This window comes from Miscanthus floridulus, chromosome 17 (genome assembly GCF_019320115.1).
Source record: "Miscanthus floridulus cultivar M001 chromosome 17, ASM1932011v1, whole genome shotgun sequence".
NCBI classification, from domain to species: Eukaryota; Viridiplantae; Streptophyta; class Magnoliopsida; order Poales; family Poaceae; genus Miscanthus; species Miscanthus floridulus.
In genome coordinates this window covers 110801780-110873513 of record NC_089596.1, presented here as the reverse complement: position 1 = coordinate 110873513, position 71734 = coordinate 110801780, and the positions used below count along the sequence as shown (strand labels likewise).

The 71734-nt window shown below is 41.8% G+C and overlaps 4 protein-coding genes across 4 annotated transcripts; 3 read left to right on the top strand and 1 right to left on the bottom strand.

Moving 5' to 3' along the window:
* Nucleotides 1-27771: 27771 nt before the first annotated feature.
* On the bottom strand, nucleotides 27772-28636 carry LOC136518438 (uncharacterized). Its single transcript, XM_066512095.1, has one exon. The coding sequence runs from the start codon at nucleotides 28536-28538 to the stop codon at nucleotides 28020-28022; it is 519 nt and encodes a 172-aa protein (XP_066368192.1). The 5' UTR covers nucleotides 28539-28636; the 3' UTR covers nucleotides 27772-28019.
* A 1756-nt stretch (nucleotides 28637-30392) lies between these two features.
* On the top strand, nucleotides 30393-41758 carry LOC136517086 (uncharacterized). The gene is made up of 11 exons (XM_066510607.1): nucleotides 30393-30670; nucleotides 31247-31413; nucleotides 31873-32554; nucleotides 32648-32732; nucleotides 33135-33222; nucleotides 34427-34611; nucleotides 38369-38501; nucleotides 38603-38739; nucleotides 38855-38929; nucleotides 41235-41351; nucleotides 41447-41758. The coding sequence occupies exons 2-11, from the start codon at nucleotides 31266-31268 to the stop codon at nucleotides 41486-41488; spliced, it is 1692 nt and encodes a 563-aa protein (XP_066366704.1). The 5' UTR covers nucleotides 30393-30670; nucleotides 31247-31265; the 3' UTR covers nucleotides 41489-41758.
* A 2775-nt stretch (nucleotides 41759-44533) lies between these two features.
* LOC136517868 (nicotinamide adenine dinucleotide transporter 1, chloroplastic-like) lies at nucleotides 44534-48783 on the top strand. Its single transcript, XM_066511525.1, has 9 exons — nucleotides 44534-45192; nucleotides 45294-45389; nucleotides 46782-46888; nucleotides 47072-47120; nucleotides 47200-47309; nucleotides 47792-47886; nucleotides 47978-48066; nucleotides 48167-48261; nucleotides 48393-48783. Exons 1-9 carry the CDS (start codon nucleotides 45060-45062, stop codon nucleotides 48639-48641), a joined length of 1023 nt encoding a protein of 340 aa, XP_066367622.1. The 5' UTR covers nucleotides 44534-45059; the 3' UTR covers nucleotides 48642-48783.
* Nucleotides 48784-56068: 7285 nt separating this feature from the next.
* On the top strand, nucleotides 56069-63254 carry LOC136514814 (uncharacterized). Its single transcript, XM_066508517.1, has 3 exons — nucleotides 56069-56213; nucleotides 56311-56646; nucleotides 62961-63254. Exons 1-3 carry the CDS (start codon nucleotides 56141-56143, stop codon nucleotides 63092-63094), a joined length of 543 nt encoding a protein of 180 aa, XP_066364614.1. The 5' UTR covers nucleotides 56069-56140; the 3' UTR covers nucleotides 63095-63254.
* The last annotated feature ends 8480 nt before the right edge of the window (nucleotides 63255-71734 follow it).

Here is a 71734-nt window from a genome sequence, read left to right as displayed (position 1 = left end):
GGAATAGCCAATTAATTCAAATAAAGCTCCTTTGGGATACCAAAGGCCAATGCTTGGTGTGTGCTTAAGATACCTAAGGATTCTTTTTACGGCAATTAAATGTGTTTCCTTAGGACTAGCTTGAAATCTAGCACACATACACACACTAAACATGATGTCGGGCCTAGATGTGGTTAAATATAACAAGCTACCAATCATAGAACGGTAGAGAGTTTGATCAACCGAGTTACCTCCCTCATCTAGGTCGAGATGTCCATTGGTAGGCATTGGGGTCTTGATTGGCTTACATTCATCCATCTTGAATCTCTTGAGAAGATCTTTTGTGTATTTCTCTTGAGAGATGAAGATGCCTTCTTTCATTTGCTTGACTTGAAAACCAAGAAAGAATGTAAGCTCACCAATCATTGACATCTCGAACTCCTTAGACATCAATTCACCAAATTCTTTGCATGAGTCTTCATTTGATGATCCAAAGATGATATCATCAACATATACTTGACAAATGAAGATATGCCCATCAAGCTTCTTGGTGAATAGTGTGGTGTCGACCTTCCCAATGGTGAAGCCCTTCTCAATAAGGAAATCCCGAAGGCGCTCATACCAAGCTCTTGGGGCTTGCTTAAGCCCATATAGTGCCTTGGACAACCTACAAACATGATTAGGATATCTAGGGTCTTCAAACTCGGGAGGTTGATCAACATAGACTAGTTCATTAATAAAGCCATTTAAGAATGCACTTTTCACATCCATTTGATATAGTTTCATTTCATGATGTGATGCATATGCAAGAAGGATACGGATGGCTTCTAATCTTGCAACCGGTGCAAAGGTTTCTCCAAAATCTAAACCTTCAACTTGAGAGAACCCCTTTGCAACTAGTCTTGCCTTGTTCCTCACAACAACACCTTGATCATCTTGCTTGTTTCGGAACACCCACTTCGTTCCAATGACTCTTGCACCTTTTGGTCGCTCTTCAAGATTCCAAACTTCATTGCGAGTGAAGTTGTTCAACTCTTCATGCATGGCATTGATCCAATCCGGATCTTTAAGAGCTTCTTCTACCTTGGTAGGCTCATAGCAAGAGACAAAAGAGTGATGAGCAATAAATGAAGTAAGTTTTTGAGATCGAGTCATCACTCCCTTTGTTGGACTCCCTATAATGAGATCTTGTGGATGATCTTGTAGGAGAGGTGTATTTCTTCTATTGACCACTTGAGGAGGAGGTTGTGGAGCATCAACATCTTATGCTTGTACCACCATTTGCTCATGGGAGATATGAGTATCTTCATTTTCTACTCTCCCATCTTTTTCACCATCTTGTGGTACACTTGATGAAGAAGGTTGGTTAATGATTTGTACATCATCTTCATCATCTTTTGGCTTGATGTCTCCCACCGGAATATTCTTCATAGCCTCCCTCAATGGTTCATCACCTACATCATCAAGATTCTCATGTGCTCCTTGGGAGCCATTAGATTCATCAAATTCCACATCATATGTTTCTTCAACCAAGCCGATGGCATGATTAAATACTCTATATGCTTTGGACTTCAATGAGTAACCAACAAGAAAACCTATATCACAACGTCTCTGAAACTTCCCTAGGTGTTGCCGCTTCTTGTAGATGTAGGACTTGCAACCAAACACCCTAAAGAAGGAGACGTCCGGCTTCTTCCCATTGAGCAACTCATACGGAGTCTTAACAAGGAACTTTTGAAGAAATAGGCGGTTGGATGCATAACATGCGGTGTTGATTGCTTCCGCCCATAGAGCTTCGGGGGTGTTGTACTCATCTAGCATTGTCCTTGCAAGAGTGATCAAAGTCCGGTTCTTCCTCTCAACCACACCATTTTGTTGAGGAGTATAGGTTATGAAGACTTCATGTTTGATTCCAACTTCATCACAATAAGCTTCTATGTTTGTGTTGTCAAACTCTTTGCCATTGTCACTTCTTATCTTCTTGAGCTTCACTTCAAATTCATTTTGAGCTCTCTTGGCAAACTTCTTGAAACAAGATGCAACTTCGGATTTGTCATGAAGGAAGAACACCCATGTATATCTTGAATAGTCATCCACAATCACAAGACAATAGAGACTTCCTCCCAAACTCTTGTATGTTGTTGGTCCAAATAAATCCATGTGTAGGAGTTCTAGCACTCTTGTGGTTGACATGAAAGCTTTGGTTGGATGAGTGTTTGCAACTTGCTTGCCGGCTTGACATGCACTACAAAGCTTGTCCTTCTCAAACTTCACATCCTTCAACCCTCTCACCAAATCATTCTTCATAAGCTTCTTGAGTGAGCTCATCCCAACATGAGCAAGTCTTCTATGCCATAGCCACCCAAGTGTTGTTTTGGTGAATAGGCAAGTCTTCAAGTTTGCATCTTCGGAGGTAAAGTCAACTAGATATAAGTTGTTGTATCTAAATCCATTGAATATCACTTGATTGTTATCTACCTTGGATACAACAACCTCCTTCTCGGTGAATAAGCATTGAAAGCCAAGATCACACAATTGCCCAACGGATAGCAAGTTGAAGCTCAATGAAGCAACATAGAGCACATTGGAGATGGAATGATCATTTGAGATTGCCACTTTGCCCAATCCTTTAACCTTGCCCTTTGAATTATCTCCAAATGTTATTTTCTCTTGTCCATCTACCTTTTCATCTAGTGAGGTGAACATACGAGGATCATCGGTCATATGTTGAGTGCAACCACTATCAATAACCCAATGACTTCCACCGGTCTTGTAGTTCACCTACACACAAGAGATTCAAGCTTTAGGGATCCAAACTTGTTGAGGGCCCTTCACCTTCTCAACAAGTGACTTAGCCACCCAAATTTTCTTAGGCCTACTCTTGTTGGGGGGACCTAAGAACATGACTTTCATCTTTCCACTTGAATCTTTTCTAAGCATGTAGTGAGCGTTGAAAGCAAAGGGTCTAGCATGCTTGGGCAAGGGTTGTGGTGGTGGAGTTTGACACTCATGAGCAAAGTGGCCTTCTTGTCCACACTCAAAACATCTCTTTGGCTTTGATTGTTGGTGTTGAGCTTGAGCCTTCTTCTTCTCTACACTTGCCATATATCCAATGCCACTTCTATCCATCTTCATGACGGTATTCATGAGTAGCTCACTTTGGAGATGCTTGCCTCTAGCAAACTTGCTCAATCCTACCTTAAGATGCTCTTTCTCCATCTTGAGCTTCTTGTTCTCTTCCTTGAGAATATCATTGTTCTTTTCCTCCTTGAGTTTCTTGATTTCTTCTTTTAGCTTCTCATTCTCAAGGATCACCTCTTTGTCATGATCAAGAGTTTCTAGCACAATGGTGTTGTGACTTTTTGTCTCTTCAAGATCTTTCATGAGCTTCTCATTGTCACTCTTGAGCTTGACATACTCATCATAGTCATTGCACTCAACCACTTGCTTGCCCTTGCTACTAGATCCATGCTCAATGCTTTCATCAATTAAATCATCACATGAGGTAGCTATATCAATCTTAACAACATGGTTAGTAGCATCATGTGGCTCATTTGGTAAGAATTCTTGTGCAATAATAAGGGTATCATAATTGATCTTTAGAGTTGTATATTCATCTTTTAGCTTATTGTGACTAGTGATAAGCTCATTGTGCACCCACTCAAGTTTATCATTTTTATCTTTAAGCTCTTTCTTAGAAGATTTGAGCTCCTTGAGTTTGGATGATATAGAATCATTTGTTTCTTTGAGCTCGTCATTAGCCTTTTCTAATGTATCACACTTAGCTAAGAGTGAATCATTTTTAGCATCAAGTTTTTCATTTGTAGCTCTACTCTTTCTAATGATCTTAGTATATTTTCTTAGTATTTTGACAAGATCATCATATGTAGGTGAGTCATCATCATCGCTATCACTATCATCATCACTAGCATGTTCATCATCACTACTATCATCACTCTTAGTTACCTTGCGTTCACCTTTGGCCATAAGGCATAGGTGTGTAGAGGATGATGGCGATGGTGGCGGTGAAGATGCAAGATCAATAGCAATGACGGCCACCTTTTCATCATCACTATCATCATCGGATGATCCACTTGATGAATCAATGTCCGTGAGCCAATCACCGACAATGTAGGCCTTGCCACTTTTCTTCTTCTTGTAGAAGTCCCTCTTTTTGCCATCTCTCTTCTTGTATGGCTTGTTCTTTTTCTTTTCATCTTCATTGCTTGAATCATCTTTCTTGCCCTTGTTCTTAAACTTATCTTTCTTGGGCTTTGTGCATTGATGAGCTAGGTGGCCAAGTTCGCCACAATTGTAGCAATCCATCTCGGAGATTGGCTTTCTTCTTGAGCTAGTGAAGAACTTCTTCTTCTTGCCATCAAACTTGATGCCACTCTTGTTTAGCCTTTTTAGCATCTTGGTGGTCTTCTTCACCATGAGGGCAAGGCTTTCTTCATCATCTTCATCACTTGAGCTCTCATACTCAAGTCTTGCTTTGCCCTTGTCTTGGCTAGCTTTGAATGCTAAGTCCTTCTCTTTCTTCTTTGTAGAGGATGAGCCATCTTGTGGTGTGATGTGCATGTACATCTCATGAGCATTGATCTTTCCCAAGATTTGTGTCGGTGTAGCGGCGGAAAGATCACCTTGATGTAGCACGGTCACAATGTGCCCATATTTATCAATGGGGAGGACACTCAAGATTTTTCTCACAACGTCGGATGGTGACATTTGAGTAAGTCCAAGCCCATTGACTTCCTCTACAAGAACATTTAATTGAGAATACATCTTATTAGCACTTTCTTTGGGAAACATCTCAAAAGAATTTAGCTTTTTAATCACAAGATGGTAGCGTTCCTCATGCTCACTCTTGGTTCCCTCATGGAGTGCACAAACGTCCGACCATAGTGCATGGGCGTCTTTGTGGTTCCTTACACGATTGAACACATCTTTGCAAAGGCCTCAAAATATGGTGTTGCAAGCCTTTGCATTCCATTTTTCATAATTCACTTCATCGCCTTGAAGTTGTGCGGCATTCCTAGGTGTTGGGAACCCTTGAGAGGCGGCTCTAAGAATTCCAAGATCTAGAGCTTCTAAGTATGCCTCCATGCAGATTTTCCAATATGGAAAATCATCTCCCTCAAAGATAGGAGGAGGTCCATCCCCGTGAGACATCTTGCTCTAAGCGATTAAGCTTAAAAACATGAGCATAAGGCTCTGATACCAATTAAAAGGATCAAGATGCCCAAGAGGGGGGGTGAATTGGGCTAATTATAAATTCTCTTGCAATAATCAAATCCTACGGATAGCCCAATTAACCCCTTGTGCCTAGAAAAGTGTTTATATCAAACAAATGCACATCAACCTCACAACCTATGTTCCAAACTTACTCTAGCAAGCAATTCTATGAATGTAAAACAAGTATTGAATTGCTCAAATTAAATACTCAAAGTAAATAGAGAGAGAAAGGAACGCGGCGATGTTTTGCCGAGGTATCGGAGAGTCGCCACTCCCCACTAGTCCTCGTTGGAGCACCCACGCAAGGGTGTAGCTCCCCCTTGATCCGCGCAAGGATCAAGTGCTCTCTACGGGTTGATTCTTCGACACTCCATCGCGGCGAATCACCCAAAGCCGCTCACAACTTGAGTTGGGTCACCCACAAGCTCCACCGGGTGAACACCAAACTCCCAATCACCACCAAGCCCTCTAGGTGATGGCGATCACCAAGAGTAACAAGCATGAACTCTCACTTGACCACGCGAAGCCTAATGAGAAGATGGATGCACACTTTGCTACTCTTGATTTGCTAGTGAGGCTACTCTCTTGGATTCTCAAATCACAAACACCTCACTAGGACCTTGCTCTTCTTGGCACTCACAAACGTGTTTCTCAGCTGTTGGAATGAGCAAAAGTTGCTCCACTCACAAGTGGAGCTTCTATTTATAAGGCAGCCTGAAAAACGAACCGTTATGAGCTTCTATGGGATGATCGGACGCTCCGATCGTTTTGACCGGATGCTCCGGTCAGTTCAACCCGCGTACAGTTTTCAAGTGATGACCGGACGCTGTCAGAGTCCGGTCAGTACCGACCGGATGCATCCGGTCGCTCTTGGATGCTTATTGTAAACGACCGGACGCTGGATACTCAGGGTCCGGTCACCACTGACCAGACGCGTCCGGTCACTCTTTCCCAAGTCTAGACCCTTACTGGAGTCGACCGGACGCTGGCCCTCAGCGTCAGGTCACACGACCTTCCAGCGTCCGGTCACACCAGACTTGATTACCTCAGTCAAATGAACTGACCGAACCCTGCGGCCAGCGTCCGGTCGCACTGGAGCCAGCGTCCAGTCAGTGTTTGACACTCCATTCACTTCCAACTTTCGAACATATGTGAATGAAGCTTGATCCAAAGGATCTTAGGCATTCATAGGAGCTACCTAGAGCTAGTTTTAACAAGTGTGCACCACACCTAACTCACTAGACTCAACTAGGTCAAGCTACCCGTTCATACCCCCCTTCATAGTATGGCCAAAGGAAAAACAAAGTCCTAAACTACTCTAAGTGTCTCTCCAACTCCAATTGACACTTAGAACTAGTCATCCTTAACCTTGTCGTCCATCCTTTGAGAACCAAAACGATTTCCATCGTAGGGGCATGACAACCTCGATTGCCCAATCGATCTCCATTACCATGATCTAACTTAATTGCCTCTACAAAACACACGTTAGTCATAGTAATCTTGTATTGACATTAATCACCGAAATCCAACTAGGGGCCTAGATGCTTTCACTAGATCTCCAACTTGTAATGATCGAGACTAGGTATTCTTGTTGTAGTGGTGCCTTAGTCCTTGAGGTATCTTGCTGATTATAGGGCAGCGTTTACTCTGACTTCTTCTGTACTGTCGAGTTCTAATCTTCGGGTTTGTTCTGCTTCTCCTTTGTCGTATTGCTCTATCCTTGGTGATGTCCAGATCAAGTCTACGGGTAGTACGGCTTCTGATCCGTACACCAGGAAGAAAGGTGAGTATCTGGTGGCTCTACTTATTTGAGTTCGCAGCCCCCATAAAACCTTGGGTAATTCTTCGATCCATTTTGATCCATAGTCTACTAGTTCTTCATACAGTCTTTGTTTTAATCCAGCTAGTATGAGTCTGTTTGCCCTTTCTACCAGTCTATTAGCTTCTGGATGTGCAACTGATGCGTAATCTATGCTGAAGCCACAATCCTGTGCCCAACTTTTGAATTCTATAGCTGTGAAGGGAGAGCCCAAATCTGTGATGATTCGATTGGGCATGCCGAAGCGGTGCATAATGTCTTGGATGAACTCGACTACTTTGGTTGCGCTGTATTTTGCGAGTGGTTTGTATTCGATCCACTTGGTGAACTTGTCAATTGCTACAAAGATGTACTCAAAACCGCCCTTTGCTTTCTTGAGAGGTCCTACTTGATCTAGCCCCCAGCAGGAGAAAGGCCAAGCGAGTGGGATGTAGATGAGATTGTGAGCTGGCACATGAGTTTGTCTTGCGAACATTTGATAACCTTTGTATTTTCTGACAAGTTCTACTACGTCTTTCAAAGCGGTTGGCTAGTAGAATCCGGTGTGAAATGCCTTGCCTACTAGTGTTCTTGAAGCAGCATGATTTCCGCAGCAACCTAAGTGTATTTTGCCTAGGATTTCTTTGCCTTCTTCAAATGAGACACATTTTAGGAGTACTCCTGATGATGCAGCTCTTCTGTAGAGCTTGTCTCCTACTAGGACATAATTCTTGCTTCTGCGAACAACTCGTGTGGCTTCCTATTTTTCCGCTGGCAACTTATTCTCTTTGATGTAATTAATAAAAACCTGTGTCCATAAAGTGTTGATTACCAGAATCTGGTTGCCTTTGGCTATGAGTTCTGGGGTTGTCTCACCAGGTTGTTTGATAGAAGGAGCTGATAACTCTTCTATGAATACACCAGATGGGACTTTTGCCATGTCTGATCCGAGCTTGGCGAGGACATCTACTGCAATGTTGGAATCGCGCAGGACATGTAGAATTTCTAATCCCTAGAAATGTTTTTTGAGTTTTTAGATTTTGGCACAGTAAGCACCCATGTTTTCTTTGGTGCAATCCCAATCTTTGTTGACTTGGTTGATGACTACTGCCGAATCGCCATATATGAGTAATCGCTTGATTCCGAGGGTAATTGCCACTCGTAGCCCGTGGATGAGAGCTTCGTATTCTGCTTCATTGTTGGTAGCTTGCCATAATATCTGAAGGACATACTTGAGTTGTTTTCCATTCGGAGAAATTAGGAGGACGCCTACACCAGCTCTACCTAGCTTGAGTGATCCATCAAAGTACATCTTCCAATGATCAAGGATGGTGCTTGACATGGGTTGTTGAATTTCTGTCCATTTGGCAACAAAATCAGCAAGGGCTTGAGATTTAATTGCTTTCCACGGGGTGAAATCGATGTTGAGAGCACCGAGTTCAATCGCCCACTTAGATATGCACCCTGTTGCATCTCTATTGTGTAAGATGTCTCCGAGTGGGAAATCTGTCACCACGGTAATCTTATGGCTTTCAAAATAGTGACGAAGCTTGCGTGAAGTGATCAGTAGTGCGTAGAGTAGTTTTTGCACATGCGGGTACCGGATTTTTGATTCTGGCAGTACTTCGCTGATGTAGTATACTAGGCGTTGTACTTTATACACACGCCCTTCTTCTTCTCTTTCTACTACTATCGCCGCGCTGACTATAGTAGAAGTTGCTGCAATATATAGCATCATGTCTTCGTCTTTCTTTGGAGGTGTGAGGACTGGTGAGGAGGTGAGGTATGTCTTAAGTTTCTTGAAAGCTTTATTGTCTTCTTTCGTCCACTCGAACTTGTATGTCTTCTTTAGTAGTTTAAAGAAAGGTAATCATTTTTCATCGAGTCTTAAAATGAAATGATTGAGTGCCACCATGCAGCCTGTTAGTTTTTGTACATCTTTGACGCTTCAAGGACAGCCCATCTCTATTATGGCTCGAATTTGCTTGGCGCTTGCTTCGATTCCGCGATGACTGACCAAGAATCCGAGTAATTATCCTAAAGGAACTCCGAATACACACTTGTTTGGGTTCAATTTCCACCTCCACCTTTTCAGATTCTCGAAGGTTTGTTTTAAGTCTTCAATCAGTGCATCTGGGTTCTTTGTTTTTACAACCACATCATCCACGTATGCTTCTACGTTTTCACCGATCTGATCACCAAGGCATGTTTGGATAGCTCTTTGGTAAGTGGCTCTGACATTCTTGAGTCCAAACAACATGGTCTTGTAGCAGTATGCGCCGAACGGAGTGATGAAAGATGTCTTGCTTTGGTCCTGTTCTTTTAATGCGATATGGTGATATCCGGAATAGCAATCAAGAAAGGATAATAGGGCAGATCCTGCTGTTGAATCAACTATCTGATCAATGCGTGGTAGCCCGAACGGATCTTTTGGGCAGTGTTTGTTGAGATATGTGTAGTCGACACACATGCGCCACTCGTCCGTATTCTTTTTCTGTACTAGATCTGGGTTTGCTAGCCAATCTGGATGAAGGATCTCTCTGATGAATCCGGCTGCCATTAGCTTTGTAATTTCTTTTTTAATCGCTGCCTTCTTGTCAGGTGAGAATCATCATAGTCGTTGCTTTATAGGCTTGGAGCCTTCATTGATATCAATTCTATGCTCAGTCACCTCTCTTGGGACACCTGGCATGTCGGTCGGCTTCCAAGCAAAGATATCTCTGTTGTCCCGAAGAAAGTTGGTGAGCACGAGTTCCTATTTTGCCGAGAGGTGGGTGCTGATGGTTGCTGTTTTGGAGGGATCGTCGATGCCTAGGTCAATTTGCTTGATGTCGGCTTCTTTTGGTGGTGCGAGGATGCTGGGATTTTTAGCCGGTATCTCTAGTTCTTTTTGGCTTATTTTTGCGGCAATAGTGGCTATTTCTTTTCTACCATTGTTGGCTTGTGCTTTGGCTGCAATTTGGATTGCCTGAACGTCGTAGTCAAAAGCGCGTTTTAAATCACTTCGAAGAGAAAGAACACCATTAGGCCCTGGCATCTTAAGCAACAGGTATGGATAATGCGGTATTGCCATGAATTTTGCTAGTGTCGGGCGCCCGAGGATCGCGTGATATGATGAATCGAAGTCTGCGACTTCAAACTTGATGAACTCTATATGGTAGTTTGAGGGAGTCCGACGCTGTCAGGTCCGGTCAGTACCGACCGGATGCATCCGGTCGCTCTTGGATGCTTATTGTAAACGACCGGACGCTGGATACTCAGGGTCCGGTCACCACTGACCAGACGCGTCCGGTCACTCTTTCCCAAGTCTAGACCCTTACTGGAGTCGACCGGACGCTGGCCCTCAGCGTCAGGTCACACGACCTTCCAGCGTCCGGTCACACCAGACTTGATTACCTCAGTCAAATGAACTGACCGAACCCTGCGGCCAGCGTCCGGTCGCACTGGAGCCAGCGTCCAGTCAGTGTTTTGACACTCCATTCACTTCCAACTTTCGAACATATGTGAATGAAGCTTGATCCAAAGGATCTTAGGCATTCATAGGAGCTACCTAGAGCTAGTTTTAACAAGTGTGCACCACACCTAACTCACTAGACTCAACTAGGTCAAGCTACCCGTTCATACCCCCCTTCATAGTATGGCCAAAGGAAAAACAAAGTCCTAAACTACTCTAAGTGTCTCTCCAACTCCAATTGACACTTAGAACTAGTCATCCTTAACCTTGTCGTCCATCCTTTGAGAACCAAAACGATTTCCATCGTAGGGGCATGACAACCTCGATTGCCCAATCGATCTCCATTACCATGATCTAACTTAATTGCCTCTACAAAACACACGTTAGTCATAGTAATCTTGTATTGACATTAATCACCGAAATCCAACTAGGGGCCTAGATGCTTTCACTAGATCTCCAACTTGTAATGATCGAGACTAGGTATTCTTGTTGTAGTGGTGCCTTAGTCCTTGAGGTATCTTGCTGATTATAGGGCAGCGTTTACTCTGACTTCTTCTGTACTGTCGAGTTCTAATCTTCGGGTTTGTTCTGCTTCTCCTTTGTCGTATTGCTCTATCCTTGGTGATGTCCAGATCAAGTCTACGGGTAGTACGGCTTCTGATCCGTACACCAGGAAGAAAGGTGAGTATCTGGTGGCTCTACTTATTTGAGTTCGCAGCCCCCATAAAACCTTGGGTAATTCTTCGATCCATTTTGATCCATAGTCTACTAGTTCTTCATACAGTCTTTGTTTTAATCCAGCTAGTATGAGTCTGTTTGCCCTTTCTACCAGTCTATTAGCTTCTGGATGTGCAACTGATGCGTAATCTATGCTGAAGCCACAATCCTGTGCCCAACTTTTGAATTCTATAGCTGTGAAGGGAGAGCCCAAATCTGTGATGATTCGATTGGGCATGCCGAAGCGGTGCATAATGTCTTGGATGAACTCGACTACTTTGGTTGCGCTGTATTTTGCGAGTGGTTTGTATTCGATCCACTTGGTGAACTTGTCAATTGCTACAAAGATGTACTCAAAACCGCCCTTTGCTTTCTTGAGAGGTCCTACTTGATCTAGCCCCCAGCAGGAGAAAGGCCAAGCGAGTGGGATGTAGATGAGATTGTGAGCTGGCACATGAGTTTGTCTTGCGAACATTTGATAACCTTTGTATTTTCTGACAAGTTCTACTACGTCTTTCAAAGCGGTTGGCTAGTAGAATCCGGTGTGAAATGCCTTGCCTACTAGTGTTCTTGAAGCAGCATGATTTCCGCAGCAACCTAAGTGTATTTTGCCTAGGATTTCTTTGCCTTCTTCAAATGAGACACATTTTAGGAGTACTCCTGATGATGCAGCTCTTCTGTAGAGCTTGTCTCCTACTAGGACATAATTCTTGCTTCTGCGAACAACTCGTGTGGCTTCCTATTTTTCCGCTGGCAACTTATTCTCTTTGATGTAATTAATAAAAACCTGTGTCCATAAAGTGTTGATTACCAGAATCTGGTTGCCTTTGGCTATGAGTTCTGGGGTTGTCTCACCAGGTTGTTTGATAGAAGGAGCTGATAACTCTTCTATGAATACACCAGATGGGACTTTTGCCATGTCTGATCCGAGCTTGGCGAGGACATCTACTGCAATGTTGGAATCGCGCAGGACATGTAGAATTTCTAATCCCTAGAAATGTTTTTTGAGTTTTTAGATTTTGGCACAGTAAGCACCCATGTTTTCTTTGGTGCAATCCCAATCTTTGTTGACTTGGTTGATGACTACTGCCGAATCGCCATATATGAGTAATCGCTTGATTCCGAGGGTAATTGCCACTCGTAGCCCGTGGATGAGAGCTTCGTATTCTGCTTCATTGTTGGTAGCTTGCCATAATATCTGAAGGACATACTTGAGTTGTTTTCCATTCGGAGAAATTAGGAGGACGCCTACACCAGCTCTACCTAGCTTGAGTGATCCATCAAAGTACATCTTCCAATGATCAAGGATGGTGCTTGACATGGGTTGTTGAATTTCTGTCCATTTGGCAACAAAATCAGCAAGGGCTTGAGATTTAATTGCTTTCCACGGGGTGAAATCGATGTTGAGAGCACCGAGTTCAATCGCCCACTTAGATATGCACCCTGTTGCATCTCTATTGTGTAAGATGTCTCCGAGTGGGAAATCTGTCACCACGGTAATCTTATGGCTTTCAAAATAGTGACGAAGCTTGCGTGAAGTGATCAGTAGTGCGTAGAGTAGTTTTTGCACATGCGGGTACCGGATTTTTGATTCTGGCAGTACTTCGCTGATGTAGTATACTAGGCGTTGTACTTTATACACACGCCCTTCTTCTTCTCTTTCTACTACTATCGCCGCGCTGACTATAGTAGAAGTTGCTGCAATATATAGCATCATGTCTTCGTCTTTCTTTGGAGGTGTGAGGACTGGTGAGGAGGTGAGGTATGTCTTAAGTTTCTTGAAAGCTTTATTGTCTTCTTTCGTCCACTCGAACTTGTATGTCTTCTTTAGTAGTTTAAAGAAAGGTAATCATTTTTCATCGAGTCTTAAAATGAAATGATTGAGTGCCACCATGCAGCCTGTTAGTTTTTGTACATCTTTGACGCTTCAAGGACAGCCCATCTCTATTATGGCTCGAATTTGCTTGGCGCTTGCTTCGATTCCGCGATGACTGACCAAGAATCCGAGTAATTATCCTAAAGGAACTCCGAATACACACTTGTTTGGGTTCAATTTCCACCTCCACCTTTTCAGATTCTCGAAGGTTTGTTTTAAGTCTTCAATCAGTGCATCTGGGTTCTTTGTTTTTACAACCACATCATCCACGTATGCTTCTACGTTTTCACCGATCTGATCACCAAGGCATGTTTGGATAGCTCTTTGGTAAGTGGCTCTGACATTCTTGAGTCCAAACAACATGGTCTTGTAGCAGTATGCGCCGAACGGAGTGATGAAAGATGTCTTGCTTTGGTCCTGTTCTTTTAATGCGATATGGTGATATCCGGAATAGCAATCAAGAAAGGATAATAGGGCAGATCCTGCTGTTGAATCAACTATCTGATCAATGCGTGGTAGCCCGAACGGATCTTTTGGGCAGTGTTTGTTGAGATATGTGTAGTCGACACACATGCGCCACTCGTCCGTATTCTTTTTCTGTACTAGATCTGGGTTTGCTAGCCAATCTGGATGAAGGATCTCTCTGATGAATCCGGCTGCCATTAGCTTTGTAATTTCTTTTTTAATCGCTGCCTTCTTGTCAGGTGAGAATCATCATAGTCGTTGCTTTATAGGCTTGGAGCCTTCATTGATATCAATTCTATGCTCAGTCACCTCTCTTGGGACACCTGGCATGTCGGTCGGCTTCCAAGCAAAGATATCTCTGTTGTCCCGAAGAAAGTTGGTGAGCACGAGTTCCTATTTTGCCGAGAGGTGGGTGCTGATGGTTGCTGTTTTGGAGGGATCGTCGATGCCTAGGTCAATTTGCTTGATGTCGGCTTCTTTTGGTGGTGCGAGGATGCTGGGATTTTTAGCCGGTATCTCTAGTTCTTTTTGGCTTATTTTTGCGGCAATAGTGGCTATTTCTTTTCTACCATTGTTGGCTTGTGCTTTGGCTGCAATTTGGATTGCCTGAACGTCGTAGTCAAAAGCGCGTTTTAAATCACTTCGAAGAGAAAGAACACCATTAGGCCCTGGCATCTTAAGCAACAGGTATGGATAATGCGGTATTGCCATGAATTTTGCTAGTGTCGGGCGCCCGAGGATCGCGTGATATGATGAATCGAAGTCTGCGACTTCAAACTTGATGAACTCTATATGGTAGTTTGAGGGAGTCCCAAAGGTAACCGGTAGAGTGATTTGTCCAAGTGGCATTGCTGCCTTGCCGGGTACTATGCCATAAAAAGGTATGCCTGTTGGTGTGATCATCCCAGCAAGTTGTAGTCCCATCTTCCTTAGAGTTTCTAAAAAATGATGTTGAGTCTGGCTCCTCTGTCGATTAGTACTTTCATAACAGTCATACCGGCAATGTTTGGATCTAGAACCAGTGGGTAATGGCCTACGTTTCCTACACTGGTCCATTGGTCTTCTCTTGAAAATTGGATTGGATACTCTAACCAATTGAGATATCTTGGTGTAGCAGGTTCTGCTGCCATGATGGTTCATAACACTAGTTTTTCTTGATGTTTGCTTCTAGAATTTAGAACCCCAGCAAAGATTACTGCCACTGTCCCTCTGGATTTTTGGAATCCCTTGTCTTCATGGTTGTCTCCTTCTTTTTTCTGATTGGCTTCTTTATTGTTTCCCTTGTTATCTTTTCTTGTGTATCTTTCGTTGAAGGTGTAGCAATTTTCGATGGTGTGTTTTCCATTGGGGTGCAAGGGGCAACGTATGTTCTCAATGTCGTCATATCTTCTGGTCTTGGTAAATTTCTTTGATTTGTCAGCCATTGCTACTATGTTGTCTGGACCATGCTTTCTCTCCTGATGTTTGTTGTTTCAAGGGTTTTGCCTATCTGAGTTGTCTCTGTTGTTTCTATCCGGGAATCTTTCCCTTGTTTTTTCCTCTACAGTAATCATCTTTTCCACTGTTCGTCTGAATTCTTCATTGTTTATTGGGTTTTCTTTGCAGAAGTCTTGAAATTGCCACCTGGCCATGATTTTGTGTGAGAAAGCTTCGATTACTTCTCGTTGGGTGATGTCATGTACTTGAGCTCGTAGTTCACCAAATCATCGATAGTAATTTCTTAGACTTTCCCCTCCCTTCTACTTGAGTCCTTTTAACTCTACGTGGGTGATTGGATGTGTAATAATTCCTGCAAAATTTTCACAGAAAGCTCTTTGTAAGTCTTCCCAATTTATGATTGATCCTGGATTCAATTTGTCAAACCATTGAAGTGGCAAGGTTTCTAGGGCCATGGAAAAGAACAAGGTTTTGATGTCATCATCTCCTCTGGCCAATTCAATCGATTGTGAGTAAATCCTGAGCCATTGCTTTGGTTTGGTATTGCCATCATACTTGGAGTGGTTGGACAGCTTGAACTTGTGAGGTAGTCGTATTGAAGCAAGTCTGTTTGCAAAACAGGAGAATCTATCGTGCGTTCTGGCTTCTGTATATTCTGATTCTATACCCCCTTCTTGCCAACTGTCATCTTGGTGAGAGTAGTTATGCGTGGCTATTCGAGTAGGTGCTTTGCTTCTGGCCTTTCTTGGTTGTTCGACTTGGTTGTTTTGACTGTGATTTCTTCGACTCTCTCCGTTGTGACTTCCACTTGGTCCAAGTCTTTCGAAAGCAGACTTCCTTTGATTTTGATCTTCCTGTTCATGAGATGTTGCCCTTCCGTCGTGTGTCCTAAAGACTGTTGATCAGAGAAAGTCTCAGAGTTGTTCTTGTTTTTCATTAGGATATGAGGTTGCCCTGAGTTCTTCTAGTGCTTCTCAGATCTTATCGTATGGTGTATTCGCTGCTCGTCCTTCTTCGACCTCTCATTCTGATTTTCTTCTATTATACTCAGCTAGGTCTGATTCATATTTGATCCAAGTGTTCTTTCGTTGTTTAGCACAGCGTTGACGTCCTTGTTTTAATTTGTTCTTTCTTTCTCGCGCTTGCATCTGACTCTTAGTCTCACCATCGTGCCCCTGGATAAATGGTGATATGTTGGATTCGGATTCATCTGAAGACCTCACGTCAGGTACTTCTGGGGGGATCAATGGTGATCGAGGACGGCGAATCATGAATACTTCTCTAGTGTGAGTTGTTCTGTCATCGTCGTTGATTTCCGTATTGCTAGAGCTATTGATAACTTCAGTAGAGGTTTCAAGGTCATAGATCGAATCTCCTTCTTGGTAGGGTAGAGTTGCTGTTGTTGTATCGTCGACTAGTTGGGTGTCGTCATCCTCAGGAACGGTACCTGGCCAGTGAATGATGCAGTCTTGAGATGTTATAGTTAAAACGAGACCTTCCTGGGCTCCTTTCAGTGGCATTCTAAGCACGGGATAGGTAGATCCTTCATGCCATGTCTGATAAGGTGTCGCCATGTTGTGGGGTCTGAACAGAAGAGGACCCGACTTCTTAGAAGTACTCTGAGTGTACTTCGAGTAGTATTCTTGATAGGTTGACATCATGTTCCGGAGCTTTGTTAGAAAAGAACTCAGTTTTCCGAAAGAACTCGGACAAGACTTTGTCTTGGAAACAGAACTTGAGTCTGAATCGGATGCGTGAAGTCGCGAAATCCGAGTTGGATTGGACATTACGAGCTACGCGAATCCTTCGGCAAGCTGATCTGTCGTTGTCGCCAAAATGGAAAAGTCCTAATGATGATCTAAATCTTTGAGGAGACGGCCTTGGAGCTTGCCGTCATCGCCTGCCTCGTAGATCCACTATCTGAAGATGAAGGTTGATCCCTTCGAGAAGATCATGTTGTCGAGGTCCATCGAGCTCTCGGATGCAAAGTCACCGAAAGCCCCTACTTGGCACGCCAGCTGTCGATGTTTGACGACCGATAGCCTACCACGGGGGTCCCCGGGGTAGTATGTTTAGGCTTCAGCGTATGCAGAACTCAACGGTTAACACAAGAGACAGTCGATTTATCCTGTTTTGGGCCCTCGATCTTTGATCGAGTAATAGCCCTATGTCTAGTTGGCGTTTGCCTTTACGTTGCATTGATTGTAAAGTGTTGTGTTGTACAATTGTTGTCTGAACTCCCGATTCAAGGAGCCCTGCCCTCCTTTATATAGTCAGGAGGCCAGAGTCCTAGTCGGTTTACAATGATAGTTCCTAGTAGGATTATAGAATAATATTACTACTAAGATTACAGGGGAAGAATCCTAGTTAGGCTAGTTCTCCTCCCTTCCTTGTGGGGTATCCCATGGGTCCTGCACCGATAGCGCTGCTGCGAGGTGACTGGATGTTGGACCTCAGTGTCCGGTCGTTTCCAGTAAGGTTCCATTCGAGCAAAATCACGACCAGACACGTCTAGTCATGCTCGACCAGACTCACCCAGCGTCCGGTCACTCAATGTCTCCACTTTGCACCACACGTCAGCGTACATCAGCATTGACCAGACGCACCTTACCAGCGTCTGGTCACTCTTCGCGCCAGCATCCGGTCACTCTGTGAACCCCTATCTTTTCTATCTAGGGCGCCGGTGGCACCGTCGGACTGTATGCACTCTACGGGCGGACACTCCGCCGGTGAGGTTTCTAACCCTTGCTCAAATGTGCCAACCACCAAGTGTATCACCTTGTGCACATGTGTTAGCATATTTTCACAAGCATTTTTAAGGGTGTTAGCACTCCACTAGATCTTAAATGCATATGCAATGAGTTAGAGCATCTAGTGGCACTTTGATAACTGCTTTTCGATACAAGTTTCACTCTTAATAGTACGGCTATCGATCCTAAATGTGATCACACTCGCAAAGTGTCCTGATCACTAAAACAAAATGGCTCCTACAATTTTTACCTTTGCCTTAAGCCTTTTGTTTCTCTTTCTTCTTTTCCAAGTTTAAGCATTTGATCATCACCATGCCATCACCATCGTCATGATCTTCACCATTGCTTCATCACTTGGAGTAGTGCTACCTATCTCAAAATCACTTTGATAAACTAGGTTAGCACTTAGGGTTTCATCAATTAACCAAAACCAAACTAGAGCTTTCAACTACATAGCTTATCCTTCTCAAATGTGACATCTTTCAAGCCTCTAACTAAGTCATGCTTAATCAACTTGTTCAATTGTTTCATTCCAATATAACCAAACCTTCTATGCCATAACCAACCCATCCTAGACTTAGTGATCAAACATGTTGTCAATTGCGCTTCTCTAGCATTGAAATCAACTAAGTATAGATTTTCATATTTAAATCCTTTGAATATCAAGTTAGAGCCATCTACACTTATAATCTCTATATCATCCACACCAAATATGCACTTGAAACTAAGATTACATAATTGAGCTACCGACAAAAGGTTGAAGTTCAAGCTCTCTACTAGTAGCATATTGGAAATGCTCAAGTCATTGGATATTGCAATCTTACCAAGTCCTTTGACCTTGCTTTTTCCATTATCACCAAATGTGATACTATCAATCCCATTGCTCTTGTTTTCATTGATTGAATTGAACATTCTTGGATCACCGGTCATGTGTTGTGTGCACCCACTATCAAGCACCCAATGCCTTCCTCCGGCCTTATAATTGACCTACAAAAGAAGATCAATTCTTTTTAGGTACCCAAACTTGTTTGAGTCTTTGAAGATTAGTTACCAAGCTCTTTGTACCCAAATGGCCTTCTTCTTTGAGCCCATAATTGGTGTACCAATGAACTTAGCCTTCACACCATTGGCACCCTTAACAAGCATGTAACAAGAATCAAATTTAATTGAGGATACAATAGGTAGCTTGTTCTTGTTAATCTTGCAATATTGCTCTGCATGCCCAACTTGCTTGCATCTATTGTAAAACCAACCATTGCTATTCACAAAGTTAACTTTGGGAGTGACAAAGGCCGCCTTGCCTTTCTTGGGGGTATAGCCTAATCCCTCTTTATTGAGAGAAAACCTTTGGCAACCCAAGCACTTTAGCAAGCGGGCATCTCCACCATAGACATTGCATAAGGCACGAGTGAGCTCATTCACCTCCTTCTTGAGGGTCTCATTTTCCACCATTAATGAGGCATCACAAGTGAGACCATCACTCAAAGGTGAAGTAGAAGTAGTAGTGCTACAAGAAGTGTTAGTGGGAGCAACTATAATGGGCTTATAAAAAGATTCATCAATAAGATCACATGTTAGTCCCACATCACATGATACAATCACTTGCTCCTTCTTGGCTTCCTCTTTGACTTGCTCGATGAGAGAGGAGTGAGCTTTCTCAAGCTTAGAGTGAGCTTTGCCAAGCTTCTCATGGGCTTCTATTAGCCTCTCATGAGTGGCATTGAGCTCATCAAGGGATTGCTCAAGAAATTTGACTTTCTTGTTCAATTCCTTGCACTCATTTCTCTTCATCCCAAAGCAAGTATGCATTTGCTCACACATATCCATGAGCTCCTCCTTGGAGTACTCCTCATCATCATCATCACTCCTACAAGCATCACTTTCACATTCATCATCATCACTCACATCATATTTTACCTTGGTAGGTTTTGCCATGAGGCATGTCGAAGGAGTGTCAAAGATGAAGGGCTTGTTGTTGATGGCGATGCTTGCTAGTGCTTTCTTGCTAGATTTCTTGCCATCATCACTAGAGTCATTACTATCCAAAGGGCCATCACTATCCCAAGTGACCACATAGCCTCCATCCTTCTTCTTCTTTTGGAAGGTCATTCTCTTCTCCTTCTTTTCTTTCTTATCCTTCTTGTGCTTCTTTTTCTCGTCCTCATCATTATCACTATTATAGGGACAATTTGCTACAACGTGATTGGGACTCTTGCAATTGTAGCATCTTCTCACATATTCTTTGCTTTTGGTGTGATCTCTTCGCTTTCTTGCACCGTAGCCCTTCTTGTTTATGAATTTTCCCATCTTGCGTACAAAGAGGTCCATAGCTTTATCATCAATATCACTAAGATCATCATCATCACTTGATTCTTTCTTGGACTTGCCCTTGTTCTTGGATGATGATGAGCTAGCCTTAAATGTTATACTCTTCTTCTTTTCTTCTTCCTTCTTGTCATCCTTGTCATCCCCTCCCTTTACACACGGTATGTCTCTTGGGTCATGACATCACCTAGTACTTAGTTAGGGATAATCTCTTTCAATTCTCCTCTTATGATAAGCAATCTCAACATCTCAAATCTTGTAGGTAAGCACATCAAGAACCGATGAGAGACATCATCATCCTTGATCTTCTCTTCTAAGGCCTTCAAGTCATTTACAATCACTTGCAACTGATGGAACATTTCTGGAATGCTCTCATCTTCCTTCATCTTAAAGCTTGTCAATTGATCCTTGAGAATGTACAACTTAGCACTCTTCACCGCCGGTGTGCCCTCATATGTTTCCTCCAATCTCCTCCACACCTCATTTGCTCTTTTATAATCCTTGATTTGCTCAAACACCTTGGAATCAATGGCATTGTATATGGTGTTGAGAGCCATTGTATTACATTGCTTGTTGGTCTTGTCTTGGTTGGTGGGGTCATCGGGATCAATGATAGCATAGTCATTCTAGGTCACCTCCCATACTTGATCATTGATCGAACCAAGATACATCATGATCTTTCTCTTCCAATAATCATAGCATGTGCCATCAAAGAACGGTGGTTTGCCCCCCACATGGTTGAACACAACTTGAGCCATAATTTTACACCGAGGTTGTTAAACCTTCAATCAAACGGTGACCATGGCTTCAATACCACTTGAAAGGTCCTAATATGGCTCGAGGAGGGTGAATAGCCTATTTAAAAATCTACAAATCAACTAGAGCAATTTGATTAGTATGACAAATAGCAAAATGCAAACTTGCTCTAGCTCTACAAGGGTTGCAAGCCACCTATCCAAAAATTCTAGTTGCAATGATTACTAGACACACAACTAGCAATGTTAATACTCACTAAGAGCTCTCAATCTTGCTACTCTAAAGAGCTCCACTAGATGAACTTAAAATAACAAAGCAAGCTCTCAATTCTAATTACACTAAAGAGTTTACCGCAACTAGTTTGCAAGAATATAAATGAGTGAGTAGGGTGATTATACCGTCGTGTAGAGGAGTGAACCAATCACAAGATGAATACTAAATCAATCATTGAGAGAATACCAAAGGGCAAGGGACAACTAATTTTTCTCCCGAGGTTCATGTGATTGCCGGCACGCTAGTCCCCGTTGTGTCAACCAACACTTGGTGGTTCGGTGGCTAAGAGGTGTTGCACGAACCTCGTCCACACAATTGGACACTGCAAAAACCTACCCACAAGTGAGGTAACTCAATGACATGAGCAATCCACTAGAGTTACCTTTCGGCTCTCCACCGGGGAAGGCACAAGACCCCTCACAATCACCACGATCGAAGCCCGAGACAATCACCAACCTCCGCTCAACAATCCTCGCTGCTCCAAGCCATCTAGGTGGCGGCAACTACCAAGAGTAACAAGTGAATCCCACAGCAAACACGAATGCCAAGCGCCACTAAATGCAATCACTCAAGCAATGCACTTGGATTCTCTCCCAATCTCACAATGATAATGAAACAACGATGGAGATGAGTGGGAGGTCTTTGGCTAAGCTCACAAGGTTGCTATGTCAATGCAAAATGGCCAAGAGAGTGAGCTTGAGCTAGCCATAGGACTTAAATAGAAGCCTCCATGAAATAGAGTTGTTGGGCTCCTCACTGCACTGAACACGGGCCGACCGGATGCTCTGGTCAGATTGACCGGACGCTGGACCTCAGCGTCCGGTCACGCGATGCACGCCACGTGTCCCCTTTCTTCAAATACTGAGCGCCCGATCCCAATGGTTAAGTGATGACCAGACGCATCAGTTAGAAAGTGACCGGACGTAGGACCCCAGCGTCTGGTCGTTTCTAGTAAGGTTCCAAACGCGAATCGGTCATACTCGACCGGACTCACCCGGCGTCCGGTCACTCAATGTTTCCTCTGTGCGCCTCATGTCAGTGAACGTCAGCACTGACCGGACGCACCATGCCAGCGTCCGGTCACTCTTCGCGTCAACGTCCGGCCATAAGACCGAGACACGTGCTCACTGCTGCTGCTGACCGGACACAGGACCCTAGCGTTCGGTCACTGTGCCACCAGCGTTCGGTCACTCTGTGAACTCCTGTCTTTTCTGTATAGGGCACCGGTGGCACCGTCGGACTGTCCGCACTCTACGGGCGGACACTCCGTCGGTGAAGTTTCTAACCCTTGCTCAAATGTGCCAACCACCAAGTGTATCATCTTGTGCACATGTGTTAGCATATTTTCACAAATACTTTCAAGGGTGTTAGCACTCCACTAGATCCTAAATGCATATGCAATGAGTTAGAGCATCTAGTGGCACTTTGATAAATTGCATTTCAATACGAGTTTTACCCCTCTTAATAGTACGGCTATCTAACCTAAATGTGATCACACTCGCTAAGTGTCTTGATCACCGAAACAAAATGGCTCCTACTATTTATACCTTTGCCTTGAGCCTTTTGTTTTTCTCTTTCTTCTTTTCCAAGTTCAAGCATTTGATCATCATCATGCCATCATCGTCGTCATGATCTTTGCCATTGCTTCATCACTTGGAGTAGTGCTACCTATCTCATATTCACTTTGATAAACTAGGTTAGCACTTAGGGTTTCATCAATTAACCAAAACCAAACTAGAGCTTTCAGCGGGGGTGCAGGCGGGCAGCACGCGCTGCTTCCGCGCTAGCGCGGGGAGAGAAACGGAAGCAACTATGGCCCAAAGCCCACAAGTTTGAGGGCTAGAATAGGGGCTCTACTGAAGTGAGTTTTTTTCCCTCTGACCTCAAAAATAGGATGAGGGCTTAAATAGGGGCTCTACTGGAGATGCTCTAACAACTAGCTAGGTTTGGCCTTTGTGCGGGATAGATTGAGTGGGGAGAGAGAGAAATAAAAGGATACTCTAGTCCATTTGCATAAACATACCGAGATATTCGTTAATATAAGGATCCAAATAGGTGGACTAACAACTAACTCACTATTTCTTTGCAATAACTAATAACTAGTCTAAATTCATCCAAATAAACCCTTACTCTAAACCTTTTCCATCGCACTAAAAGCAAATACATTGGTGTTGTCATGCAGTGCCATATGATCATGATACGATTGAACAACTAATGTATACAATGGATTATCTTTTAAGTTGTCTTATAGTAATTTAATTATTTTTGGTTTATGCAATAAACAAAGAAAAGTTTGTGAGTTGACAACATTAAATCATACTCCATCCGTCCATAAAAAGATGCAACTATACAATTTGTGCAAGTCAAATTACCTTAACTTTAACCAAATTTATAGTGAATAGTATTAACATTTATGTCTCCAACTAAGTTTACTAAGAAAATATATTTCTTAATTTAATGATACTTATTTTGTATTATAAATATTAACACCTTTTTATATAACATTGGTCAAGCTGCAAATCATTTGGTTCCTTAAAAAGTGAGAATTATATCCTTTCATGGACAAAGAAAGTACATTGGTCAAATGGTTGTGATGTTTTTCTAAATTTTTGTTAATGAGATGGTTGCTTCACGAAACAACCACCTCTTTCTCCAACCATCATCTTCCTCTTCTATGTCATCAAACCTCTTTCTCTCACCTTCCTCTTTCTCTTATATGTCATCAAAATTCTATATGACGTTGCATAAGAGTTGCCTTTAAAACTGCTAACCTATTGAAACTGCAAACATATATATAGCAATGTTTCCGCCCTATACACTAGCTTGGTGCCCCTTGTTGCCTGCCATCGGATTCGGAAGCGGTCCCGTACACTGGTAACCCAAAGCGATAGATGATGCCCACCGAGGTGTCACAAACTGCAGGGAACCAACCTTGAATCCATGTTTAAGCTTCTGTGTCACTGTATGGGTTGGGAATTGGGACCATCGCATCGATACCATGGGCGACGTCTAGTCTTCCTCTGCTTCCCTGAGAATGGCTATATACGTACGAAAAATAGTTGGTGCAACAAGTGGGGCTTAGAATTAGGTGGTGTTTTGTTGCTCCTCCTAAATTTTAGTCATTGTTCTATTGAATATTTGAACATATGCATGGAATATAAAATATAGACTAATTACGAAACTAATTGCATAGTTTGCGACTAATTTGCGAGACGAATCTTTTAAGCCTAATTAGTTCATGATTTGCTAATGTTGTACTACAGTAAACATGTGCTAGTGATGGATTACTTAGGCTTAAAAAATTCGTTTTATGGAGTACTGACGGATTATGTAATTTATTTTTTTATTAGTATTCGAACATCTCATACAACATTCTCTCGATACATCTTCTAAATTTTAGTAACCGGATCAAACACCACCTTATTCGTGTGATACCACTCTGCGAGCGAGGCTGTTTGTCATGGAGCACCTTTGTTTTCACCATATTTTTCGACCAAAATATACTCCCGGGCTTGTGTTTCATCCATTTGCAGTGTTCTACTTAAGGATACCGTGAACTCGCATAATAAAACATGCACATGCAGACATGCAGTAAACCATATGCTATGTCAGGAGCAATCACCTTCGCTTACACGCTTCTGTACTAGAGAAAATGCCAGGCAGCCAAAGATTCCGCATTCAGTAATCTATCTGTAGTACTCCCTCAGTCCCAGCAAAAAAGTCATACAAAACATATTTTGACCACTAATTTATCTTACAATATATTGTTATTTGCTAAAGAACCAATATTATCTTAGAGACACTTTTAATACAAATTTATTGATGCAAATTTTATATATTCTAAACTTGTATGCAATTGGAATAACTATTGGTCCAAGTTAGTGAAATACAACTTTTCACTGTTGTCATTAAAGAGTACTTCCTCCGTCCAGAAAATAATATAATTCTAGCACAGTATTATGGTTAGTATGTTAAGTTCGATCAATTATAGATAAAAAAGTATCAACATTTATAATATCAAATAAATATCATTAGATTAATTACAAAATGTATTTTTATAATAAATTATTTTAGAGCCGTAAATATAAATATTATTCACTAGAAATTTGATTAAACATGAACTACTTTTACCGACACATAACCCACAGTTGTATTCTTTTATGGAGAGAGCAAGTATTATATAAGCATGACATACGAGGTGAGGTGCCTTTGCTGACACTACGTGCCTGCCTTGCACCGGCTCGGTTCGGCTTACCCACCGGCTCGTTCGACTTATTTTTTCAGCCGGAACAATATTTCTCTCACGACAATTCAGTCAAAACAGTATTTTTCAACCAGTTTCAGCAAGTTTCAAGCGGAGGGGGCCTCTAGCATTTAACACCGCTGCTGGTACCCACAAACACAGTATCCCAGCTACATCGATTTATCATTTATTTCCTTCAGGACTCGATCATAGAACTATTTTTCTCATCTGCCAATTGCCATAGGAAAGCTGCTGTTCACTCAAGATTCAACAAGCCATCAAGCAACTGTGAAGTACAAAACAGGGATTTCAGGTGGCTGGCATCTTGCCCTGATATAACAGCTAAAGTAGTACTTACATCATGCGTGTCCTTGGAAAGGAAGAGCTACATCAGCACAATCATCTTTAACAAAAAGCACTTATGTAGGGACATGTTTGGAGGCACCCGTGCAGATCAATACAGAAGACCTATTGCGGAACCCAAACTTAAAATAGATCTCTAACACAATACTTATATCCTCCAACAGAGTACCTATATGGAAGATCCAATTTGAATATCCTCTCTTGAAGATCTATTTGTAGAAAGGGTTGTCTTTTATGTCTTATTGTTGGAGAAGACTAAAAATAGTTATTGAAGTCTTTACCTGTAGCGCTATCTAAAAAAAGAATGGGTCTTGTATTTTGGAATTTTAGACCGCGGTTGTTGGAGACGGTCTAAGCACTCTATAGAGTATCCTGAACATGCAAATTCCATGCTGGTCTCTGGTGATGTGACCAAGACAGGTATGGGTTTGATAATTGATATGCTACAATGTTATGTATTCATGTGTTGTAGGATGACTATTATTGGCAAGATAAAACTTTCCAGACATCCAGGCTAAATAATTCATTAGTGCCTATGCAAGTAAAACACTCATAAAAAACATATGTGAGCCAAGACATCATGCAAAGCATTAAAATAGAGGTTGCTATCATCACATGGAAGGTCATGATGCCAAGCTAATCTATCAATCAATCACCGGAAATCCAAGCTGAACAATTCGTTAATTCCTAAGCAAATGAACATAAATCAATACTAGTACTAGCAGACGTGTCAATACATCATGGAAAGCTTTAAAACAGATGTTTCTGATCACATGGAAGATGACGATGCCATGCCAAGCAAATCTATCAATCACCGGCTTGATAGCTAGGGGCTGTTTGGTTCCCGGAACTCTTAAAATTTCTGTCACATTAAATATTTAGACACATGTATACAATATTAAATATAGACTAATTACATAACTTGCGACTAATTTACAAGACGAATCTTTTAACCCTAATTAGTCCATGATTTAACAATGTGGTGCTACAGTAAACATATGCTAATGATAGATTAATTAGACTTTAAAAATTCGTCTCAGAAATTAACCTCCATCTATGTAATTAGTTTTATAATTACTCTATATTTAATGCTCCTTATTAGTATCTAAATATTCGATGTGACATAAATTTTAGAACCAAACACCCCTTTAATATGATAGGGACAAAAGGTAGGGCTATGCCCATTCCTACAAACCTACCAATTACTGGCTTGGTTATGTTGATAAGATATGGACAGATGAAAGGAAGTTCAGTGAGAAAAACCATATCTCGCTCGGACCAAACCCAGTAATGGCACAAAGAAAGCAAGAGTTGTCAGGATGTCACCACTCACCACAACCACTACATAGCTTTTTATTCTGTGCAAGAAGACTGCTTCTGACCTGCATTACATACTAGGGCCTCGTTTAGATTGCGAAAAAATTTCAACCCGATGAATAGTGCCACTTTCGTCTTATTTAGCAAATATTATCCAATCGTGGACAACTAGGCTCAAAAGATTCATCTCGTGATTTTCAACTAAACTATGTAATTAGTTATTTTTTTTTACCTACATTTAATACTCCATACAAACGGTTAAAAATTAATGTGATGGAAAGAGAGTGAAAAAACTTAGAATTTGGATGGCATCTAAACAAGACAGATATGGACCTGTAATGTAGACAGTCGGTAACCAGTCTTGTGGTGGCCTTCAATGTCCGCATCTACCATTTTTTCCCTTTTTCCCCCTTTCAGGGTTAAGTTCATCAATGACCCAAATATCTACTTACCAACTTGCACCAACTTATTATTAGTTCTGTACACTTTGCAGGCTTATTCGGCTTTTTTTTTTCCGGTCGAAACAACATTTTTCTCAGGACAACTTTGCAGCTTTGGCTTTTTTTTTTTCAGCCAATTTCAGCCTGCCAAGCTAACGGGCCAATCTCAACAAACTCACAGAACAAGCAATAGAAACGATGAAAAAGCCAATCTCAACAAACATGTCATAAATTCCTGACTATCCTATCAATGCAAACAAATTCTGAGGCTCGATTGCAAGTATGACAAAACAAAGCAGTAGCACTAACAAGTATGACACCAGCAGTAGCACTAACAGATCAATCCGCAGAAGTGTTCAGAGTACGCATCCCTTGCAAAATAGCTCGAATATACACTCACAATCTCAAATCCATTTCGAATTAGTAGGCGAACAGATAGATAGATAGATAGAAAGATAGACATCTGGAGCAGGAGCATCATTATCTTCAAAAGAAAAAGAAAACTAAATCGCAAACATATTCAGAAGTTTGGTTCCTTTCTTGGGGGGCCTGCCACCGTCCAAGAAGGGAGAACCGGCCAGCCATCAGAGGTTACCATCCATGGTGGAAGATCTCAGAGCACTTGCCCTTGAACCACCGGAGGCCGCGGCGCAGCGACGCCTTCACCTTGCCCTCCACCGAGTAGGCCTTGTAGCTCGCCACCCTTCGCCGCCGCTTCATCTCCGGGTCGCTGAGGCACCACATGCTGGTCCCGCCGCCTCCACCTCCACCTTTCCTGCCGGCGCCGGCGCCACCGCCGCCTCCTCCTCCACCCAGTCGCCCCTCCTTCCACCCCGGCGGCGGGGGCAGCGCCAGCGTGTGACCGGGTGGCGGGGGAAGGTGCGGAGGAGGCGCCGTGGTGTAGATCTCGATCCGCCGGTCGCCGCCTGCGCCAGCGCCGGTCCCAGGGAAAGCGTCATTCTTGGAGAAGACGGGAGAGAAGTAGCCGTTGTGGGAGTGCGGGGAGGCGGAAGAGGAGAAGTAGCCGTTGGCGTGCGCGAAGGCCGGGTCCGGCACGGAGGACGGCGGTGAGCGGAGGTCGCCCCGGTAGGGACGGTGGTAGTCGCCCATGAGCGATGAGCGGTGAGCGGAGACGGAGGCGGAGGCGGAGGGAGGGAGAGATGGGTAGGAAAGCACGGGAGATTCGGGCAACAGTCGTTCGTTTTTTTTGTTGGTGGACGGTGGGACCCACCCTTTGTGAGTGAGCAAAGGGCAAAGGTGGGAATTAAAGTAGAGCACGGGTTGAAGAAAGGGATCTTTGCTTTTGGGCTTCTTTCCCTTGCTGGAATAGAATTAGGCCCAAATTCAGCTGATCCGAAAGAGAAGGAAAAAATCACCATTGCTCAAAAAAAAAGGAAAAAAAAACAGGGCTTTCAAACGTTTTTGTCCAAAAAAAAATACAGATATTTGAAGTGCCTATGTAAACTATTGTCACTTTTGTAGTGATTTTTTTGACATTGCCATCGCGCTTGAGAGTGTCGTAGAAAATAAAAAAAAAAGTGTTCCTTATTGCTAGTGCTGGATGTTGCCATTGCTATATCTATATTTATATTTATATATTTATATCTATATCTATATCCATTCTAAAACTAATCCTTACTACAAGTCTATCTCAACGCGCAAGTTATCCACATCATTCCCCACTAACTATTTACATCATCTTCCACTAATAGTCTTAGCATCTCACTAACTTCCAATCTCTTAGAGCATGTTTGGATCATAGCTAGATTATAATAATCTAGATTATGCATAGAATTATAATAATTAGGATTATGGATAATAATAATAAGAGTGTTTGGATCTTTGGATTAGGGGTGATTGATTATGGTTGGTTCAAATGAGAAATTCCTATCTTATCCTTTATAATTTGACAAGTTGAACAATTGGTTGGGGGTAAATTGGACTTTTAGCATCCATAATCTCCTATAACCTAGTCTCATCCTGGATATTGGGATTATGATAATTAACAATTTTGATTATACTATCTATCATATAATCATTCCTATTTGAAACAAAATTTGATTATATAATCTGATTATTATAATCACCTAGGCATCCAAACAGGGTCTTAATTGAAAGCTATTCACATACATCATCTCTACTCAATTTAATTCAATTTCTTCGCAATCCATGCAGCAATATAATTTGTGGGGCATATTCTAGCATTTATTAAATTATGTGTTGCAATTGTGCTTTTATGATTCTTTATTTAAGTTACGAAATAAATCTTATGGAAAATTGTACTCGTATGCCATGAAGTTGTAGAAAATAAAATAAAACAGGATATGTAATGCATAATTTCATTTCACACTTTTATAGGCTTGCATATTTAATTATTGCATGGTATTATAAAATGAAATGAAATGAAATGTTTTTAGTAGAGTTTTACTCAGTTTCTAACATGTGGGAACGAAAAGAAAACACTTCTCGATGGAGTTTATTCACTTTGTTTTCGATAAATTGGTAACTGTGCACACCGTGTTTCATCTGAATATTCTCATCTCCTCTCTCTCCTCATAATTCCTGTGTGGCGTCAACATTTTTTACTGATATATCATCCTATTAAATGCAAATAAAATTTGTATTGGTATTGGCCTAAATACATGTTTTAGCAATTAACAAAAAGTACATGTTTTAGTTTCAATGATGGTGGTTGTATAGTTCCAATGAAGGAGGTTGTATGCCATGCGATTCCGTATTTGTTTTGCCAATGCACGAACACTTAACTAGTAGTGGTAAACTAAATTATTTTTTAGAGTTGTCTTTATAAAGAATATATCAGTATTTATGATATTAAATAAATAAATTATGAAATATAATTTGTAGTGTACTGTATCTAATAATAATATTGATTTGGTGCTATAAATTTTTAATGTTTTTTCTATAAATAAATTCGGTAAAAAAATGTTTGAGATAACTCTCACTTGATTCAGCGGGCGGAGGGAGGGAGTGATCCCGCGGTGCAGGGTAGCGACCGAGCGCCTAGGGTTCTGTGGCCGCGCGCCCTCTGGCGGTCTGGCCATCCGACCGGACCAGGTCGCCGACGTCCCCCGTAATCCGCACGCGCCATCGCAGCGTCTCCAGGACTCCGCCTAGATCTGCGTCGGCCACGGCGCGGCGCCGCTGGAGGCTGGAGCTGCAGCCGTCCAGCCGACCGCCGACCGGGCGACCGCCGATCACCGACCACCGGCCGAGCCGCCGCAGTGAGCCTCCTCTGTCCTCCCTCCTGCTCTCCTGCATACAATCTCCAATCTCGTTCTGCAGATAGTGATTCAGTGATTGTATTTTTGTTCATGTGCTGAACTTATGAAATAGACATTGATGCACAACTGTACAATACAGAGTAGATTAAGATCAGTAAAATGGAATTTGGTTGAATTTTGTTAATGTGCTAGTGTTGATCGATTCAGACTTGGTCCAGTATATTACTGAAATAGGCAATAAAAAGAGATTTAAAGGGTTGGGATACACCTAGAGATCTTTGTTTGGATAGGAGCGCCTGAAAGCAGCTATTGACATGCCTGAACCGTGACTAGGGGCTCATGTTGGGTTTCAACTCTAGCCTACCCCAACTTGCTTGGGACTAAAAGGCTTTGTTGTTGTTGTAGAGTTTGTTCATGTGCTAGAGTACAATACAGAGTTGCTTTGAAGTAGATGAAGATGAAATACACAGTACTTTCATGTCCAATAGAAGCATAGGCCAAACAAGAAGTATATTTTTCATGGAAAGAAAGTTGCATTCTTGATGTTTGATTCCAGATCTGTGCTGTTCTATACAGGCTAGCTGTGCTTTGAAGCATGGGTTATTTTGAACAAGTTACTCCAGAAGGCCCTGAAACTAATCAGCACGATGAGCAGCGCTCCATACGTTTACATGCATTTTCTGATCTATCACACGTCCCTGCAGCCACTTTTATTTATCTCTTAAAGGACTGCTATGGATATGGTATGCCTACAAATAAATTGCATGTTTCACTATCTATAATCCTTCACTGTTGAAATCTACTCTGCTGCTGATCTTGTTTCACTGTGAAGTCTAATCCTCTAAGCGAATCTTCTAAAAGAGCTTCTGAGAGGAGACAATCATCCCATCCCATTTGTATATTGTTAACTACTGTTTTTCCTTATCAGTTCCTATGGAATCTGTAATTGGAGGGACAGAGTACAATTTTAATAATCACAATATGATTTCAATCACTATTACGGAATTTTTATTAAAATTTGACTGATGGTAGTAATGCTTACAAATAAATTACAGTTTATGTAAAAACCAATTGTTCTCTGAAATTTATATATTTTTTTAAATGCAGTTTGTTATAACCCTTAATTATCTTGTTTATAGCTTTTATAATGCTTGGTTATGCTGACATGTGAGGCTCTTATTTTTTGTTACCTTTTAACTCAGGTACGAACAAAGCAACCTCAAAGTTTAAGATCCTCATGCAGCTGGTAAAAGTGGCATTGCATAATGGTCCACAGCCAGGCCCGTTCACATATGTTGTCCAGTGTATGTATATTGTACCTCTGCTGGGGAAAACTTATTCTGAAGGGTTCAGCCATATGTTGACATCCTCTTTAAGGCACTTGAAATCTGTGGAATCAGTACAGAAAGATTTCTTGGAGGCAAAGCACCTTGCCGTACAACTTGTTCTTGATATCCTTGATTCTGTTGTACCCCATGAGAACCGCATATTGATCAAGCTTCTTGAGACATTTGAAATTGAGTTGAGAGACGTGGCTCATGCTTTGTATGGTTCAGAGTTGGATGATGATGATCTAATGAAAGCAAGGGAACATCTCAGACAGCAAGTAAAGCGCTGTATGGAATCAGAATCCAATGCAGTCGCTGTGGCTCTAATAACACGTTTTTCCATCCAATGCTGTGACGAGTCCTTTATCATAAAATTGATTGAAAACAATCAATTAGAGATTGCAGAGGAGTGTGCTACTTTCATGGGCAAGGAAATGATATCTTTAGTCATTCAAAAGTATCTAGATATAAAAATGCTGAAGAGTGCGAACAAATTGGTCAAAGAACATGAACTCACTGAAGAGTTCCCAGATGTTAACTATTTGTATAAAGAGAGGTGACATTCCTGTTGCTCGCTTCAAAGTCCCTACACCTACATATAAATTCTTTACCAAACTTCTAGAATTGTGAAACATTTTACTATTTGCAGTTTAGTAAAGAAGTTGGCTGAGAAAGGATGCTGGGATATTGCAGAAACTAGGGCCAAGAAGGAAACAAAACTCCTGGAATACCTGGTAATGTGTGTCCACATTGCCACAATCAATGTTTTGGTTAGATATACCAGAAGACAGATGCATTTGCTTTAGGAAGATTCATTTGATCTAGGCAAGGAATCTATATGCCCCTGCATTTCTTTTTGGATGAACTGGCGAGGAGAATTACCTTCTTCTGGTTATGTGTTGGGCACACATGATAGTTCGTAGAAATATGATCCCCATGTTCTATGAAATGACTATATTGATATATTCTCTTGCTAATAAACATCATGTGTCATGAAAATGCAATTTAACAGATCTTCTGGTGTAGTTCGTAGAAATACGATCCCCATGTTCTATAAAATGACTATATTGATATATTCTCTTGCTAATAAACATCATGTGTCATGAAAATGCAATTTAACAGATCTTCTGGTGTAGGTATATTTAGCAATGGAAGCTGGTTATATGGAGAAAGTTGATGAGCTTTGCCAGCGATACTCTCTTGAAAGTTATGTTGATTCTTTGGGTAAGCTAGGAGGCTAGAAAGTTAATTATCCAACATTAAGTTACAGAGGCATATTTTGTTAATTAGTAGTCATTTCTTATAGTGGTAAATACTCCCTCCATTCCAAGTTATAAGACATTTTGGCTTTTGAAGATTCATTGCTTTTACTATGTATTTAGACATAGTGTATATCTAAGTGCATAACAAAAGCTATGTATCTAGAAACGCCAAAACATCTTATATTTTGGAACGGAGGGAGTAGTAGCTTATGTTATAGGACCACACATTTATCATAGTTATAAAAAAAAACACTCAACTTATGTTTCATTGGGATTATATAACCACTAGAGCGATAAAGTTTATGACTTTCTGGTGGAAGTGGAACTTCAAAAGCTGGGATGTCTAATAAAAAAAGTATCATGAAGATGTGTGTTACAAGCCTCTCAATTCTCAAAAGGACATTTAAACAGTTCATGGGAGATTGGGCTATTTGACATCCGATTCACAAGACTTTCAAAACAAAACACAATTGGTTCACAGGAGCCTACGGGCTCTATGACTGTTGTTTTGTGCTACTACTGCATAGATGACTTGGCAGCAGAAAACCAGCTTACAGAATATTGCTAACTAGTTGCAAAATTGTATATGGAACTCTAAACATTTATAAACAAAAAATTTACTGCTACAAGGAAAAATCACCAACACTGGAAGAGGAGAGAAAATATGACATCTTGAGTGGATACAAAGTTAGCTGATGATAATTTTTTTTGGCATAGACAGTAGTTTTTGAGGTCTTTTTTACTCTTCACGGCAACACATGTAATCTCTAAAACGTTTATTTTTGTGTGTTGTACTTTCCCTTTCTTCTTTAATGTAATGATATACAACTCTCCTGTGTGTTTCGAGAAAAAAATGTTTTAATTTTACTCTAGTTTAGTTTTGGACAATACATGCTGATTGCTGATGAATCCCATCAGGATTCTCTTGTTTATGGATGAATGACATGACGCGAGGTGAAAATTGAGCCATGAATTCAGTTGATCTAGCATTCCAATTTGAACTTGTGTATTGTGTTTTTGTTGTCATCCCATTTTGCAGTCCCACCCTAATTTATTTGAACAGTTATGAACAATATTTTAAAAAAAAGATTCACATGATTTGCTACCTTTTACTGTCTTCATTATATTTCTATTCTTGATGCAATTATTTACGATGTGCAAGGCAGTTCCGGAGAAGGTTTTCTGTGTATCTGATTACTTAGATCTAAAGAAATTGGATGTGGAAGAAATTGTCTGGGTTGATGAGATCAATGGACTGCTTAATGCAACAAGTAATATTGAAGCTTGTAAAATTATTGGCATGGATTGCGAGTGGAGACCTAATTTCGAGAAAAATACTAAACCTAGTAAGGTAAGTAACACCTTGCTTTGTACTAGTATATGTTTCAATGTCTTTTTAGTTTTCTGGGTTCCTCACTGATAGTTCTTTCTCAGAAAGCATGGCTGAGTAAACTAGGCGAAATGATTGCTTTAGGTTTCCCATGTGTCATTGTGGGTAGTTTAGTAGTTCGACCAAGAGGATGAAACCATTCAGCACCTCCTCTGTTCCTGTGTCTTCTCTCGGCAATTCTGGTTTCAATTACTTTGCACCTTTGCACTCCCGGATATTGCACCTCAGCCATCTGCCACTGGGTTCTTTGACTGGTGGCAACAAGCCGGTAGCACTCTTGACAAAAGAACCAAGAGAGGATTCAATTCATTGGTCATGCTAGGAGCCTGGATGCTTTGGAAGGAGAGAAATGATATTGTGTTCAATGGTGCCTCGCCTAGGATAGAGCGGGTGCTTCTCCTTGCACAAGAAGAAGCTGCTCTCTGGTGGTTGGCAGGCGCTAAAGGCATTAGTGAACTGGTCGCTGCTCGACCTGGGGTTTAGCAGCGCCTGTTGAGGGAGGTCGACTTTTTACAGTTTTAACAGGCACGTATGTAACCTAGAGACGGTGTGTAAAGTTGGTGTGTGTGCTGTTGTATGGCTATATAAGCCTTTTATCCCCTTTCTTAATGCAATGATATGCAGCTCTCCTGCGTATTCCAGAAAAAAAGTAGTTACTTTGTTTTTTTTTGGAAAACGCAGAAGAGCTTTGATCAATTTCTTTATGAAGAGACAATAAAGTACGAAAGAGACCCCCCCCCCCCCTCACACACACACATGTGCACACACAGACACACCCTTTTAGATAAATTAACTAGACGCCACACAGACTTTTACACAACCAGATTAGTGACGATGGACTAAGTATCCGGGGCAAGTGACTAGGAGAAGCTCCTGGAGCACATGGGCCCTAGCTAAACACCGGAGACTACTTTCTTTTGTCACTGTTTGATGATCACTGAAATTTGGACTAGTGCCATTGAAAACAAAATCTGCAAGTTGCTTCCAAAAGAAGCTCCCAAGCCACTAAGGATAATCAACAACTTCGGACTCTTTTGTAGTTCTTTAGGAACAACGCCCTTGATGTCTTGGCACCACTAACTTGAGAAATGAATGTGTGAACCTTATGGTGCAACTGCAATCAAATGTAGCTTCTTGAAAGGTTAATGCCCGGACTTGCTGAGTGAATATGCAGGAGACAAGTATATGTTGAATTGATTCCTCAGCTTGATCGTAGAGGAGCAGGTTGTTGGATTTGGTAATCTGCACTTGGCAAGATGGTCAAAGTCCAACATCAAATTGTTAACAGCTAGCAGCAGCAACAACAACGACAACAAAGCCTTTAAGTCCCAAACAAGTTGGGGTAGGCTAGAGTTGAAACCCAACAGAAACAATCAAGGTTCAGGCACGTGAATAGCTGTCTTCCAAGCACTCCTATCTAAGGCTAAGTCTTTGGGTATATTCCATCCTTTCAAGTCTCCTTTTATTGCCTCTACCCAAGTCTCGGTCTTCCTCTGTCTCTCTTCACGTTACTATCCTGACTTAGGATTCCACTACGCAGCGGTGCATCTGGAGGTCTCCGTTGCACATGTCCAAACCATCTCAACCGGTGTTAGACAAGCTTTTCTTCAATTGGCGCTACCCCTAATCTCTCACGTATATCATCGTTCCGAACTCGATCCCTTCTTGTATGACCGCAAATCCAACGCAACATACGCATTTCCGCGACACTTAGCTGTTGAATATGTCGTCTTTTTGTAGGCCAACATTCTGCACCATACAACATAGCAGGTCTAATCGCCGTCCTATAAAACTTGCCTTTTAGCTTCTGTGGTACCCTTTTGTCACATAGGACACCAGACGCTTGCCGCCACTTCATCCACCCTGCTTTGATTCTATGGCTAACATCTTCATCAATATCCCCGTCCCTCTGTAGCATTGATCCTAAATATCAAAAGGTATCCTTCCTAGGCACTACTTGACCTTCCAAACTAACATCTTTCTCCTCCCGAGTAGTAGTGCCGAAGTCACATCTCATATACTCAGTTTTAGTTCTACTAAGTCTAAAACCTTTGGACTCCAAAGTCTCCCGCCATAACTCCAGTTTCTGATTCACTCCTGTCCGGCTTTCATCAACTAGCACTACATCGTCCGCGAAAAGCATACACCAAGGGATGTCCCCTTGTATGTCCCTTGTGACCTCATCCATCACTAAAGCAAATAAATAAGGGCTCAAAGCTGACCCTTGATGTAGTCCTATCCTAATCGGGAAGTCATCCGTGTCTCCATCACTTGTTCGAACTCTAGTCACAACATTGCTGTACATGTCCTTAATGAGCCCGACGTACTTCGTTGAGACTTTATGTTTGTCCAAAGCCCACCACATAACATTCCTTGGTATTTTATCATAAGCCTTCTCCAAGTCAATAAAAACCATGTGTAGGTCCTTCTTCTTCTCCCTATACCGCTCCATAACTTGTCTTATTAAGAAAATTACTTCCATGGTTGACCTTCCGGGCATGAAACCAAATTGGTTCATAGAGACCCGCGTTATTGCTCTCAAGCGATGCTCGATAACTCTCTCCCATAGCTTCATAGTATGGCTCATCAACTTAATTCCCCGGTAATTTGTCCAACTTTGAATATCCCCTTTATTCTTGTAGATCGGTACCAATATACTTCTCCTCCACTCATCAGGCATCTTGTTCGATCGAAAGATATGGTTGAACAGCTTGGTTAACCATACTACAGCTATGTCCCCGAGGCATCTCCACACCTCGATTGGGATACCATCCGGTCCCATCGCCTTACCTCCTTTCATCCTTTTCAACGCCTCTCTGACCTCAGATTCTTGGATTCTCCGCACAAAGCGCCTATTGGTGTCATCAAAAGAGTCATCCAACTGAAAGGTTGTGTCCATATTCTCACCATTGAACAATTTGTCAAAATACTCTTGCCATCGATGTCGGATCTCATCCTCCTTTACCAAGAGATGCTCCCTTTCATCCTTAATGCACTTAACTTGGTTGAAGTCCCGTGTCTTTCTCTCACGAACCCTAGCCATCCTATAAATGTCCTTCTCTCCTTCCTTCGTGCTCAAATGTTCTAGCACAGAGGAACACAACATTTCCAAATTGTTTCCATGGCGCAAACCTGATGGATCAAATGAAGTAAGCGTTATATGATGACTTGTTGGTTTAGGAGCCAGACCGTGTAAATTTCCATTTTGCTGATCAGGTATGTCTTGCTGTAGGACCAGAGACGGAGCCAGAAACACTAATTTTCCTGTGACGTTTTTTTTTTGGGGGTGGGGGTAGTACAGAGTTCTCAAAATTCGATTTGAATCTTAAAAGTCAGATATGTAGATAATCAACTGTAACCTGGATGGTGAGAGTTCCCTTGATGTCTTCCACCCATCTTCTGTTATTCAAAGCCTGCGTCGCAGTGCACTGTTTCCTTGATCTTCGATGGATTTTTTTTCTCTCGAACACGCAGGAGAGCTGCGCATCTTTGTATTAAGAAGAAAAAGGGAGTAAGAGCCCTTACAATACACACACCCAAGAGACTAAGAGAGTAGACATGAAGTTTAGTAGTTATCAACACGTTGCCAATTCATTTCTTTTGTTTCTAAGTTTCTGCAAGCTTTATTCTTTTTGAACCACTGTATATTAGTACTCTTTTTTCCCTTATCTCTTTGCATAGTAGTTATCCTCGTGGTTGATTTTAGCTATTTGGTCAGGTCTCAATCATACAAATTGCATCAGATAAGGTAGCCTTCATTATTGATCTGATTAAATTGTATGAAGATAACCCAAAAGCATTGGACAGCTGCTTGAGGCGTATTATGTGTTCATCTAAGATACTAAAGCTGGGTAATGTTATGTATTTCTGTCATCTCATATGGTCCTCTTTAAAAATATCTTTGGATTTTATATTGGATGATAACTTACCTTTTGTACATTGGACACCAAAGGCTATGACATTCAATGTGATCTTCATCAACTAATGCAATCCTATGGAGAATTGGAATGTTTTCAGTCCTATGAAATGCTACTTGATATGCAGAAGCTGTTTAAAGGGGTTACTGGTGGCCTCTCTGGATTGTCGAAGGTATATAAATATACAATCGTCATAGAATAAACTGGTTGCAGTTAACTGTTGTCCATCTACTTTTGACATTTTCTTGTTAGGTAGAGTGTATGACATGTTCATGAAATGCTGCCAGGAAATATTAGGAGCTGGTTTGAACAAGTCCCGGCGTAATAGCAACTGGGAGCAACGGCCACTAACCCAAAATCAGGTCAGCCACTGTTATTGGTGCCCTTTTTTCTTGTTCCCTTGAAATCAGTCCTGTAATCATGTGAGTGTTAACACCTACTTCTAGGTATTCGCAATTGATTTGTCATATCTGGGTTCTGTAATTTAGTAGGTTGCTAATAGAGTCTACTACTCCCTCTGTTCCAAATTTATAAGACATTTTGGCATTTCTAGATACATAGCTTTTGCTATGCACTTAGATATACGCTGTCTAGAACTCTAGATACATAGCAAAAGCAATATATCTAAAAAATCCAAAACGTCTTATAATTTGGAACGGAGGGAATACATTCTTTAGCAAAGCTTTCCTCAAGAGGTAGTTTTAGGCATTCTTACTTGGTTTTGAATTGAAGAGATAAATGGTACTCCCTCATTCCCAAAAAGAATGCAATTATAGGTTTGAGACAAGTTAAGTTTTCTTAAGTTTGACTGAATTTATAGAAAATAGTACCAACATTTTTGTCTCCAAATAGATTTACTATGAAAATATATTCCATAATTAATCAATGGTACTTATTCAGTAGTATAAATGTTAGTACCGTTTTTAATAGATTTGGTCTAAATAGGTTTACTATGAAAATATATTCTATAATTAATCTAATGGTACTTATTCGGTAGTATAAACGTTAGTACCATTTTTAATAGATTTGGTCACCTCGGAAAGGGCGAATTGCAATTTTTCTCGGTCAGATGGAGTATGGTTTACACCTGTAACTGTAATACATTGTGTGCATGTTTGGATGCCAGCCATAGTTTGCCATGCCTAACGTTAAGTACCAACCACATCTGTGGCTTGCCATAATCTGTGGCACAAATAGATTGTTTGGTTAGTGACTAAGGTTTGGCAAAATAAGTGTGGCTGCTGTTTGGATTACAACCAAAAAAAACTTGTCAAAAGGTTGTGGCATCTGTTTGGATTAGTAAAAGCAACAGCACCATATAAATATGAAACAACTAGTAGCACTAAAAATGGAAGAGAAAATAGTGACCAAATTAATCTTAGCAGTGTTAACGAAGAAACAAAAAAAAACTACAGCATATTTCCCTATAGGTGAGGAGCTACATGCGGGAATTGCGCAACTAGCAAGTATGGATGCTCGGTCATGCAACATGCAGCTTCTTCGAGGCAGCTGGTTCATGCAGCATGCAGTTGGTCAATCCATTAAAGAAATGGATGGCAGCATGCAGCTCCTTGGTGCGCTGTGGCGGCCGGTGTGGCGCAGAAATAGCCTGCCACACTTTTGGCGGAGAAATCTGTGGCGAGTGGCTGACGTGGATGTGGCGAATACCAAAGTTGTTGTGGCAAACCTAATCTTAAGCGTGGCTAAGTTATGGCCAGCAACCAAACATCCCCTGTGACTTCAAGGCTTATAAAGGTAGTTTATAAGTTTTTTGTGGCTAAAAAAGGGAAAAAAAGATAGCATTGTTAGCTACCACTAGGGCTGGATATCGAGCCGGCTCGGCTCAGTCCAGCTCAAGCTAGCTCGTTAGGCTAACGAGCCAGCTCGGCTTGGCTCATTAATATTACGAGCTAGAGAGGCAGCTCGGCTCGGCTCGTTACCGAGCTCGAGCTGGCTCGTTTAGCTCACGGGCTACCACAAAAAAAAATAGGACACACATGTTTATAATATTTATGTTACATTAATTCCAGAAGGTGACGTCCACCGTTATGCAAAAGTATCAACCGTGCAACATAGTTGGTCCATCCATAATCATCCAGTTCCAGCATACTAACTAGTTGCTTGCCACCACAAACTTAGGAAAGTCCATAGATTCAATGTCAGCATCATCATCTTCTCTCTGGAAAACAATCCATAAAATCAACATTTAAGTACCACAACAATTATAAAATTAAAATTCATATGAAACAGCTGAAAATAAGGATCACATACCAATAGAATAGGTGTACACTTCTAGGTCAGCATTATCATCTTCTGGATTCATGGTCGTGGGCTGATAGGCCTCAGCTTGTGAGCAGCTCGCGAGCTGGCTCGTTAAAATAGCGAGCTAGACATCCAGCTCAACTCGTGAAAAAGTTAAAACGAGCCGAGTCGAGCGAGTTGGCGAGCTGCGAGTATTTTGTCCAGCCCTAGCTACCACCTTGAAAAAAAAATACTCTGACACTATCGCTTTTTATTTGATTCTGGGTTATGCACATCTTGGTGGGAAGCATTGGTTTAATTGGGTCAAACCTGCTCCATAACTCAAAACTGTGTCAAAATTGGTTAGATATCCTGTTTTCAAGTTTGGTTGCTAAAAATAGATGTCCACATGCTCCTGTTTTGTAGAAAGAGTATGCTGCTCTTGACGCTGTGGTCCTTGTGCATATATTCCATGAACACATGCGGAGGCAAGCACAGTTTGGTGTCTCCGAGGGAAGCAAAGTGGAATGGAAGTCTCACGTTGTAAGTTGTCACTCTACACACCTGGCGAGAAATAATTCCACTGCTTCGTGTGATACTCCAGGGCATCAGCTGATACAGCTAACTGTCTTTTGCAGGTTTCCCGAGTGAATAGCACGCGTAGGCCATTGCGTTTCTAGTAGGGGTAGACAAGCTGACTAATCACTAATGTTGGAGTGAATTACTTCTAACATCTACATGTGCCGTCTTTTGAAGCTTAAACTTCCGTGGAACCAGACTGTTTCCTTTGACAGTTCTCTGGCATCATAGGCTCATAGCTGATCCCCAGAATCTAGTGCTGCGACTTCGATACTGTTGCCTTGTATATATTACCTCCATCAGAGTTTTTACCTTCCTGCTGTATTGCATTCATGCTGAGTGCAATCGGTACCAGTTGGATTTCGAACCCATTTTCTGTTATGAATTTTTTTTGAAACACATTTTCTTTTATGAATTAGAGCAACTTTCGTAGGGCCTAGTAGGATCTCTATTAGACCGACTCCAACGAAGGGACCCAAATACGATACCCATTTCGCTGTTATAGGTCGTCTACAGTAAAAAAAAGTCACGACCTACATATCTCCGCTCCAACAGACAGACCCAAATCCACGCGGCCGCACCCAGGGAGCGCCGCCCCGAGCACCCTGTCCAACCCCGCGGCCACGCGGGCCGTCCTCGACGCCGGCAGATCTCGTGCCCAGGAGCGCGGCGCGGGGACGGGGCCTCCTCCCCCGGCCGAGCTCGCGCCCGCGCCCGGATCCGGCCCCCCTCCCTCTCCTTCTTCCCTGACGGAGCTCGCCCCCGGCGGAGCTCGCGTCCAGCGAAGCTCGCGCCCGCGGCTCGGCGGAGCTCGCGTTCGCGCCCGGATTCGGCCCCCCCTCCCTCCTCCTTCCCCGATGGAGCTCGCGCCCGACAGAGCTCGCCCTCGGCGGAGCTTGCGCGCGCGCGTGGCGGAGCTCGCGTCCGCGCCCGGATCCGGGCCCCTCCCTCTCCTTCTTCTTCCCCGACGGAGCTTGCGTCCGCGCCCGCGGCTCGGCGGAACTCGCGCCCGGCGGATCTCCCTCTCCTTCTTCCCCAACGGTGCGGGAGCGGGCCACCTCGGACGCGAGCGAGCGCGGACGATTTGCGTAGCGAGGAGAGAGGCAATGCTTTTTTGCGTATCGATTGCTTCGGTAGGCAAAATGGGTGACGGGTTTGGGTCGGCTGTTGGATGGTGTTTTCGGATAGGCAAAGCACTGTTGGGGACGCATTTTGGGTTTGCCTCTCGGTGTTGGAGATAGTCTTAGGACCCTCGAGTTTGGGTGGGTACCTAAATCCTCCCTCCGGCCTCATTCTTGGGGGCTCACCCTGAGGCCCCCATCCTACAGGGACGATGGCTCCTCTCCTGTGTCGCTTTTCCGTCCATGCAAGCCGTACTTTTGCGCCACTCGGAAGGGTCACTCAATGGATCTGGGAGGTAAAGGGATCGGTAGGGCGGCTTTGGCGAGGGAGCTCAGCATCCCTATCGATGAGATTGAGGATGGGAACAGAGAGCAGCTCTGTCAATGAGATTGAGGATGAGAAACAGAGAATGACAAGTGGGTCCGTTATGTTAGTGTCTGTTAAAAACAATTTGAGGGCTATTGTATGAGCAGATGAAAAAAAAAGTAGAAACCCTGATTTGAGGACTCATGTTGGAGACGTAAGTTTGCATGGGGCAAGAAAGTTAGAGGATTGTTTCCGTATTATTGGAAGTGAACGAACTTAGCTTAATAGGTTGGGGGTGGGTGAGAGATGCAGACGCATATCCTAACAACTTATTTGGGTCAATTCCTCTTTAACTCGGATTTGGGTGCTTGTTTTTCTTTCTTTTTTAATTAACTGCCTAGTTCTGCTTAGGTTAGGTCTTACAACTTGCGCTCATTTAAACCTGTTATCTTCTTAATTAATTATTAAATTAAAAAACGGATTTGTTCTCTCCTAGGTTAGGTCTTATTTTAAGTATTACCGCTCTATTTAGGCCAATTTAATTTGCAGCTTATTTACAGCTTCAGGCACAGTTATTTGTTCTCCCTTTGGCTGCTCATGAGTCATGAGTTTTGTTTTGTTTTGTTTTTGTTTTTTGTTTTTATCTCGGCTGCTCATGAGTTGCTAATTCGGATAATCAGGCCCAGTGGCCCTTAGAAACCTGAGTTTCTATAAAAGGCCGAGTGATCTCAGCTTATATAAAGACAATGTCGATTTGTAAATTTGAGATAGAGACAGGTAATAATAATTGAGTTATACGCACTGTCGCCTTCCATCCATCGTGGCATTACCAAGACCAGCAATATAAAAGATGCGGAAAAGTGGAGCATCAGGGAATCTTTAGAAAAGAGAGGTTGCATGTTGCACCGTCCTTTCGTCATTATTTTTAATTCTTTCCCCGTCTTTGCATCTAAGCATCGAATTTGTTGTTGCATGTTGCAATCTTGCTTCTTGCTTGTGAATATCAGAGTCACTCCTGGTTGCAAGTATCGAGTGATTGATCGGGGCAGCCAATATAGGAGTCAACTCTGTTTTGCCATGGAATGGTGGTGAATATAAAGTCCACTACATCTAAATGAAATTTAAGTCTTTGAGAATGATTATATTCTAAAACATGCAGTAATTTCCACACAATTGGAGTACATCTTTAATCACTAATAACTGTCCAAGTATTAAATCTGAAAACAATTGCATTCATGCGTAATTTTCAAAAATTAGGCTACACAGCACGGAATTGCCCTTGAGTTTGAGAGTGAAAACGTGGGCCCGAAAGGCTGAATTGCTTCTTATCCTCTCCCATCTGCTCTCGGGTGGGGGCAGAAGTCTATCGTTCCGGATCAGCGACCAAGACAACCGAGCGTTCCATTCCGCGGCGCCGTAGTCCCCGCCTCCCTCCCCGGGCCCCATCTCGGCCTCCGTGCTGAACGGCCCATGGTCCACCACGTCACCGGTAAGCGGCGACCAGACATCGCCATGGACCACATGGCCTACTACTCCCGCTGCTGGGCCACCTCATTTCATGGGCTGGGTCGGACCGCATGGCAGAGTGACACTCCAGCTTCTTGGCTCCGTTTACACAACACAGCTGCACACGGCGCACGAAACGAGTAGATAGACATCTCAATGACAGTGGGTCGCCGGTTCCTGATCTCCAGGGCCCGGCGTTCTTGCAGCACGTGCACGCCGGCGACGGTAGCGCGGGCTCTGCGGTTGCCACCACACAGGCCACTGACAATGGGCTCACCAAAATCGCGGACCGGCAACCCAGTGTGACGTTACCTCCCTGCACGGGCCCACGTACACGGTTCCCTCGCCTCCGAGGCTTCGAGTCCGAGCGAGCGCGCACGAGAAGAAGCTCAGGCGAAGCGTGGCAGAAGGATGCCGTGACGACGGAAACGAAGAAGCCGAGAGGGAGAAGCGAAGCGAGAGCCTTCTTACATAGACCCGGCCCCGCCCCGCCCCAATGCCCACCGCTTCCGCCTCATCAGATCCCAAACCCTAACCCTAGTCGACCGTCCGCGGGCCCGCCGCCGGTGATGCGCGCGATCGGGCGCCGACGCCCGCTGACGCCCTGTGTGCCGCGTCCGTGATTCTCTCGTCACGCAAGGAAGCGTTGGAAAGGGGGGCTCCCTGCCCAATCCCCTGGCCGCAGCGGCGACGCGCGGCCGAGGCGCGGATCGGGGAGGGGAGGACGGCTGGAGCGAGATGCCGGGGGACGTCGCGACCTCGCCGGCGCCGGCGCCGCCGTCCGTGTCCTCGTCGTCGCAGAACCACCACCATCACGGCCCCACGACCTCCCGCGGCCTCCTCTGCCACGCCGTCGCCGGCGCCTCCGCTGGTAAGTGTGGTAGCGTTTGCGCTGGAACTCCTCTATGCATTTCGGCCTGTGGTTTCCTTCAGTGTTTCGGGCTTTGGAGGTGATTTGGGCTTTGGGCGCAGGTGTGGTGGCGGCGACCTTCGTGTGCCCGCTCGATGTCATCAAGACCAGGTTCCAGGTACACGGCTGGCCCAAGCTTGCCACAGGCACAATTGGAGGTGAGGACTTGCTCCAACGATTCCCTACGAATATTGCTTCAGCTTGTTGCTCTTGTTGAGTTAGAGACACATGCAAACCTGTCTGGAACAGCGAGCTTGTCCTGGTGTCGTTGAATTGTGCTGTTGACACAGGAGGGGTGCATAGGCTGGGAAGAATGGAATATTTGCATGGGAAGAGGGGCGCATTGTAGTCAACCTGTGTGATTTTTGTGCTTGGCTTGGTCTGTGATGTCGTATGGACAATTTGAGATTCAGAGAGGTTCGAGAAAATCTGCTTAGTATGGGGAGACTGCTTAAGTTTACGCTTGTGGTGTCTCTTTTGACCTGGACCATCCAAGATTCAGGGAATTGTGAGAGAATCTTTTTGGTAACTTAGGATCCACATTTAGGTTTTGTAACGGTTCGAATCCATTTTTTTTTGGACGGATGTCTTATCCTTAAGGCTTACTATTGGTTGGTTGTGTAGTCGGTCATTTCTTAGCTCCCTGCATGACTTGAAGTATCAGTGCTTCCATGGGAATGCGACAAGGGGAGGCATCACGCGTGTTGTGCTGTCGTTGTGAATTTACAATGCCATGCATGTTCGAGAGTGGGAAAGGCACGCAAACTCTCACTAACAGGGGTTGCACTTGTCGTTTATGCTTATGCACGTGAAAAAGTCAGAGATCGGACAAATATAAGTTTCAAACATTGCATGCAAGACTAATTGTCTGTGGGCACGATGTCTATTGTCATTTTCCATTATGAATGTCTTGTTTGCCTTATATGGTGTTTGTTCTTTGGTTATACGTGTAAAATAGAGTATACCTAATATTTCCTAGTCTGGTGTTTTTGAGATTTATATTGAGTTTTGCTTGTATTATGTTATGTACAACCAATACCCAACAAGCATATCATGAATGCAAAAAAGTTTAAAACTGCCAGAATGTTCTCAAGCTGGCAGACTATCGCAGACATGTGCGCTTTGTGTTGCTTGTTAGTTGTTACTACCAAATTTGTTGAAGTTTCAAACAATGCATGCAAAACTGTAAGTGTGTCTCTGGGCACGATATGTCTATTGTCATTTTCCGTTATGAATGTCTTGATTGCCATATATGGAGTTAGTTCTTTGGTTATACATGTAAAATAAAGTATTAACTGATATTCCAAGCCTGGAATGTAACCATGGGTGCTATGAGCACAAATGTTCTCACGCTGGCAGATTATCGCATACATATGTGCTTTGTGTTGCTTGTTACTGCCAAACTTGTGATGCTTAGCTCATTATTTACGCTGCATCTGTGTTCTGCACTAGAATTGTTTTATCGTTGTGTCAGGAAATGCTTCGAGGTATTACATTTGAATTGTCTTTGAACGTTGAGATTTATTATGTGTTGTGTCAATCAATAATAGGTAGTGTAATTATTGGGAGCTTACAGCAGATTGCTCAACGGGAAGGTTTTCGGGGAATGTATCGTGGCCTCTCCCCAACTGTTCTTGCGCTTTTGCCTAACTGGGCGGTGAGTATTCCCTATATTGTCTGCTTTACTTACCATAGATGCATGCAAAGGTTTCTGCACAAAACAGTACAAATAACAATTAGACCTTTGTAAAGATTTTTCTGCACTCCATCTGTGGCAACTAGAAAATCAGTCAGATGCCTATGTTCTTCTATTAGCTTATTGTTCTCTTGTGGAATGCAGGTCTACTTTACTGTGTATGAGCAACTTAAAAGCTTGCTTTCTTCCAATGGTTAGTTCTTTACCCTACATATTACTTATTAGTTCTTTCCAGCATAAATTCTAAGTGGTACCATACATTGATTTTGTAGATGGAAGTCATCAACTTTCTTTAGGGGCAAATGTTGTTGCTGCATCATGTGCTGGAGCTGCAACAACTATTGTAACAAATCCACTTTGGGTTGTGAAGACAAGATTTCAGGTATGCTAGCTCTGAGAGCATAATCTCATGTAGAAAGTTTTCTGTGTAAGCGTTAATTAATAGGTAATTATTCGAAAGTCTCTTGGGATTCTATTCCCTTTATGATGTTTACTGTAGGTTGTACACTTGCCGAATAAGTCCAATCTGAAATGGAACCTCCATGACCCAAGATATGGCTTATGGCCTGCTGGGTTCATGAAAACATGCATATGCTTTTGCAAACTTCCATATATTTTGCTAAACGGAAACAATGGAAGTGCCTTAGGTATTTAAGATCTGGATTAATATTGAAACAGACTCCTATCCAATACCTATAATTTTAAATGTAGAGTGGCATGTGGATGCTCCATCAGGAGCCAATATATTTTTTTTTATAAAAAAAATCTGTCTTTCTTGCCCTACTTTGTTACAAGGCATAGTATATGTGGAAGTTGATGACATATGGAAATCCTGTTAACACATCAATATGTTCCTTTTTATAGACCCAAGGAATAAAAGCCGGGTCAATCCCGTATAAAGGTACACTTGCTGCCTTGAGAAGAATAGCACATGAAGAAGGCATCCGAGGACTATACAGGTAGAATCATGTGGAATGCTGTTTTTTTTAAAGCTTTATTTCTTGATGATTATATGTTCTGATATGCTTGCTGCTATTTTCTTTTCACAAGTGGTCTGGTCCCTGCCTTGGCTGGTATCAGTCATGTTGCTATTCAGTTCCCTGCATACGAGAAGATAAAAGCTTATCTGGCTGAACGAGGTATTACTGTTGGTTTTCTTATTTTTCAAGATAAATGCTTTATGATGACCAGCTTGAGTGGCTTGGTTTGACCAACCAATGACTGCCTGTGCCTTAACAGATAATACTACTGTAGAAGCATTGAGTTTTGGTGATGTTGCTGTTGCTTCATCACTGGCTAAAGTAGCTGCATCAACATTGACATATCCTCATGAGGTACTTAGTCCTTTACATTTGTGATCCTCTAGTAAAATGAATATACAGATCCAAAGAAGACAATATCCAATGTACATTGTTTGGCTGCTATTATATCACGGATGACTTCATTGCTCTGATAATTATTACAGGTTGTTCGATCAAGGCTGCAAGACCAGCGAGCACACTCTGATGCCAGATACAAAGGTGTAATAGACTGCATCAGAAAGGTTTATCATAAAGAGGGTGTGGCTGGCTTCTACCGTGGGTGCGCCACAAATCTGTTGCGGACGACCCCTGCCGCAGTGATAACTTTCACTAGCTTCGAGATGATCCACAGGTTCCTTCTTGATCTATTCCCTGCTGAACCTGAACCGCACATCCAACCTCTAAAGCATTGACCATACAACACCTGTACCCTATCCATGCTGCCATTGGAGATTAGGACCCAGTAACCATCCAGCAATGTCTGTTTACTGTGCCAGATGGCTCTTGTAAAAGAGAGAAATGTTTTTTCCCAGATATGCAACAGGTAGCTACCATTCAAAAGTTGAAACAATAGTGTAGGCAGAGCATTAGCATCTGTGTATGTAATAGATTTGTTAGCATGCATTTGGGGGGAGGTATATGTGGCGATGTTGAGTATGTTTTCTTGATGATGATGATGAAAAGAAAAGAATGTTCCGACATATGAAGGAATGATTGCAATATTCTTTTTCACACCTATTGAGCTGTGAATCCATGATTCTCAGCCCTACAATATCTTGTGGCAATTGCCGGAGTTTGTGATAAATCGGCTTGACTTCTGGAGCTCTGGCTAGTGATAATAGTGAGTTTCTGGGCCGTTTCTGGGCTGTAGCAGGCAGTCCAATTCTTAGGCTTCTTATTGGTTGGAAGAGAATTTTTAACCTATTTTTAATAATATTTTAAAAATAACTCACTTTGGTAAATCTAACCTTTTGATCGTGCCAAACTTAGGACAGCTTATAATTGGATTCTGGATGAAAATAATCGAGAATCCACCCAAACGGCCTCGATTATTTTTTATTATTTGGGAATCAAGGGATCGAAACAATCGAAGTTTCCACCACCGACGTCTTCTGTACCACGGCCTCCCACTCGCATTTTCTCCACCGCGAGGATTTTTCCGTTTGTTTCCCTCGGCTTCGCTCCCCCAACTGCCCCTCCGCTCCGCCGCACTCGCTCGTCGGCTAATCTGCGCTGCTCCCATCCGTTTCCCTGCGCTGCGGAGGCGCCCAGTTCGCTCGGTTGGACGAGCCGACGAGGGTGGCGTAGGAGCTCCTGGCGTCGACTCGCTCCCGTTCGCTCCCGCCTCTGCTCGGTCGGAGGATGGAGGCGCTCCCTTGCATCTACACAACGGCGAGAAGATGGGTGCTCCCCTTCGCTTCCTCGACTCGCCCAGTTCGCTTGGTCGGAGGTGAGCTCGAGGGAGGCGTAGCTCCCATCCGCTCCCCGCCTCCGTTCGTTCCGAGGATGGAGGTGCCTCCCTTGCATCTGCACAACAGCGGCAAGAAGATGGGCGATGAACAGGAAACGGCGGGTGATTTGGAGAAGGGCATGAATGTCATTTTACCTTTTTTTTTTCTTAAATACGCAAAAGATTTATGCATTATTGTAGTTAAGGTAGAAGAGTTTAATTATACAAACGATACACTTCTGGTGAGCGGCCCAGGAGGTCAACAAAAGTATTGCTAGAGGCTGTACTGTCCTAGCATGCAGATTTAAGTTTCACTGTTACATGCAAGGTATACAATTGAGATATAAGTTACCTTGCTGGGCCGTTTTGGCTTTTTTAAATTCATAGTTTTTACTATGTATCTGATATAAATTATGTCTAGATATATAGTAAAAATTATGTGAGTAGAAATGTCAAAACATTTTATAATTAAGAACGGATAGAGTAAAGAATACCCTGCAGGTGGCATGTTAAGTTTATATGTAGAAATTGCAATTTTTTGGGAACACATTAAATGGAAAACTTATACTAGCTGGAATTGAATATATATTTATTGGATACAGTTAAATCGTTATTGCAGGTAGAAGGTGAGGGCTAGGATGTTAATGAATTCTGATCGGTTAATTCAGTAGCCTCTGATGCATATTATTGCTGATGCAATTAACATAACCACCCTTTAGCATCGATTTGCACTGAACAAGTTCTTTTTTTTTTCTAAACCTGTTTATTTGAGGAATTAGCAACCATAGGAACCTTAATGTTCCATTGACAATTGGATTACTGTAGTCCTTCTCTAATTTGCATCCCAAAGTTTCAGTTTATTTACACTTGGTGGCCGTTAAATATCACATATGTGTTTTCACAACTTAGATTTAGTCAAAATAAGTTAAGTTCATCTCCTAGTTTTTTCTTTAATCTTGACCCCTATACTTTTCGATGCTTCAAATCCTTTGCCAGAATGAACTGTGTTTAGTGGTTAAGCCCCCCATTGGAATGTAGGATAGCAAAAGCTTAGGGATGGGAAAAGGATAGGAATTTTATAGGAATTCAACCATAAAACAGAGGATTAAAACTATAGGAATACCGTAGAAGATAGATGTTTGGATACTCACGGAAAATTCATAGGAATAGGAATATTAGAAACTGTATAACCCACATTTATTTATTTAATTAATGGCCTGACAGATCACTTTCTAAACCGATTACTTTAAATGCACTTGTTCCCAGGTCTACAGTGGTGTACTAATCACTAGTGCTGCCTCGGTCTTATATAAGTACTCCTCTGTCCCATATTAACTGTCGTTTTCGGTTTTCGTGCTACAAATTTGACTCGATTTGTAGAAAATACGTACAATATTTGTATCTCTAAATAAATTTATTAAAAAACTAGATTCAAAGATCTTTCCAATGATACTAATTATGTACCATAAATATTAATATTTTGTAATGTATATTTTATCAAAGTTATTTCTCGAGAAGCGAAAACGATAGATATTTTGGGACGGAAGGAGTAAGAGTTAAAAAAAAAAAGGCCAGAGTGGATGTTTCAATTCCTGTGGAATACGTTCAAAGTCACCTGTGAATTTTTTTTTTCTGAACCTTTCATGCAAGGATCGCTGGTTCCTGAGTTTTTCCTTTGGAAATCTTCCGTTCCACCGCAGGCAGCCTGTTCGCTTGCTCGTAAACAATTATAAATTTTTAGTCAAAAATAATGTTTTTCTCTCATATTAAATCAGCCAACAATAAATAATCAACGATCGTTTATGGCCTCCCGAACAAGCCGTAAGTTATCTCTACCTTTCGAATCCGAGTTCACGCTCGGGCACCCGATTTTGCCACGTAACCAGCTAACCTGCTAACCGTCGGATTGAGGCATCTCACAATAACAACCGTTCGATTCAGATCGGCTCGGGTCCTGCCCACTTCGATGCGGACCCGAAACCTCGCGAAGCCGAAAACTCGTCGCCTCCGCCTCGCGGCTATCCACCTGTCGCGAGCCTCTCCCCGCTCTGCGCTGCCGCCGCCACTCGCTTCCACGAGCTCCCCGGCGCGTACCGTCGCCGAGCCATTTCTTGGCGACCCGAAAGCGCTCCAGCCTCCGCATCTCCCGGGCCTCTCCCCTACCGCGAGGAGAAGCAGGCCCCCCCTTGGTACATCGCGATTCGCGCGTCCCCTCGACTCTGCCCGTGCGGCACCGGCTGCCAGATCTCTGCGCGCTTCTCCCCCACGGCCTGGTGCGGGGCCGAGAGGGCCACGCGAGCAACACGCGGCGGCGTCGGCGGAAAGTGCGCCACATCCGCTCCTGCTTCTCGACGCGAGGCAATCGACGAGCCTGCCTCAGAGTCAAAGCAAGAGGAGTAGGAAACCACCAAGTGCTCCACCAGTACTCCGTTGTCACCTTCGCCGGAAACACGCGCACGGCGAGCTCTGCTCTTCTTCAAATTCGTTGCACATGGTAAACGAGAGCCAAATCCCTCCTATATCTAGCTCCTTCAATTCGTTGCGCATCCCTTTGAGTGCTTTTGATGTGGATCTATGGCAGGTTTGCTCCTTCCTTCTCTCTATACGTTTCCTGCTACGGCTAGAAGACGAACAGTAGTACAAGCTAATAAGAACTTGAACATTTGTACTAATCCATGCAGAAACGTGTGAAAACCATAAGAAAATAATTATAGATCTAAATAATGTGAAATTAATTTTGTTAGATTCATAACTTAATACTCTACCTGTGGAAAATATGTTTGCACTGTTACTCTAGCCAAAATTTCTTTATTTATTATAATTATAATGTTCAGAACTTGATAAATGCAAAATAGATTCTCTAGGACTCTACAAATTTCAACACCAATGTTATTGGATCTTTACCTTGAGAAATGCATATGCGCATGTATCTTTGCATTATAATGATTTATGTGCTTTAGTTACCTTATGTTGGCAAAAAATATTAAATTTGTGTAGACATTAATAGGAATGTAAAAGCAGTGGAATCAATTCCATTATTGATTGATAGATGTGTTCTGTGTCATAAAAATGGTAGTAGGCAAATCAATTCTATTATTGATTGATAGATGTGCTCTGTGTCATAAAAATGGTAGTAGGCAGCTGTGAGTAAAACACTCTATTTTTGCATTATAACTACACTTATGTCCTGTTAAAATCTCCTAGGAGTATCTTTCCATAGTCATGACAGGCCAAACAAGGATAATGATGAATCAGAGAGTATGAAGGACACTGATTGTGTCTGCTCCTAGAAAGTCTCACCGGCGCGCCAAGCGTATGACCTAGTACTGGGACCTTTTTGTTATTTCCATTGATCCTAGTATTGCTTAAGGAGCTTATGATATGAGTTGTTTTGAACAATACATGCATCACATATTTGGTAGATATAATATTTCATCTTTGGTACTTGTCTTAGTTGTTGTTTTGTTTTTATTTTCCGATGACCTTCAACATCACATTCAAATTGAAACAAATTTTCTAGCATCAAAATCATTGTGGTCACTGATATGCTCTGAATTATAATCTGCACAAATTCAAATATGAGTACTGGACAATTAATAGCAAGATGAAAATAAATCTGAATATAAAGAGATAGGTCAGTTTGTTTGATATACCACCATATATCTAAGACTAGATGTTTTAGAAGCCTAACAACTATTATACCTGTGTAAAAAAAGCGATTTTTGAATGAAGTGCAAGCACTCTGAGCATTATTGTACAGATAGAGAGCCATATAAAAACGCCTTCATGAAGACTTGGGCCAGAAGATTTAAAGCATGGTATTAGCAATCAAAGCATATTTTAGGCATTATATCTTGGCATGCCATCCTTACATCTCCATCTAACTGATTATGGATTTTTCTCTATCTCAATTGCGGAAGAGAAGATACATCCAAGTGAACCTCCACTCCTTCCACCAGTCTGGTAGGATGAAAAAAAGGAGGCTTGGCTTTATTACGCCTAAAGTGTCAAAAAAATTTAGAGAGATGGAATGGGACAGGCATGGTCAAGTGCTCACCATAGCAAGCCTCTGGTATCAAAATTTATAAGATCTGATAACCCTCCTTTGTCAGTGTTATTCTATAACTATAGGCCTCTGTGGTGACCCACACTCAAAGTACAAAACTGCTGGTTCCTTCTGTTAGAGAGTATACTTACTGATGCCCTGTACCAATCTAGACGCTTATATGTACAAATAAACAAATATATACTTTGTTATCGTTGCCAGCATTCTGAAACTTCTCTACCAGGTGTTTTGTTGCATACTTAATTGCTGCAAAAAAAAAGAAGGGCTTAACACTTACTGTAGGGTTCTGGCCAACAGTGCTTAGTGCTTCATAGATCAAACCGTTGCTCCATCAAACAAATTGAATAACGGGCACAGGGTATATTGTAACAAATTTGTATTCATCGACAGGTCCATCCAAGGAGGGCGTGGCAAAGCCGCGCCAGTGTTTCTTGTATTTACCTAGCTTCAGACTTCAGGAATTATGCATCATATCTATTTCAATTATGCTTGCAGGGTGAATGTCTGCTTGCTTCATAGCAAGCAAGGTAATGTATCACACTATATTGAGAGACAAGGACAACCCAATTCAATTAGCCTTTTTCACCTCCATGTCATACTAGCAAGGATCAACCATCAAACTCAATCAGCCCTTTTCAAGAAGTGACCAAGTAGTAAGAAAATTGTGAATGTACTTCATCAGAAAGAGTTGCCATCTTAAAAAGAAGAAGAAAGAGTTGCCCTTCTATATGTACTTCACCTCGCTATACAATAAGAACTGATTGTTAAGGTTTCAAGTAATAGATTACAAGTCAAGACATTACTATCAAACATCTAGTGTCAAAAAGAAAACTAAGAGCAACTCCTTGTTATCTTCAAAATCAGATAACTATCCAAACGTGAGCTCGAGATATCCATTTTGTATTCACATTTAATAATATTCATATTCGTATCTAAACTCAGTGTGGCAGAGCTCCTAAAATCTTTTGGCTCCGCTACCGTCTAAATTCAAATTAAAATATATGTATTAAAAAGGTTGAAAGCAAAAGGCGCGAGGACAACATCTCACTTTCCACCAAACTTTTGTGTTGTGGAAAACATGCAAGAGTGGACCAGTTTACCTGTCAATCTGAATTAGGCTCCGTTCGGTTACAGCGCTACGACATGAGGAATAATTTCGGCCCTGAAAAGCTAATATAAATGAAATAATTTCGGCCCTGAAAAGCTAATATAAATGAAATTACCGATCCGGCCTAGAATTGTTCCCGGACGTCATTCCCCGGAACCGAACAGGGCCTTAGGGATTCTCCTTGTTTGAAGGAGAAGAAAAGGGTAAAACCGTTGGTCATATTTTCATATCGGGAGGCTAGACGGAACGGAAGTGAGCGAGACAGTGACATGAAAGCAAAATGCATTGCTGCCAAGTTGCTTGCTAATTTCCTGCCGTGACCAAACCTGCCCCGTTCTTCACGGCCTTCTCTATGCCACTCGTTGCGCCTACTCTTGAATGCTTTTTTGTCTGCCGTTGTTGACGTCAACTGCGCCCTGTACATCTAATCATGGAACACGCCGTTGATCAACTTAATTAGGCGCCATTTCATTTGGGCGTGAGAAAACGTCATACTCTCAATGAATTGAACGAACTGAACGTTCAACTTTACTTTGATATATCTATTGATTGTATCAGCTCATTATGATGCTACAAAGCTAAGTGACACTTCTAATCTATTTCCTCCCTTCCAAAATTCAAATCGTTTTGGTTTTACTAGGTTCTTTATTGTATATTTAGATATACACTATGTCTAGATATATAATAAAAACTATGGACCTATAAAAGCAAAAAAGCAACTTATAGTTTAGAATATGGGAGTAGCTTTCATCAAGGACACTATTTGAATATGTTCATAGACATGGTATCTTGGTTTCCTCTATTTTTAAATAACTACTCCCTCTATTCCAAACTGTATGTCATTCTTAGGTACATATTAACTTTTACTATGTATCAGATATAGTTATGTTTGGATATTTGATAAAAGCTATGTATCTAAAAAAAACGGTGCGATTGATAATTTAGAATAGGCAGAGTATATATGACCTCAACTGATTCTAAACATCAGAAAGTAAAAAAAACAGATTAAATATATCATTGCACTTTCAACCGGAAATATCGTTATTACATCTACAAAAAAAAAAAGGAAAAATCAAAGAATGAAGAAAGTAAGTAAACGACAGTCGACAACCAGTTTGACTCCAACCGGGCATGTTAGGCAGTCTTAAACACGGCACAGTTTTAAACCCCTTCTAGTCTGCTTATAAAACTTGTCTATGCGTCTAAGCTTTCCATCGTTAACTCCAGCACAAGTAAGACATCGGTCTTAAGCTTAAGTCCAGCAGCATCAGCAATTCAGCATCTATCCATGGCTTCCGTCCTCCACGCACAGCTTCCAGCTTTCGTCTTCTCCCTGTCCCTTCTTCTCTCCTCTGCACTTGGTACGGTGGCGATCATGGTGGTATATCGTATCGTATAGCATATACAAAGCACGGCCTGTGTTTTCTGACGATGGCTGTTTGCACGATTTCCTGACAGGGACGAGGGTGGTGTGCGAGCAGCTGACGGCGGAGCTGTGCGCGTTCGCCGTGTCGTCCACGTCGCGGCGGTGCGTGCTGGAGAACACGCACTGCGCGGGGCGGCCGACGGAGTACCAGTGCCGGACGTCGGAGGTGGTGGTCGAGGACGGCCGGCTGTCGGGGCTGACGGAGACCGACGGCTGCGTGCGCGCGTGCGGCGTCGACCGCGCTACCGTCGGCATCTCCTCGGATTCCCTCCTCGACCCGCGCGTCGCCGGCGCGGTTTGCTCCCCGGCCTGCCTCCGGGGATGCCCCAACATCGTCGACCTCTACTCCAACCTCGCCGCCGGAGAGGGTAACCACACTCAATCATCGTCACAGCACAAATCACTTAATTTTGTTTCTTGTATGTGTTTGCTTTTGGATGAAACTTATTAGGTAGAGCCGCGTATCCTGTGAGACTAATTTTTTGCAAACTAAAAAACTTTATGTAAATCTGGCTGACTGGCTATGAAATTTAAGTAAAAAAAATGCTTTTCAGTTTTATAAAATTTCGTAGTATTTTTCCTTTTCATTTCTCATCAAACAAGTCAGTTCTGTTCATGAAATTTTATAAAGATATTTGTAAAGGTAAAAATATCCTAATGTTCAAAGATAAAAGCTTCAATTTTTAGTTTGTAATGTAATAATAATAAATATGGTTATTTTTTAATATAATATTTTTTTATTTTTCTTAGAAACATGATCCTAGTATAAAGGGTTAAACACATGCGCACACTTAACCCTATATAAGCACATCTGAGAAATTGAATAGAATGATTGAGAGTGGCAAAATCACTTCGGGCAAATTGCTATCGACTGCCAGTCTCTTACAACTCAACGAGTGGTGTCATATTTGGTAGTAGAACGGGGGGTGTTTGGTTTCAAGGCTAAAATTTAAACCCTTTTACATTGGATGTTTGATACTAATTTAGAGTATTAAATATAGATAATTACAAAATTAATTACATAAATGAAGACTAATTCGCGATACGAATCTATTAAGCCTAGTTAGTCACATATGCTAATCATGAATTATTTAAGTTTCATAGATTCGTCTCGCGAATTAGTCATGACTTATGCAATTAGTTTTATAATTAGATCATGTTTAGTCCCCTAATTGACATTTAAACATCCGATTTGACCCGGGCTAAACTTTAGCTGAAGGATAAAAAAAAGTATGAGCACAAGTCTAGGACTTAGAGCCTCTTTGGCAGGGCTTCTGCAGGGGCTTCAGCTCCGGCTCCTGCAGGGGCTTCAGCTTCGGCTCCTGTAGGAGCTGTGCTAAACGCCTGTTTTGGAAAGGGCTCTGCATGGGGAGCCGGTCAAGAGCCGGAGCCATTTTTTGCCTGCGCAGGAGAAGCCTCAAAAATGACCTTCGCGCGGCTCTTTGCTGTGGGTTCACGTCGTCTAGTGCGAAGGAGCCGTTTTGCTAAACGTTTTTCAGAACAGCTTCAGCTCCTCCAGAGGAGCTGCTCCTTCAGAGGAGCCAGAGCCGGAGCTATTTTCAGAGGAGCAAGAGCCCCACCAGACATGCCCTTATTACTTAGGTGAACATGTTACTCCACGAGAGGTGATCTAACCAATAGTGTGTTCGTATACTTTTTATTGGACCGATCTTACAACATACACCGAGTATACTCATTCAGTAGGATTTTATGCTGCTCATCGGGTTCAGTTTGGGAGAAAGTGTACTGAACAAAAAAAATATTTTATCCGTATTATTACTTGGACTCTGTTATCTTATTAGTATTGTCACGGTTGTAGAGCTGCATCTTCAATCAAAAGATGACTATATATATATAACAGTAATAAACAATATAAAAAAGCATCATTTTAAATGTAGTTTTATAGTATTATTTCAACCCCTGCATGATCGAGACATGTACATATAGCCATCCATTACGACAGAAGTAACACAAAAACTAGGAAAACATTACAATCCGGCCGCTAGCTCCTCTGAAATCGACGTCGGTTTGTTTGATTCGAGCAAGGCAGTCTGGGACGAGGATTTTTATGTATTCATATATTAATGGAAACAAAGGAAGAAATTAAAATTATTGGCCCTCTAGCCGATCTTGGGGACCTTGGCGACGTTGTCGGCCTTGTCGACGAAGACTCGGACGCGCTTGTCGTTGAAATCAGTGGTCACGACGGAGCCGTCGGGCAGAACCACCACCTGCACGTCCGGGCGGTCGGCCAGAATCTTGTGCTTGGCCGCCTCGGACGGCAGGCCCTCCACCTCCGGCCACGACTTCTTGCTGTTATCGCTCATGGCCGCCGCCGATTCGACTAGCTAGCGCGGCGAGAGAGAGAGAGAGAGAGAGATGGTTTGCCTTTTTCAGGTGGCCGGAGCTTGGTGGTATTTATAGGTCAGGTAGACGGTCGATGGGGCCTTGCACGAACCGATTTATTTGGTTTCATTTGCGTCATTTATTTGGTTTCATTTCAAGCTGGCATTTGCGCATTTGGTGTCGCTCTCTCGCTAGCTTTCTCCGGGTAATGACCATGACCTTCTTCTGCTAGTAGCTCCTTGCATCGTGGGTGTCGAATGCGCCGGCCTTGGACCACGACCAACTCTGTGTCCACGGCATGCGTGTCAACTTCTAGCTAGCAACCATGGCCGGCTTCGCAATGTCTTACAAGACTTGTTATGCTATTATTACCATCGCTGTGTGTGGACACATGTTCTAAGATCCGTCAGTTTGCATCGGCGCGAACATATAAAAAAAGGCAGGCTGCAGTGAGGAGTCAGGGGATTAATTAGGCGTGTTCCAATCGCGTGGATTTTTTTTTTCAGGTTTGTCATGTACAGCATCAATCACGTTAATATGCAACACCTTAAGGTGTCGCGTTAATATGTTAATTATTACTTGCAAGATATTTTTCCTAATAATAGATCTAATTGGAAGATATTTTGTCTAATAGATCCAGTAATTAATTATTACAAGATATTTTTTCTATTTTCCAAAATAATAAAATGCATTTATCTATTAGCTCATAGTAGAAAATAATATGTGATAACTGTCAGCTAGATCGACGGTTCACAGTTGTTTCGGAGTACCATACTAAAGTCTTTGAAAGTTATTGTTTCTCTAGAAGATTTCGAGCGTGTTTAGTTCCAGGAAGTTGAAATTTTGGGTTATTGTAGCACTTTTATTTTTATTTGGCAATTAGTGTTCAAACATGGACTAATTAGGCTTAAAACGTTCGTCTCGCAATTTCCCACCAAACTGTGCAATTAGTTTTTTTTCGTCTACATTTAATGCTCCATGCACGGGCCGCAAATATTCGATGTGATAGGTACTGTAGCACTTTTTAGGATTTTAGGGTGGAACTGAACACGCGCTTCATGTCTTTTGTTCATGGGAGCAGGGTCGTTCTGATGCTCTGTTCACACGAGAGCACACAGGATATACAGTCACGTTCTACAAAAAAAAAAAACTCCATGTTTTAAAATATAAGGAATCCAAATTCATCGTAAGTGAAACTATGCTAAGCTTTTATCAACTTTGTAGAAAAAAAGAATAATACTCAACATTCTACTCACATCATTCATACACTATGAAATACGTATATTTACATATTTTAAAACTTTGATGATGTAGATGTTAATACTTTTCTTTAAAATATTGGCTAAATTTAGTATATATAACTAACTTAGAACAAACTAGTAACCCCTTTACCTTTCAGTTAGTGCAGAACGGACGGAGTACGGTAAATGCTAAGGCTCATTTGGCAAGACTTCTCCACTGACTTTAGGAGCCGTTTTATACCAAATGGGATAAAATAAAACGGCTTTATATAGGAAGCCCCTTAAACCATGCTCTCACAGAGGTTTGAGGTGGGGTGGAGCAAAAAATAGTGGCTTTACCAGCTTCACCTCATCTTGCATGGCGTGCTGTGAGAGCATATTTTAAGGAACTTTATATGTGGAGCTGTTTTGCCAAATGATTTACCAAAATGGCCCCAGCTCCACCGGTGGAGCGGTTCATGGAGCTAAAACAAAAAAAAAACGTCTTCACCAGTGAAGTGGAGCCGTACCAAACAGGGCCTAAAACTTAGATGAATGAATATTAAATACATATACAAATAGAGTTGTGATGATGCGCGTAAAACCCCGTTTATGATGTACGTTAATCCGCACATATGATGTGCTTTTTTTACATAGTGATATTTTCAAAGTCAAAAGACGACTATAAATAACAGTAAATAACAATATAAAAGCATTATTTTAGATGTAGTTTTATATTATTTCAACCTCACCAGGTTCGGTTTTTTTTATAAAAGATGTAGTTTTTTTTTTTCACATATAAAAAGCATTATTTTAGAATTCAAATGGAGGAAGCTACACATCGGTTCTGTTTGGTAAAAAGTGTACTGAAAAAAGAAACATGTTGGTTTTTTCCCTTATTACTTGGACTCTGTTATCTTATAGTATTATATTGTAAAGGTTGTAGATGGAGCTGCATCTTCAAAGTCAAAAAAAGATGACTATATATAACAGTAAATAATATGAAAAGCATTATTTTATTTAGTACATACATCTTCAAAGTAGTTTTATATTTTAACCTCTGCATGATCGAGGCATGTACATACATAGCCATCCTTTCCTTTGCGACAGAAATAACATAAAAACTAAGAAGCCATTACAATCCGCTCGTCACATACAACTGAAATCGCCGTCGGTTTGTTTGATTCAAGCAAGGCAGTCGGTCGGGGATGAGGACTTTTATTTATGTATTTATGATTGGAATCAAAGTATATATACAGTAATAAGAAATTAGAAGTATAGGCCCTAGCTGATCTCGGGGACCCCTTTCACGTTGCCGGCTATGTCGAAGTAGACGCGGACGCGCTTGCCTTTTCAGGTCGGCTCATGCTATCTCCAACAATAACAACCAAAATATAAGATCTATTCATCTTTTAAGTAGCGCTGTAGGTAAAATGTTCAATATCTATTTAGCATCTTCTCCAACAATAAGACTCAAAAGAGAATCCTTTCTGTAAATAGGTTTTCAGGAGAGAGGATGTTCATATTTGAGTTGTGAGGATGTTCTTATTTGAGTTGTGCCTCTCAGGCAACCCAAAATAGGTCTCCCATATAGGTACTCTATTGAAGGCTAATTTTAGGTCTCTTGCTACCCATTTTAGATTTGAGTGTCCATATAGATTTCTGGTTGGAAACTGTCTGAGTTTGGTATTTATAGGTCAGGTGGGGCCGTGAGGGTAGATGATCGGTGGGGCCTTGCCTCACGAATCGATCGGCCAGGCAACTTAACTAATTTCACACCGGATGCCACTTAAATAAACATGTAAGCCGTTGCGTCATATATATTTGGTTTCAAGGCATTTGGCGCAAGCAAACAAACCCTTGGTTCTTTCGCTTTCTCCGAGTTACGCTGTGCTCCTTGTGGGTGTCGGATGCGCCGGCCGGCCTTGGACCAACTCTAGCTGCTGCGTCCACGGCATGCGCGTCAAGTTTAGCGAAGATTGGCCGGCGCGGGGGACTTTGCGCAAAGTTGCGCACCGATGCAAACGACGGATTTCAGAACGTGTGTGATGTGTCCACAGCGATGAGTATCATAACAATTACTTCTTTGTAAGATTGGCACATATACGGATATTGAAAGGATTCCAAAATTGTTTGGAAGTTACTGTTTGTCCAGAAGCTTTCATGTATTTTTGTTCATGGGAGCAGGGACATTCTCATGCTCTGTTCTGACGAGAGCCCACAGGATAGTCATCACGCTCTACAAAATACTCCATGTGTACGGAAACATATAAGGAATCTAAATTTACTAGTATACTTTGACTTAGAACAAACTGGTCCTATTCATTTCACTGAAATTTGATTTATGCTGATGCTTATACTGAAATATTATGAGAGAAAAACACCGTTGGTTCCCTTGAACTTCAGGTATTTCGGGACGAAGGAGCTACATGCTAAAACTCAGATGAATGGACATTGAAATAATATTCCCCTGTCCAAATATAAATAGTGAGGCTAGGCATATGCAAACAGTAGTATATGTTTTTGAGCAAAATATACAAACTATTACTTTTTCTGTAGTACTACATACTATAAACGTTGCAATATCCAAATTAAACTAGCTATAAAGCTAAGAAAGTTAGCTCTTTACAGATGTGTTGTAAAAGCTAATTTGGACACTGACACACATCTAGTTGGCTATTCAAATTAGAAGCTAGTACTATTTAATAAGTTCCGCTGCATAGTAATTGGGAACATGTCTGAACTAAGTATGGGTGTGTTTAGTTAGGGAGGTGAAAATTTTTTGGTGTTACATTGAATGTGTCGGAAGGATGTCGGGAGGAGTTTTTATATACTAATAAAAAAACAAATTACAGAACCCATCAGAAAACTGCGAGACGAATCTAATGATACTAATCAATCGGTTATTAGCACATGTGGGTTACTGTAGCACTTAAGGCTTTTCATGGACTAATTAGACTTAAAAGATTCATCTCGCGATTTTGCCGAGAACTGTGTAATTAGTTTTTTTTCATCTACATTTAGTACTCCATGCATGTGTCCAAACATGCTCTTTTACTGTAGAAAGCAAAAATTTTTGGAAACTAAACCGGGCCTATATATGTTTGCAATGGCAGGAGTAGCTTTTTCAGAGTTGTGCGAGGTACACCGTGCGAACCCTCGCCGTGCCCTGGCACAGCTCCAGAGCTCCGGTGAGGCACATGGTGCTCCTGCTTCTGCTCCTTCACCAACGGCGCCTCCTTCAGCTTAACCAGATTTTTAGATACATGATGATGTTATCAATTTATAGATAAATTTATATACCATCAATCATTGTTTAGAGAGTTGTATTATTGTTACGTGACTTATATTTTAATAATTTCAACATTATTTTTGTTTCTCAGATCATGCTTGTATCTGCAACAGTTTACTCATTTTTTTGTCATCTAACAGGTATACCACATACAGTTCTTTCAGAGCCATGCATAAATGATTTGCAAACGCGGACTGACCCGCCTTTGTCGCAAAGGTCTGTGAAAATCAAAGATTTACAGAGACGGACGGTTACTTTGACCTAAAAAATATAATTTAAGAGAGATCATTCTTAGAGCACCCACAAGATAGCAGGGTGAAAGGATTTAGATGGCTAGAAGAAGGATGAATAGCCTATAAAAATTTCTCTATAAAGACTCAACACTAGAGCAAAGGTTGATTAGTACAATATGAAATCAAGGACCTACACAATGCTAGTAGCTTGGTTACTAATCTAAATCACAGCACCAAACAAGCTATACTAACATGAGCTACTCTACAGAGCTACTAAAAGAGAGCAACTAAACTAGTTACTATTACTACAGCTACAAATACAACTAAGCTTCTAGCTCAAGGCAAACAACTAGACACAAAAGCAAGTAATTGCTAAGTAAAGAACTAGTGTGTACTCCCTCCATCCCACAATAGAAGTTGTTATGGGATGCGTGTAGGTCAAACTTTCTCAACTTTGACTATGTTTGTAGAAAATGCGTGTAACATTTATATCTTCAAATAAATTTATTATGAAAGTATATTCAACGATCTATCTAATGATACTATTTATGTATTATAAATGTTAATATTCTTTTTATATATAATTTGTCAAAGTAAAAAAAAAAGCTGACTTCTCGGGAACGAGAATGATTTCTATTTTGGGACAGAGGGAGTTGAAGGCAAATCAACGAGGGCAAGTGCTGACACAAGATTTATCCCTGAGGTTCGGTTGCTTGCCGGCAGCCTACGTCCTCATCGTGGCGAGTCCCCAAGTGATCATTCGCGAGCTAACTAGCGTGACAAGCTAGGCCCACCAAGGATGCCACAAGAATCATTTAAATGGTGCACTCCGACTAGTCACGAGCATTCCACTGGAATATCTCTTTGTACTCCACAGGGTAGGATCAATACCTCTCACAAGAACACTGGTTGGAGGCAAAGAACAATCACCAACTCTTCCTCAATGATCACTGGCTGCTCCAAGTCATCTAGGTAGCGGCAAACTCAAAGAGTAACAAGAAAACCATAACCCAATCGATGAACTAGTGCCACTAGATGCAAAACTCCAAAAGAAAATGAACTAGATCTCTCCCAATCTCAGTATGAATGAAGCACAAGTCAAGAGATGAGTGGGAAGTGTTCTTGGATGCTCACAAGAGTGTTGGTTTGCTTAGATGCCAAGAGACCTCACCAAGGGCCGACCACCACCTATTTATAAGCCTCCACAAAGCACTAGTCATTGGTTGCTTTCATTGGGCAGAAATTGGGGGCATCAAATCCACCGATGGCCATCGGATCCACCCCATCGGATTATGTGCTACTTTATAGCTGGGATGTAGCATATAGTCTGATGCACCTATTCACTACACCAATGCCCCGATCCGATGATCTCGCGTGCTCTCTGATAGAAACTAGTCGTTGATCACCTCCAACGGCTAGGCAAGCATATAGTCCGATGCCACCCTACAAATGACCATTGAACGACTAATGGTCTGCTCGCTCCGATGCATTCCAGAGAGGTCTAGGAACAAATTTTCTACCATCAGATTGAGCCGATGCCCCGCATAGGACCATCTGATGCCCTGCTTTGAACATTCCCGTGCGCTGACAAGTGAGGCCCTCTTGTGAACAATATGCCTGCATGCTCCGATGTAGCACTAGGGCCAACCATTAGAGCATCCGATAGCTAACCCTAGCTAGGGTTAGATGCTCACTGCGCTCTACATAGCACTTTCTCCTATGGTACCCATTGGATCAATCCAATGGTACACTAGAGGCACTTTTAGCTTGATTTCAACCCCCCTTTTTCTAATTGTGCCAACTCCACAAGTGTTCCAACATGTGTGCAAGTGAGTTAGCATTTTCACAAATATTTTTCAAAGGGTTTTCACGTGATCTCACCTAATCACTTGGTTTAATGCATATGCAATGTATTTTCACACCTAGTGGCACTTAGATAACCGAATTGAACTTTGGAGTTCCCCTCATCACTAGGTCTAATGCATATGCAAGGACTTGGCGCCAATGGACCGAGTGCAACGGTGAAGAGCAAGTGAAGTTGTGATCAATGGGAACCAATAAGGCCATATGATGACATGAAGTGGATCATATCATCTACAAGATATCAAGCCATGGAAAACTTGTGTTGATTACAAGTGGCTTGATGGTGGTTGGATGCTTGTGTGGCATCACCGAGGGAGGATATATAATGGAATGCACAAGACAAAGGTATATCTGTAGTGCATTTTTGGTCTAAGGTTGAGTAAAGAAGTTCTTGACCAGGTTTAGGATAGATGGCTGTACTAAGAGGGCCAAATTTATGTGGTAGAACCACCCCTAATTATATGGCCCACATGCACATGTCATTGTCCTTAAGACCTCTGACTACTGTACATGAGAGCCAGATAACTCAGGTAGTCTGTCGAGTGTCCTCGGGAAACCCTGAATCATCCATATTTTACAACTTATACATGATCAACATGGAGTTGCCACAACATTAACTTACATCAGAGTGTGGAAGAATTATAACATTAGTTTACAAAACAAGTTCAAGTAACTTCTTTAACTAAGTTCCAAAAGATGAGTAGACTGCAGAAGCAACTTAGGTGAAGCACCTAAGATAGAAGAGGTGGCCAGATCATGTCGAGCCCAGCGACATGACCTCAATTAGCAGCTCAAGTCATAACCTGCAATAGGGGTTACCCCAAGTACTTGAGGGTACTCAACAAGTCTTACCCGACTAAAAGAAAAGACTCCAAGGGCATGCTGGATTAAAGGAAAGTTTGAAGAAAGAATTACTTTTGTAGAAAAGCTCACTACAAGTGGGTCCTTACTTTTTTCTTTTAGCTGTGTATTAAGTCATTATTAGTATCCACTTAGCACCTATTCTAGCTCAAGCACTTTATTAATCATCCCATCTCTTCTCATCTCATTTCCACAAGTAACCATGTTCCATTGATTAACTACGATGTAGGTCAGAGGATCGAGTCTCCATCACTGAGGAGCATGATGATTCGAATCGATTAGGTCCAGCTAGGGTTTCCTTACCACACGACATATGCAGGTCTAGGTCCGGACCTGAACCTACATATATCAACCCTCACTCAGACCCTCCAAAACATGAACCAGACTGCGCTACCTAAGAGCATAGTACTCCACCTCCCTGCACCACACCTGGTGGATACACATGATGTGTACATGCTACTCTCACCATCTCCACACTCCCGGTGCGTAGTTGTCTTTTCCCATAATGGAATAGCCGAGGTATCAGGCTTATCGGAGTATGTGGCTAGTACTGCAAGGTCTCGACCACACGGTGACCTACAACGGTATGGTCCTCAATCGACATAGGCAGGACAAGCACTGCTAGGCAAACCTATCTGCCCATACTTACCTTAACATCATGTCCTGCCTGGTCTCGATTTAATCATTTTTTCCATCTTGGTATTCTCACAGTCCAAAAATGAAGCCGATAAGAACAAGGTAAAGTCTATTCCCGCGAACGATGAAACCATCATTCGACTTCTATCGAAATCTAAACATTATTAAGCATAAAAGGTATCAACCTATACTTACTAGCAGGGTAGAACTAAGGATACCTGTATTATCAAGGTAATCATGCAGCAACGGTATTCAACCAACTCCTAATTACTTAATGCACATTTCACAAGACGTAAAGTGTGATAAAGATTTGTAAATACTATAGAAGGGTGGTATGCATCGGGGCTTGCCTGTGTTGCAGAGAAGGTTAGATTTCCCATAACACCATAGGGGTCAGACTTGGCACCAACACCATTGGTGGATAGACCTTCTCCGAAACTTGATCAACACGAGTCTTCTCACTCTTGTATGTACTACACGTAAGAAATGATGCTTTGCTTAACATGATGGACTACATGCCATGATGCATGATGAAAGATACTCAAGTGCATAACAAAACTTAAACTAATCTAAGAAGGTTGAATACAACTTTCCTTCGTGGTACAACTAGGGTTATCCTTCTCAAGGTATAACATTAGTTTACAAAACATGTTCAGGTAACATCTTTAACTAAGTTCCAAAAGATGAGTAGACTGCTGTTGACATTTCTTAGCGTTGCTACTAAGAACGAAATTCAAATCCTAATCCCTAGCAACAGCCCAGAAATGCTTATTGGCATTTATTAACGTGTCACTTGGTTGAAGTACTTAGCCACCTATTATAAACCTATATCTCCTAACTTTACTAGGTTGTCATCCCTAGTGATGATGCCAGAGATATTTGTTGGTACTACATAGTATTACTACTAGAATAACACTAAGCAGATCTTTATTAAAGTACGTGACTATATAAGTTTATAAATAAAGAGTATCCGCAAGCGCACATATAATATACCCTTGTAGCATTTTATCCGAGAGTATTCTAGGTATCGTTATTTATATTTTTACCACTAGAAAGGTCTAGCATGGACATGTATTGATAACTTATATTATTAAAGAAGAAGTAAACCATAACAAATAATCTACTCACAACAGGGATAAGTCATAAAATAAGATATGTATATATGATAAGTAATGATAATGATAAGTCACTCAGAGCACTCCTTTCTATGTCATTAGCATGGTCAGGTAGAATATTAGAGGAATAATTCCTTAAGTCATTCTTAATTACAAGTCAAAGCATACATTTGATTAGTGCAATTACACCTAGTAATCATGGCTAAGATTATCATATCTACATAGAAGGGATATTACTAAGGAAGATTGAGGGCAGAGCTCGTTCTACCTTCGTAATCGGACCCTACGTGTGTCTATATTCGGGGAGTGGACTACAAAGGACTCAACAGGAGTGTCACATCCATGATCTGCCACATGACCCAGAATATAGGGTGTATCCATAGATAAACAATGTATCAGCACCATGCTAAGACAATGTTGACCACCCACCCATGGTACCTTAGAGTGAGCGCTATGCGAACTTATGCATAAACATAATGATAAACTAGCTATACTAAGCATATAATCAAAGTAGATGATGAACATCATAATGAAGAACATGAATAAGATGAATATTGAGATTGTCATAACAATTGTAACTAGCATATAAAAATAGTAGAGAAACAAAAGAAAGAGGGTACAAAGTTTATACCAAACCACACTCTTGATAAGATCGGGAATCCAAGCGAAGTCCTGCTTGCCTCTCTCTAGATCTATCCTAACTAGCTATGCTATGGAGGAGGAGGAGCTTTGAGGAGATTAGGGTTTGTCATCTCAAAGGACTTGATGACTTATGATTCCTAGGAGAGATAGGGGCTAGATTATATAGCCCCGAGGGTCCAACATGAACCCTTGGATCAAACCAACTTAAGCAATGGCCTAGATGTATTCTCAAAGGCTCTGGGAGACCACCATAAGAAGCTGGCTGACAGGTGGGACCAGGGGGCCGAGCGGCCCCACCTGTGGCCGGGCAGCCCCACCTGTCAGGGGGTGGCCCTCCGCTTCGGTGACATGGCTTTTGGACCCTTCTAGAGTCTTCCTACATAGGTATCACGGCGGAACTCTATATTTTCCTTTGATGATTAGGTCCTCCTTAGCAGTTTTTTGATTAAACCCTACTGGAAACACATATTCATCAAAACTTATGGAATTTATTAGTTTAAACCCCTAAACCTTCATTGGTGATTATATTTATGCCCTTATGCATGTTTAATTGACGATTTAAGTTGGTTGTTAACTACTGTCAACAATTCCTCCAAGCTTACCTTTTGCTAGTCCCTTAGCAAAACTAAACTTAGTAAATGGATCTGGAGTTTAAGGATTTTGAAAACATTGAAGCAACTCCTCAAAAGTACATATGCGTTCAAACAAGAATTCTCCTCTAGATTAGAATAAACTGATCTGACTTTCAAACTTACCCATATTACCTTTAACCATGGGGCTTGTAGCCTTCACTTGGGTCTTGAGCAATTGAAAGATAGAACAATCAAGTCAAGCACTATGCCTCAAGTTCTTTGCTCAACCATTATTCTAGGAGTTTTTATAGGTTTTAAAATAAAACTCAGAGCTCTCCATTGTATGACTCACTCAAGTCTCTCAATATATGTGGTATTTATGGATCCTTGCCAAGGCAATAACAGTGTTATGACTTTACTTTCTTACAACTAAGGCTTATGTGGAGCTATAGGAGTGAGAAAAGCATAAAAGAGCATGCATTGCAATACATATATTGTAAAGTCAAACAATAGATCCAAAGAGAGTTGAGTCATACAATCAAATCAAGATGTGCATGTGTATGGATGTATGGTGGATATATATATGGTGGCTAACCTAATTCTACCATGCTCCTTGAAAATATATCTCTCTTTTAAACTTGAAAACAGCTTTGCAAGAAAACATGGGCTATCTTATTCATCTCACTTTTTTAGGCGGGCATCTGAGTACTCATTGTTTTAATAATTCGGACACTTGTCCATTTTTAATATTTTTTTCTTTTTTTATGAATAACTTTTGCATAGCATCATGCTTCTTTTTGCAACAAAACTTTTGAGAGATAGCAACAAGAACTTGGAGCATTTATTTGATGGATATCCTATAAAGAATATTTTTGGTGTTTACTCCTAGTGTAGTAGTAAAACATTTTTGGGTGGATCTAGATGTAATGGCATGTTTTTGCGCCTACCCCCAGTGTAGGAGTAGTGCATATTTGGGTGGTGTGTACGTAATCTTGATTTTAAGAGCATGACAAACCTCTCATAAGGATCAGCAAAGCTTGACTAAGCTCAATGCAAAACAAGCAGCATATATGAGTGGAAGTTTTTTCTATTCTAAATATCATATATGGCTATGGTAGGAATCCAAGCTTTGTCATATAGGAGCTCATCATGTAAGATTTTTGTGTTTTTCAAAAGGTAAATCTCTAGGACTTTAGTATCACTAGGAACAAGATAAACAGTAGCTCAGACCTTCTCATATCTTATCCATCAATTACCTAGACTTAGATCAAGCATATGCTACCCATGAGTTTCAAGTTCAGAGTAAATCCTTATATCAAAATAGTCATATCCAAAACTCAGGAGAATTCAAGGCTGAAAACTAGGTACTTGAAAGGAATTACGATAGAGCAACTAGTCATCATTACCGTTGCAAGAGATTATCCTTAGAGCTCATTTTATTTAACTCTTAAAAACTAGACACACACTTTTTATTTTGTTTTCATAATTTAAGATCACACCTTAATATATATATATATATAGCTAACATAAATTTTTATTTTGTTCTTGTTTGTTATGCATCTTTTTATGACTTTAGCAAATATATAGAAAACTCAAAGATAGTAAAACCAAAAAGGGAAAGAAATGCTTAGCTAGATACATGGGGGATGCTCCTCCCCCAAGCTAGATGTTGTCGTGGTCTTTCCTCAAATCTCTCTCATCCTTCTAGAAGTAGTTTTTCTCGTACAAGCGGGTGTAGCAGCGGCTCAGGAATATGTTCTTTCGATGGATGGCTTTACTCTTGATCATCCTGCAAAATATTCCAACAAGAACACCAAAACTCGTGGCACAGATTAGGATAAGGGGTTAGCGGTCAGCCATTCAGAGATTTGTTGTCCTTGGAGTTTAGACAGATTTCCTAATTGACAAAGTCTTAGCAGGATGTCTATTTAATATATTTTTGGATTTTCTTATTTATATAATGCAGAAAGAAAATATGTATGCATGTGTTTTTTTATTTTTATGCCACCCCGGTGAATATTCCTTTGGGCTTTTACACACCGAGAAAATTTTCACATGGGGCTTTAGGCTTTATGATGCAATGATATAATGCAATAATGGAACTTTTTATTTTTCTTTTCTAAATGCAATGCTAATGCAGAAAAAGTAAATATGCTAAAGTGAAAAATAATTTATGCAATACTAAAAGTAAATATGGATAACTACCGATGTTACCTCACAGCCAGGGTTTGGATTTTTAAGTCCTCGGACAGGACTCTTCTCCTATCTCGTTCATTCCTTGGGTGCATCAATCGGTCCCAGGGATTGGAGACCCTGGATGATTGCACCTCTTGTGACTCTAGGTGACGATGTTACCTTCTCTTTCCATACCTTCTTGGTCTATGGACTTGACTTTGGCGGAGCGGGTTCATCCTTTACAACTCCTTTAGGTTCCTTATCTTCCTCCCATTCATTCTTTAGAGATTGATTCTTTTGGTTTTGGGATGATCGACGTCTCCTCCTAGAGTGGGACTTCTTCGGCTGCTCATAAGTGGTATAACTATTAAAATAATAAGCGTACCTTTTCTCTAGGGAATTGGAAGTGGACTTGTCTAGATCCGATGTAGATGATCACGTTGGTAGTATTGAGGAACGATCTTTCAAGGATGATGGGTGTATCGTCTTCTTCTTCACCCA

What these genes read in the sequence shown, in the direction of transcription:
- LOC136517086 (XM_066510607.1), top strand. Translation starts at nt 31,266, where the DNA reads ATGGGTTATTTTGAACAAGTTACTCCAGAAGGCCCTGAAACTAATCAG. An exon ending in AAAGGACTGCTATGGATATG is followed by an intron (nt 31,414 to 31,872) that starts GTATGCCTACAA and finishes CTTTTAACTCAG; the next exon opens with GTACGAACAAAGCAACCTCA. An exon ending in CAAAACTCCTGGAATACCTG is followed by an intron (nt 32,733 to 33,134) that starts GTAATGTGTGTC and finishes CTTCTGGTGTAG; the next exon opens with GTATATTTAGCAATGGAAGC.
- LOC136517868 (XM_066511525.1), top strand. Translation starts at nt 45,060, where the DNA reads ATGCCGGGGGACGTCGCGACCTCGCCGGCGCCGGCGCCGCCGTCCGTG. An exon ending in TTGTGAAGACAAGATTTCAG is followed by an intron (nt 47,310 to 47,791) that starts GTATGCTAGCTC and finishes TCCTTTTTATAG; the next exon opens with ACCCAAGGAATAAAAGCCGG. An exon ending in AGCTTATCTGGCTGAACGAG is followed by an intron (nt 48,067 to 48,166) that starts GTATTACTGTTG and finishes GTGCCTTAACAG; the next exon opens with ATAATACTACTGTAGAAGCA.
- LOC136518438 (XM_066512095.1), bottom strand. Translation starts at nt 28,538, where the DNA reads ATGGGCGACTACCACCGTCCCTACCGGGGCGACCTCCGCTCACCGCCG.
- LOC136514814 (XM_066508517.1), top strand. Translation starts at nt 56,141, where the DNA reads ATGGCTTCCGTCCTCCACGCACAGCTTCCAGCTTTCGTCTTCTCCCTG. An exon ending in TCTTCTCTCCTCTGCACTTG is followed by an intron (nt 56,214 to 56,310) that starts GTACGGTGGCGA and finishes ATTTCCTGACAG; the next exon opens with GGACGAGGGTGGTGTGCGAG. An exon ending in CAACCTCGCCGCCGGAGAGG is followed by an intron (nt 56,647 to 62,960) that starts GTAACCACACTC and finishes TTGCAATGGCAG; the next exon opens with GAGTAGCTTTTTCAGAGTTG.